This window comes from Camellia sinensis, chromosome 11 (genome assembly GCF_055761805.1).
Source record: "Camellia sinensis isolate YWXY chromosome 11, ASM5576180v1, whole genome shotgun sequence".
In the NCBI taxonomy this organism is placed as follows: domain Eukaryota; kingdom Viridiplantae; phylum Streptophyta; class Magnoliopsida; order Ericales; family Theaceae; genus Camellia; species Camellia sinensis.
Window position 1 is genome coordinate 155,120,602 of NC_138971.1, and position 72,089 is coordinate 155,192,690.

Below are 72,089 nucleotides of genomic sequence, written 5' to 3' on the forward strand. Positions count from 1 at the left end.
AGGTTCAAAGCCAAAAGCTACCTATCCTATGCAGAATATTTTCAATTTCTGTAGTCTCTGTATTTAGATCATGTTGTTGCATTTTCTCTCCGTCAAATTCTATTCATGTGGGGGATTATTGGAAAATTGGTTTTTATAGGCTTATTTTGGGCCAACTTTGAGCCCAATTTTGGATGGGACCTACACGTCTTTTGAGGTGGGTCCAAAGAGCTGACGTGTTTCTTGCCACAGGACAAGCCACACGATGAAGACGGTTCATCAAAACCATTTATGAGTGAATGAGAAGTTGACGTCATTTTCGGGTTCATAGAATGGACAATTAAAGAATTAAATGTGGGTTTCCGTGTCAGGCTTTTCCCACATTGGAAACTTAAGAGAACTTATGTGTATATAAGTTCTAGGTGACAACACTTGGGTTGGGCTCCAAGGGACATCCCAAGTTTGTAAAATGGAAGAGTTATGAACAATGTGAACCTTAGCCCAAACCACCACACACACCCGTACGCGCCGTTGCGGCTGTCCGTCCGACTGGGCGCGGGTGTGGGTCGGGTCAGTTCTAGCTTTAATTTTTTTTGACAAAATTTATTTGAATTTTTTCAAATTCTTGCGAGAAAATTATTTGAATTTCTAAACGAAATTAAATTAATTTTTTGCAGTCCAAACAGTCCCTTGTTCAGTCCAATTCTAGTAGTTTTAAAACTACCCAGACAAATTTAAACTGCCGTGCAGTTATCGATTGAAACTGCCACTAGATCTGTTTGAAATTCAAACTGTATTTGTTTAGGTTTTTTGCACCTGCTCAGACATATTTGAATGGTCACCATTGGTCCTATAAATAGAAGACTTTCTAGCAGGTTTTTCACAATCACAAACATCCAGAAAAATCTGAAATTCTCTTGGTTCCCTCCCGGTTTTGCTCCTTTGCATAAATTCTCTTCATACTAGTTTTTAGGAAAAATTCAAAAAGTACAAAACACAAGTTTTGTTTGCCGTACAAATTGTTTGGAGTGCTACTACAATTTGTGAAGATCATTATATCCTGAGAGATAGACGCCATTTATCCGTAAGCACTGTGGCGGGGCGAATCTGTCTTAAGGACAGAATGTCTTACACTCGACTTGATCTATTTTATACTTTTTCGGTAAAATAAATTCTGTAAGTAATTTATTTTTATTTGTATAATTTGTTTCAAGTTATTTATTTTACACAGAAAATTGTTCTAACAAGAATTACATTTTAGTGGGAGAAAAGAAAATTTTTTACACAAACAAAATGAAACACAACGTCTTGACGAAGATAGCTTTTATTCAAGCACTCAAAACGTCACAGTTTTGAGCACAGCAGTAGTTGTTGTGCATAATGCACAGCAGCATCCCCAAACCCTGGAGGAAGATCCTATGTCGTCGTTGGAGAAGCTTCCAAAGTTGACAATTCTTGACTTGCTTTGCTATGGAGTAAATAAATTTGTTTGCATTGCAGGAGGGTTCCCTCAACTCGAAATTCTAATTCTTTTTAGGTGTTCTGTATATTGAGATTTTTTTGTTCTCAAACGATGTGTACAAAGAATTTTTTTCATATAATATTATAGATGTTACTGGATGTCTATCATAGTAATTTTTATTTAGGATATAATTATCATTAAATTAATATTTCATTAAGTGTGTGCCTTGAGCTAACTAGGTGTGTGGAAGTAGAAATTTCCCTTCTCTAGTCCCTATTTTTTGGGGAAAATGATGCGGGTTGGAGAACTAATGGGAGGGGCTAGAGAAGGGATGGGGTGGTAAGGGAGGTTAGGGAAGGACTGCCAAAGATGTTGGCGGCAACAGTTGGAGGCTAGGATTAGAGATGAGGATAAATTGTGATTAAGATGGTGGTTCAAAGGAAAAAAAATAAGGTAAAGAGTAAATTAGGTGTGTGGCAGCTCATCCCAAGACACGGTTGAAAGACACATCCCTGGAAATGAAAATTATATTAGAGTTTGAAGCAGCAACTATTGCCATGTTTTGTGAAAATATCTAAGCAAGAATCTGGAAGATATTTTTGGTTTGGTTCGAGAGGTTCCAGAGCGCATGATGGAGTTCTTGGATCGATGGAAGCACTGGAAGTGATCGAATTAAAATCAAAGGGTAGTCAATTATTCACTTCTATCATCCATTTGTATGATTAATTAAGCACCAATTTGAGTTACTTGTTAGTGTATGATGGGACACAACTAAACCATAACATAATCAAATTGAATATTTGTCTTCAATTTCAAAATTGAGGATGGTACACTTGCAAAAGACTTGGGTAAATCTTATAATGGAATATGGTGTCCAAGAATGGAATATCAATTATCTCATTTTCCCTTCTCCTCCTATCCCAAATCTTCTCTCTACTTACATGATCAGGCCCTAATCCTATGATAGATAGGATATTTGGGACAAGGGTGAAGCTTGGATGATCCTTAGCCCCATGAATGAATGACCTAGGACCCAGCCTCCCATGTGAATCTCAAATTTATTGTGCTTGAATCTCGAATTTGTAATAAAATAAACAAAAATTCTTCTACAAACATATTTATAAATTCAAAATCTGAACACACGGCTTAAGAAAGTCTACAGAGCCAAAGGAAGGTGGTGGTGGTGGTGGTGACAGTGGCGGTGAGGCGTTTGTGTGGGGATATAGGTGATTACCTTTCAAAACTTGAAGAACCACAAACTAGAGAGGAAAAGGAGATGACATGTTTTGGAAGTTATGCGTATGGAGGGACCAGAAACAAATTATTGACAGGTTGTAAATTGTATATATATTTTTTGCAGGTGTGAAAAATGGTGAAAGCAAAAAAGTTGGGGGGAGTCATTGTCTGTCTGTCTTGTCCTAATTCCTTCTTTTTGCCTTCACTTTCCAATTTTCCTCATGACAGTGAAATCAGATTCTCTAGCTGTGTGTGTTTGCATGTATTTTTTGAGTGTTTGTAAGAGGGGAATATTGATGATAACAGTATGATAAAATATGATAAAAAAAAAAACCCCCCAAAATACAATACATCTAGCGTACACCTGAGAATATGAAGAAGAAGAACACAAAGCGGCAAAGCAAGTGAACCAAGTGACAAGTATGAAGGCTTAAGTGTGTTTACATGGTTACTTGACTACATTTATTCCTTGTGTAACTCACACCACACCAAATTTAAATTAATACTTTACACGTTATTTTTAAATACATAAAATTTCTCTATATATGGACACAGAGAGAGAGAGAGAGAGGGGTTGATCCCACCCCTTTCCTATATGAATTCAAGTTCGACCGTTGGAGAGACAAAAACAAATTAATGGGGGCCTATATGTGACGAATGCTTCTATATTGCAAGGGTTTGAAGTTGATGTCGACAATGAGCCAATACAAACATCTCTATAACTAATTGGGACTAATCTAATTGACCAAAACCTGTACATCTCATTAACATAACTACATCAAAATTCCTCTATCCCCTACGCTACGGTCTAATTCCAAGATTGGCAATGAAATATGTATCCCACATTACAAGTTGGTCGCATGTGCCGCCTAACAAAAATGCTATATACCAGAAAAAATATCTAGACAAGTGCTCAAAATTTAAATAACGGTGTAAGTTTAAACTTGGTATGGTGTGAGTCATACCAGAATAAATCTAATCTACATAATTCAAATTCTAGACACTTTTAAGTATTTTTTTCTCTGTACATAGCATTTCTAGTAGAATCATTAACTTAAAATACAAGTTTGATATCATCATAATTGACTTTCCATTAGCTAATCAACTCTCAAGCCGACTCAATATATGTTTTTTGTCCCCTATATGAGAGAGAGAGAGAGGTGTACATGGTACAATAGAAGAGATAAGGTCTAATGCCCTCCACAGAAAGAGTCTTGGTAGGCATGAGAACTACATGGCCAACCGCTAGCCTCAATAAAACTACATGTTGAACAAAGATCATCAAAACTATCAAATATTGAACAGTTGAGACATTCGATATTATCTTTTCAGCATACAAAGACTAAAAACCACACAATTCAATGTCCAATAAAAATTCCTCACAACGCAATTCACTAACAATTCATCATTTGATAAATTTAACTAGTATCTTCGTGAATTAAGTAACCTCTATCTAGGGTTGCAAATGAACAAAACTGTTTGTAAACAGGTTCGAGGTTGGCTCGGTAAGAGCTTGTTCGAACTTGATTCGTTAAATTTTGTTTGCGTTCGAGCTTGAACTCGAGCTTGTTAAATTTTTAATAAACAAACGCAAACATTCTAAGACTCGGCTCATAAACTCAGCTCATTAGTTAGCTCGTTTAATATTTATTATTTATATATTAAATAATGTAAAAATATGTATAAAAAATACGATAAATATGTTATTTATATATTTAAAAAAATATATAGATAATACATTTATATAATAGTGGTAGTAGATATTATTATTTTGGTAAAATATTGACTTTTTTTTTAGTTTGTTTATGTACATTGTATATATAAATGTATAATCAAAATTTTAATTATAACTTTAATCTCATACGCAAGTAATAATTTATAAATTTTTTGACTCGTTAAGACTCGTGAACAAACTTGAACTCGAGTCAAGCCTAAGCCACCTCGGCTGGAGCTCGGTTCGTTAAATTTTTATTGAGTTCGAGCTCGATCTTGAGTTCGTTAAAATCTTAATAGACAAACCCAAACATACTAAAGCTCGACTCGACTCGTTTGCAGTCCTACCTCTATTCATGATTATCTATAATTTGTAGCGAAAAAGTAGAGGCATAACCATATACTAAGACATTTAAAATGGGCTCGGATACTAACGTCAGGTATAGATACATGTTTAAGTGTTCAATTCATCCAATTGTCATGTCAATGGACACAAGGACATGACAAAATATATTTTAGTTTCTTTTTTTTTTTAGGGCAAAATGGTGTTCATAAGGTGTCATAGAGTATTTCATGCATAATATCAAGATTTTATTCATAGTTTTATAGTACTTGAATTACTATATGATTGTTAGGCAAAATGTCCAACCACACACATTAGACACATCCCACACACATACCTAAGTGTCGAGTATCTAACAGGAATACTCCATAAACTTATAAGAGTCCAAGTAACATAAATCCATAATAAATATGTACAAAATGTCAGACATGCCTATGTATATACAAATATGAAAAATATTACATTCTTTTTACTTGAGTATTTGATTTATTTTGAATCAGTTGCTTACATCTACCAATGTTCCATACACATATAGATGGAACTCTTTTGGTCCATCTATTTTTCAGTAGTTTTCAAAAAACTGTAACAAAATAATAAACCAATGTGAAAAAACGGAAAGAGATTACAACTACTGATGTACAACCAAATGTATTTTCTTATAGAAAGGTCATCCCAAAAGTACAAGACAATGTCACCCCACCTAAACCTTACCCAACTTTTGTACATCATTCGTGATTCAAGTTTTATGCCAAATGCTATTTGATCTTGGAGACTATTTTTAGCTGGCTTATCAAAAAAATGTCATATTTAATTTTTTATTTTTATGCAACACTCTCTCTTTAGCAATGTTTAAGAGATGCTTAAACACAAACACGCACTGTTCTGCAATTCACACTACGGATTTAAAGACTTCAAGCTTAAGACTCTGGCTTTTCTGTTAATCTTGTATCAAAGCATCTACCTCATGCACCTTTCAAAACACTGAGCCAATCAAGCATGTGATTGGTGGAACAGTAGAAGAATACAACTATTGATACTTTTAGTCATAAAAATAAAAACCAAATCCAAGAAAATGAAAGCAGAGATTTCATCACCACCACATGTTTTCCCTCATGGAAAGACGCTCCATTCTTATCCTAAACCAACGAAAAGCAAAGAAAGTTGTGTCATCCATGTATATGCAGCGCATCCGTAAACATATATACCAACGAGTACTTGTCTGAGTTTGTGGGGATTGGTGGATTGAGGCAAAACAAAACCACCCATTGATTATCACTCCAAAAGATATGGCTGAGAACTTGGAGGAAACAAAGACGCTACCAAAATTCATTTTTCATTGAACTAGCTGAGTAAAATTCATCGATTCTTTTTCATTCTTTTCCATTGTATCTGAACAAATAAGAACAGTAATAGCATCAGTTTTGAAGGATTAGAAGGAGCATAGAAATGAGAAATCGCTTGAGTTAATTCAATCTAATTTCTGCATTAAAGGAGACAAATCAATTAGAAAATTAGGCATTAAGTAATATTGAAGAGAGCAATTGACATTAGAAACAAATGTCGAGTCTGTGGGATTACATGTGAATATATCTAACTTACAGCCAATGGCTTGTAGTCCACATGGTATCACCCAACACTCTCATATGAGATGTTGGGAGTTCAAACCTGGCCAAAGGCAAGGTTGGGTGTGAATGCTTCAAAGGTTTCATATCTATACCACTTGCACCTGCCCTGCCCCCGCATCAAGTTGTGCCAAACAAATTAGCAATCCTATATGTGAATGAGGACATTTAGAAGGAAGGGAAAATTATCCGACATAATATCTACCATGTTTAACCGACCAAAAAAAGAAGTGAAGACAGCTTCCAGAGCACCTGATCTACCGACATAATATCTACGATTTTTATTGCCCAACAGAATATCTACCATGGTCCTTAGAACTGATGTATCCACGTGAAGCTTTAATAGTGACTGAACTCACTCAAGCTAAATGACCACTTGTAACTTAGATTATGATAGGTGCAGTTGACATGGCAACTGGTTCAGAATATCAGAGGATGTCTGTATTATTTAGAATATTCTCTATAAGTACTTCATTTTCACTTGAACAAATCCATGAGATGAATTAACAATTTTATGAGCTAAACCAATATTTTTACTGTTCCAAAATGGTACAATTACTACACTGCTGATTACAAACTTGATGAATAATTCCCAAAGTGACCATTAAATTTTAAAATTCCTGATAACATAATTTCTTTCCTTGAAAAGGCAGCCTGGCCCAACAATAGTGCTTTTCGTTAACATCTCTAGCAATGGTCTGAAACCCAAACCATTCCATGAATTGGAAGAGAAAAAAAAAAGTTGGGTCAAATCACAAGTTCAAATGTCGGGTCAATCGCAATCAAACTGTGATGTCATAAATAAAGTAAAATTTATACATAAAATAAAAAATATAGATATTACGTTATTCTTAAAAAATTACCTTAAAACCTAAATTTTCTTAAATATTTCCTCAAACATTCATTACCAAATACAAAAACATAAAAGAAAATGATAAAGCTGGTGTTCAAATACTTTTGGCAATAAATTAAGCCACAATGGGTTCTCTCAAACTGGTCGGTTGCAGTGAACTGTGACCGGTTTGAACAGGTAATTAACGAGTTTCGCAAAATAAGCCAGTATTCAAAAAATGGTTACTGTGAGTTGCCTGGACCGGAACCAAGCCTGGTTGTTGATTCAACCGGTAGAATTAGTTGGTCCGGTCCAATTTTCAAAACCATGGACTCAAGTGATGAGGATTCTGAGTCACAAAAATAGGTTGCGTTTGGTAGAATTTTCTAAATATAATTTGATAATAGAGTTGTATTTTGAGTTTGTGAGTTTTGGAATTATGATTTGAGTGTGAAAAATTTGTTTGGTGAAAGAGTTTTGAATTGAGTGGGAAATTTTGATGTAACATATGATATTTGATACAAAAACTTACAACTCATAACCAAACACACAACTCAAAATTCTATTAAACCTCATAAAAAATTTTAAAAAATTCAGAAAATATTTTTTGTTAAATACTAAAAATTAACATGTGTCAATTGCAAAAAATAAAAATAAATAAATAAAAACTGCACTGTTCCGATCAACCGGCTGGATGACCGGTTAGTCCAAATTTTCCCGCCTTCAACTGAGTTTTTTAAAGTGAGTATGGAATTAATTTTTGAAAGTCACAACCAAACACCATATGCAAACTAAGAGCTGGAATCACAATTCCAAAACTCTTCCAAACTGAGCCATAGTTTCTCCAAAAATGGGATAAGGGACATCCTGTGTTCTCCAAACTGAATTTTAATGGGAGGCTCATGCACTAGGTCTTCCCTTTTTTTTTTTTATCTTCTCTTTTCTGGTCCCAGAAAACGTGGAAAGAGGTGAGCTGACTAGTCTTGATTTTTGCACTTTTCCCTTTTTAACTAGAGCCCACCACCATTGTCTCTTTCAAAGTTTTTCTTTATATATAGTGACACAAACTGCCTACATCCATTCATTCACCTCTCGTATCTCTTCAGAAAACCAAGAAAATAGAATATGGCTTTGACAGTACGTTCTTCTACTTCTTTTAGTAATTTAATAAAAGATACCAAAAGTTTCAAAACTCTGGAAGATTTCTCCGGCGTGGTTTGTTTTGCACAAATCAGGCCATCACGTCATCTCCAAGCAAAGAGTTCGATGCAAGAAGCTCAACTCACAAGCAAAAGAAACTTGAATTTGGAAGAGAGGAGAAACGAGAACTTGGAAAAGCTTCACCGGTTATCGGTTACTCATGGAAAAAACGATTCCAGGGTGCCCGTATTTGTGATGCTGCCACTCGACACTGTATCATTTGGGGGAAACTTGAACAAGCCACGAGCAATGAATGCCAGCTTGATGGCCTTGAAAAGTGCAGGAGTTGAAGGAGTAATGGTTGACGCTTGGTGGGGATTGGTAGAAAAAGATGGGCCTTTGAACTATAACTGGGAAGGGTATGCCGAGCTTGTAAAGATGGTGCAAAAGCATGGCTTGAAGCTTCAAGTTGTTATGTCGTTTCATCAGTGTGGTGGAAACGTTGGAGACTCTTGCAGGTATAACTTTTTTGATCTTCAGTTTTCTTTTTTGGGTCAAGTCAGTTTCAACTTTCACCTCCATCTTTTCATTTTTAGTATCCCTCCTCCACGTAGGTAACCTATTCAAACTGTACAACCTCTCTGTCCTTAATCACCACCAGCACTCCACCTCTTAGCCTAGTTGAAAATTGCAATAACCTTTTGGGTATTAAATTTCTTATCTATAGAGTTAGGTCACAAATTTTCACATTTACCTCTTAAATTCTAAGCAACCCTTACCTCAAGAGACAGTAATCCAGATGGGGATGTCCTGATTGGGATTTTGAATAAGACAACCTAAATTGATAAACTTTTTCGTGTCTTTTTTTTTCCAGCATTGCCCTACCCCCATGGGTGCTTGAAGAAATCAGCAAGAATCCTGACATTGTCTATACAGACAGATCGAGCCGGAGAAATCCTGAATATATCTCCTTGGGCTGTGATTCATCACCAGTGCTTAAAGGAAGAACGCCTATTCAGGTCTACACAGATTATATGAGAAGCTTCTGTGACAGATTCAATGATTACCTAGGAGATGTTATTGTGGTAAGGATAAACTTTCATTTCACAATTCTTGACGTTAATTTTGAAGGGGATGAAACCAAATATAAAAATGAAAAAAAAAAAAAATGTTAAGAATGCGATTAGATTATTTTGCCAAAGATTATCAAATCACAACCTGAAATTCCAATCTACCCAAACAGTATGTGAGAGAGAGAGAGAGAGACCTATGGTTCTCATGTCTTCAAATTATTTTCCTTTTCTACCATTATTTATTTACCTATTCATTCAATTAGTTGATGACATTGTTGGTTCTTTCTTTTTCTTTTACTTTTTTTTTTTTTTTGTGGGGGGGGGGGGGGGGGGGGGGGGCCGGTTGTCAATTGATAGATTTTATTTATTTATTTATTGTCAAGAGATAGAAGAATCCCAAAGCCCCTAGAATTTGGAACCATTTTTGGAACCCTTGGTCAGTTGGGTCTTATTAACTGAAGTTCTTTAGGGTACCCCACTACATGACCAAGAGGTCGTTGTTTAATGTCTTTGATAAGGTTATACAAGTTTTGATTGTAAAGGAAAAAATAAAAGAGAGAAGAACCCACAAACAAGATTTCAGGAAAAATCAAAACAAAGAAACATGATATACAAGAAGATAAAACCAGTTGTGGACACCCCAATGAGACTAATAGGGTTTCTGAAAATCTCAACTCTTGCACAAATAGCAACAATAGAAGATTTCATGGAAGTGAAGACCATATACCATATTTCGGAATAAGGCAAAAAAAAAGTTTACCTCCTCATTAATAAGCATCAGTATGATTAAGTAACCACCGAAAGCAAACTACATAAGCATATAGAAAAGGTCTAATATCCAGTATCTAATGGATCCTGTTGACAAGATTGTGTATGCCAAGAAACCAGCTCGATTGCATGACTTTTATTTTTATTTTTATATTTACAATCGGTATTAGGGGAATATGAAGCTACATCATGTAGCGTTAATGCTCAAACCCGGATATCCCAACCACCCAGTAACGAAACACCTTATCCACCAAGCCAACCCGTAGTGAAAAAATAACTTGAATTGCATGAGCTTCAATCAATTAGCATACTCTTCCTTGAATATTCTCACATGTTTACAACCCCAAGGGGTTGGCTTGATGGCAAGGCCCTTGGGTCTTGGGGGTGTACTCCCTCTTAGGTTCAGGGATCAAAACCTATTAGCTGCTAACAATTCCTTGGGGCCATCAGACTGGAGAAAAACCCTTGAATTAACTGTAGTACACTTGTGGGAAACTCCTTGTCAAGGATTTGTGCACCACGGGAGATTAATCGGGTTTTGATCTGGACACCCTGGTGCTAATCAAAAATAAATAAATATTCTCGCATGTTTAGTCATTGTTCAATAAATTTGACTGAAATCATCATCAAGCTCATTTTAAAAGCATGATCTACCCAACGAACCCGTTAAAAACTAGACTCTTATACTTTTTATGCTGAGATTCAGATTTAACAGTCACTTGACCATACTTGATCTGGCTATCAAAAGAGGGGTCAGATCTAAGTTTCTAAAAAATACCCAAGAAAAAAGAAAATGAAACATGCTATTAACAAATATAATCAATCACATGGTGCCAACATAGTAGGATCCATGAGGATTATGCAATCCAAATGGTGGACCATCAACAATCTTAAAACTATGCTTAAATATCATATTTCAGGACCCATTGATTTTCTCCTTTCAGTATCCTTACAACAGATAAGGACATAACATCTTTCAGCTTTAGAAACTCAAACTCCATTTCTAATGCAGGAAATTCAAGTGGGGATGGGCCCCTGTGGAGAGCTCCGATATCCGTCCTATCCAGAAAGCAACGGAACTTGGAAGTTTCCAGGAATTGGAGAATTTCAATGCTATGACAAGGTAAGTCCTAGCCACACTAATGCACATTCGTATGGGATGGCCTCAAATTTGAATTATTTGTCAACTAATGGTCCATAATTCTAAAAATTGGTCAAAGGATAAATTGCATGCTTTTATTGTAAACAAGGAATTATTGCAACAACAAAAAAAATCTGTAATCATAGCATCAAAAGGTCAATGAAAGAAAATTCTTGTATGTAGTATTTTTCTAAACAAGCTCGTGTCAAAACAGTACATGAAGGCTTCACTACAAGCATATGCAGAGGCAATCGGGAAGAAAGACTGGGGAAGAAATGGGCCTCACGATTCTGGGCAATACAAACAATTCCCTGAAGAGACTGGATTCTTCCAAAGGGAAGGAACTTGGAAAAATGAGTATGGACAGTTCTTCCTGGAATGGTACTCTAGGATGCTACTAGAGCATGGTGACAGAATCCTAGCAGCTGCAAGAGGGATATTCCAAGGAACTGGCGCTAAACTATCTGGAAAAGTAGCTGGAATTCATTGGCACTACGGAACTAGATCCCATGCAGCCGAACTAACAGCTGGATACTACAATACTAGGTATCGAGATGGTTACCTACCAATAGCAAGGATGTTGGGTAAACATGGAGTCATTCTGAACTTTACGTGCATGGAAATGAGAGATAAAGAACAGCCAGAGAACGCAAACTGCTCACCAGAGGGGTTAGTTCGGCAAGTAAAGATGGCAACTAAAACTGCAGGAACAGAACTTGCTGGAGAGAACGCACTGGAGAGGTATGACGCAAGTGCATATTCGCAGGTTTTAGCAACAAGTAGATCAGATTCTGGAAATGGATTGTGTGCATTTACATATTTGAGAATGAATAAGCAGTTGTTTGAAGGAGAGAATTGGAGGCAATTGGTGGAATTCGTGAAGAACATGTCGGAAGGCGGTCGCACAAGACTTCCAGAGAGTGACTCAAGCAGAACAAACCTTTACATTGGATTTATAACAGAAAATAATGTGAAGGAAACAAAGGAGGCTGCTCTTGTGTAAATATGTGTGCGCGCGTGTGCGTGTTCATGCATAATAGTGAAAATTCTAATATATACTAGACTAGAAAAGAAGAAGAGAGATCCAAAAAATATTTAACATATTTTGCTAAGTTTTGTCAATATGCTACAGTCGTTACTTAAAATCCTGCGTATGAAGTTGACACAGGCTCATTGTTGTGAGGGAACTTTGATGACCCATGAAAACTTAATCAAGACATTGTTCTTTACATGATTAATAATGAGTATGTTGTTTCTATTTAAGCATTTAATTATTGTTTTTCATTTTCCTCTAAATTTGTTCAAATAAAGAGTGCTTTATTTTTTTTCCCCCTTCAAAAATTTTTTGTGACGATTTCTCCATATAGCATTGCTAACTTGGATGTCCAAAGTTACATGAACACAACCACATTTTATTTTCCATAAAAGAAAAATCATGTATTATAGTATCAGGCCCATACAAAAACGTTGCACCAACAAAGCGGCAAAACTCTCTACATGAATCAATCTGTTTCACAATACACTCTACCAATTAGATAACTTAGTTAACAATGGATATTGATGGTAATATCAAATGCTCAGATTTAAGTCTCCCTAGTAGGCCAAACATCTTCTTCAACCATCCCCACCCCCCAACTAAGAAGAAATACAATACGGCATACCCAATTTGTCCACAGCAACAAATACAGTTTATCATGTAAATGCGTAGAGGGAAACAGACATGGCCATGCATACACACACGCACAGGTGTTTATGAGAGAGCAACTCTACTAATTACTCCAAATCCAGGATTGATATTTAAAAATCACACGGCACGGTTCAAGACATAAGCCAAGAAGCCAACACCAAGGTTCAGTGTCCTATATCCAAGGTCAATAATTGAAATCTTTTAAGATCCCCACACTCTTCAACTCCTTTGTGAAAAATTTACATGAACAAAAACCAAACATTACAGTCCAATCATTCCTCCCAATAAAATTGGTCATGGTGCCAACAAAATACAAAGGTTACGTATAATGCTATAGATTCAAAACTATTTATACGATAAGTCAATGTGCAAAACCACAGAAAAACAATTTTGAAGTCCAATCACATTCCACAGATTAATGCCTTTAAAGCAGAAGTATTTTTTCTCTCTGACATCTGTTTAACATCACCTAATTTCTGCCCAACAGAATGCGTCACCAGGATTCTGTATATTGGGTCAACCAAAAAACAAAAAAACATATGCAGTCAAATTTACTACTCGGTCAAGGACAACATAAAAAAGACATGAAACACACATTGCCCTATGATCACTGAGAGAGAACATTCAGAAAATGTCTTGAGTACCTCAGCAGTAGGATCTTTCCCATCACTTGGTTCAAAGAAGCACATCAGAGATGTTTTCACAGGCCACTTGATGCGGTCAACCTTGACACAAGCACCTGCATATGCCATAAACCAGATTAGTGGCAACTTCGTTCAAATTTCAAACGTGTTCTCCACATCATTTTGTGAATTAAAATATTCTCTTTCACATCCATTAATAAAAATAGAAAGAAAAAAAGATATGCATGAAAAAAGTGTGAAACAACAATAGAAACTAATAATTTATATATATATACATATATTTTTAGCCTCTTCAACATTTTTGTGTACGTGTTGTGGGGTTATCTACATCTGTCCAAAATTCTGATTTTACAACTATTTCAGTGGCAGCTAGAGGTATAAGAGAGAATTGAGATTAGTCAAACTTCAAAAGTATGCATTATTCAATTTCCCAACAGGTATGGCAGGGAAAGAAATGGAATAAATAAGGGCTTTTAACTTCATAAGGATTTTACAATCCTTATTCTAATTAATTATGATCTTAAGAATTTGCTTCCTCCAATATATAATTTCTCCTCCTCTATTGCTATACTTAACTCGTGATCCAAAAACCACTAATTTTAATTTCTAAACTAATTTCTAAGCCTTTATACGTATAACAAATGCTTTAGGGTTGGGTCTATCTGCAAAACAGAATAGTACGAGAAAAATAATTCAACAGCTACTATTGCCATTATCCAATCATCGTCATATTATCATGGGGCAGTCCTATGAACCGGACTTATTTATCAAAAAGTTCTACTCTAACTTTTAGTGATAAATTTATCACTATAAATAATTTTTTTTTTAAAATGCAATTCAATTACTTAAGGCTTGGTTTGGTTTGGTTGGGTTGGTAAATGCAATTCAATTACTTGCAATCCTGTGAACCGGACTTATTTATCAAAACGTTCTAAGTTCTACTCTAACTTTCAGTGACAAATTAATCACTATAAAAAAAAATTTCCCATGTCATATTTCAATACACACATAAATAAACTGAAAATTAATCTAAACTCACAAACAAAAGTCAAAATATTCCAACCATTTATCAATTTAACAAATTTATCAGTTTCATCACCAATACCAAATAATCAGTCTACAAACACAAAAAACATCTAAAAAGTCTCCCAAAAAAAAATTATTATTAAAACAAGAGGCAAATTCATAAAATAAAATACTAAAAAATTCACTCAGACTTGAGAGTAAATAATTCCCACCTATAGGACCTGCTAGTGATTATCCCTATTATCATTCACATTGTTCCCTACTTTCCTCGAAAACCTAAATTGGTGGGATTTTTGTTCTCAAAAGCAATGACATTACCTCCAGAATACAAATAAAAATTAAAACAATGCCAAGCCATTACATAAATTGAACATTGATTTTACATTTATATATGTATAGAGTGAGAGAGAAGGAAGGAGTTACAAATTTAGGGATTCGAAGGAGAAGTGGGTTCGGAATTGCCGCGGCGAAGATTTTCGATCAAATCGCCAAGCTCCTTGCGAGAAGATTCTCTGCCAAACATGAAACCGTACCTGGGAAGAGCAAACGAAAGCGATTTTTCAAGATCAAGATTTGAGGGAAAAAGAAAACCCTGAGAGAGAGAAGGACAAAGGACTTACCAGAAAGAAACAGCAGAGAAGACGCCTGAGGTGGCAATTGCTTGAATGAGAGTGAAGCTTTTCACCATTCTTCTACTACTCCTCGGCTCAGAGTGGAGTGGAGTGGAGTGGAGTGGAGTTTTGTGGGCTTTCTAGGGTTTATGCTGATGTTTGGCGGGAGGGAAAATAAGAGAATGAAAGAGAAAATCAAGTCCACTACTGTGAAAATGCTCTTCTTTGCTGGGCATAATTCAAAACTGTTTTTAATTTCAAATAATAATAAATTTTGTTTTTAAGTTTTTATTTTAAATTATTTTAATTAAAAATTTATTTTAAAAATTCACTTAATTTAATTTTTTTTAAAAGTAAAATATTTATAAAAATGAAATTTTATTGAAAACAAAATATATATATATATATATATATATGTTTATGTTTATCATTTGATCTTAAGCCCGGTTTGTTTTGGAGTATAAAAAGAGAGATGAGATTAGAATAGAGGTGGGGCTTCGGTTTGTTTATAGTTTTGGAGAATGGATTGATAAGTCGGAGAGCTTAAAATGGGCCTTGCATAATAGGATTCATAATCTACCTCAATACTTGGTATTGAAAATTTAGTCCGTTGGTATTAGGGAGGTGCTTACTTATTTACCCATCGTTGTCCTATCTCATCCTTTGAAGAAGTAGCAACAGGAAGGAGAGGCAAAGAGAAGCTTTCTTTTTTTTCAGATTTTCGATCTGAAGATCAGTCTACCCTACTCATCCTTAGAAGCAACAGCAGAAAGAATGAGAGGTAAAAAGAAGCTCTTTCTTCTTCACCGTGTGCCCTAGCTCTCTCTCATCTTCAGATTTTCGATCTTCAGATTCAGTTGAGAATCGGCTGCATCGGTAATTTTTTTTTGTTAAGCAAGTTATTATTTTTTATTACAAGATTTTATTGATAACATATCCCCCACCAACTCTTCTATGTTTAGATTTGTTCTTCATCATTATTTTCTTCTTATTATTATTATTCTTCTTCTATGGGCGGGATATGTTGTGAAAAAAAATAAATAAATGAAAGAGATGAAGTAGAAATAATGCTCTGTTTTGGCCATTTATGTTATTATGGAATGGAAGAAAGATGTCTACCAAACTTTGATCTTTCAATTGCTTGTATCTGGATTCTATTTTTCTGGGTAACCAATCAAGATCAAAATTAGTTTCAATTTGTTTGTAATAATTTCTCATTGAAAGATAAGCATATAAAACAAACAACAAAACAATTGTTTCCAAATCAACTATCTTTTTATTGAATGCTAAAACAGAATATCAATAATCAATACAATTTTTGGGTTAAAAAAAAAAAAAGTTAGATTACTCGAAAAATGGTAAATGGCATTCATTTTTATATACAATGTGAATGGAATATCACTCAATAAAGGACAGTTAAATTCCTCTTATATGAAGATGAGAAGAAAGCAACAGCTTTCTATGCTGCAGGTGCATCCAAGAACAGGTTTTGGTGTTGCAAAATTCAAATAATTCAAAAAAATATAATTAAAAAAAAGAAGATGTAGTTAACAATTAACAAAGCTAGTTATGAGAAGTAATTATTCATTTTTCCATTCATTTTATTGAGTCAAACACACAAGATTTTATTAAACAAGTCACTACCAAACAAACGGAAAGGAAATGATTCTTAATACTTTTCTTTTTCTTATAATTATTTTTTTTAATCATTTCTTTTCCTTTCCTTTCTGACCAAAATCCTCCCTGCCAAACACACTTTAACAAGTAAAGGCATTTAAACATTTGATTGTTCTCTTTTGGGGTAAAGTCACAACATAAAGCTTTCACATTTTGATGTGCAAAGGTCCCTGGTGATTTATGATAAAATGAAAGGGTGAGAAGTCTGTTTGATATATTTATTTATCTATTTACCTAGCTCAGAAAATATAGTCATTTTGAACAACTTGCATTCTAAATAATTTTAAGAAGAATTCATATTTTTTCGTGAAATTCTTGACAATTGAACTTATTCAGAAAAGTTTCAATTGTAATTGTGGAAAGGTGGTTGTCTTCCAAGGTAAACACATAGTTAAAAATTTCCAATCATCAAAAAGAATTTCTTAAATTAAATACAATAATACTATTAATTATACTCCTTTTATTATGGTGATTTGTTGCAACTGCTTGATAATAATCAAATATTGACAAAATAACCAGTCAAGTGTTGAGTCAGAGACTCCTTCATCCCATTAAGTTTCAAATGTTAGTCTTAAGCAAGTTGAATTTTTTTGTTATTACTCTTCTCTTTTTTCTTGTCTTTTTATTTTAATCTAGTGGCTTGTCAAGTCATAGAATTTGTTTGTAGTAGCATGATGTTTGCACTAAGCTGTATTCATATGAACTAAGAAAGGCTATATAAACTGTGTACAAATGAAGGTGATTAAATTTTATCATTCTTGAATTTGCTATTCCACTGTACTTCAAACTCACTCTGCTATGGCTTTTTGGTCATTACACTCTGTTTTATGATAGTCAACATTTTATATTATCTATTATTTGTTTTACTTTTTGTGCTGATTTTAGCTGCTTATTGTTTATTCATTTTTTGTAGATGGATAACAATTATGCCACTAAGAAAAGGAGAAAGGACCTCATAGAGGAGTTTGTAGCTCTCCAACATGTTGTTTCATCCATTAATTATGCATGTGCTACGTATATAGTGATTTTACATGCTGCATTCAAGAAGAAATAAATTAGGTTTCAACTACCTAGATCACCTCACCCCTATGGAAAACAAATTGACCATTTGAATAAATTGGTTAACGATAGTGACATAAATTGTCATGACCAATTTCGGATGAATAGGCGTACTTTCATGCTTTTATGTGGGTTGGTACGAAGTGTTGGATTGTCTGATTCAACGTATGTCGTCTTAGAGAAGCAAGTAGCAATGTTTTTTAATGTGCTTGCACATCATACTAAGAACCACAAAATTTAATTTAATTTTATGCAGAGTGGTCAAACTGTTAATAAGCACTTCAATAATGTTCTCAAGGCTGTATTGCGCCTCCATGGTCTCCTCCTTAAGAAGCCTAACCAATAACTGCTAATTGTACAGATGATAAGTTGAGTTGTTTTCAAGTACAATATATTTACAACTTCACTTAATTAGCATATTATATTTTTGTATTGCCTATATTAATTTTATAATATTGTTTTAAATTTAGAATTGTCTTGGTGCTTTAGATGGAACCGATGTTAAGGTTCTTGCCCCTGCAATAGACAAACCAAGGTATAGAACAAGAAAGGGAGAAATTGCCACAAATGTATTGGGTGTGTGCTCCCAAGACATGCAATTCATATATGTCTTGCCTGAATAGGAAGGATCTACTTCTGATTGTACTTAAAGATGCTGTCAGTAAACCCAATCGGTTAAAAGTTCCTACTAGTATGATAATCATATATTGTTATATATATAAGTACACTACATCTATATTAAACAATTATTTTGTTACATATATAGTGAAACCATCTTACATAATTACAGGCCACTACTATCTCGTAGATGCGGGTTACACAAATAGGGAGGGTCTTCTTACACAATATAGAGGATAACGTTACCATCTTTCCACATTGAGAGAATGGGGTTCCCTAACAACTCCACAAGAGTTTTTGAACATGAGGCACTTTTCTGCTCATAACATCATTGAGAGGTGTTTTGGGCTATTTAAAATAAGGTGGGAAATATTGAGGACTTATTTTTACTTTCCAATCAAGACTAATTTTGCATTATCACTGCATGTTTCCTTCTTCACAATTTTATACAATGTGAAATGCCTTTGGATCTTGATGATGATGAGAACGAGAAAATGAATCCTCCTCCTCCAGCTACTGAATTAGAAGATGAAATGATTGATGTTGTTGAAGCATCTGATCAATAGAGTGAATGAAGAATTGCCTTGGTAACCCAAATGTTCAATGAATGGCAAGCAAGCAGAGGTCAATAAATTAGTGCTGTATGATGATTTTTATATAATAGTGAGAGTTTATTACGATATGTAATTCAAACCATATTTGTTTAGTTTTTGTGTGGTATTGTAACAAATATTGTGTAAGTTCATTTGTTATTTATGATTGACATGTGTGTTATGATTTAAACTTATGATATACATATGTATAGGTATGGATGACACAAGTATGACTAGTTCTCATAAGAAGGGGAAACCTCGAAGGTTTTGAAATCACCGTAAGGAACTCTTCCTCATTACAACCATGAAGGATGTAACCGCAAGTAATCACAGGTGGAAGCTTGATAATAATCAATTTAGGGCAAGCTTCTACAATGAATGTGAGAAGAAGATCTTAAGTGCATTTCCTGGAGCTGATCTTTGAGCCACTCCTCACATCGACTCGAAGATTAAGTTGTGGAGGAAACAATATAACACTCTTCAAGATATGTTAAAGATAAGTGGTTTTGGTTGTGATGATGAATAAAAGATGGTGTTTGTTAATAGTGATGACGTATGACAAAACTATGTCAGGGTAAATCTCATTTTTATGTTGTTATTTGCATTACTCTTTACTTATAAATCAATATGTTCTTTTTAATAATTGGATAATCACTTGTGTAGAGGGTACCAGATACAAAAAGGATGCGAAACAGGCCATTTCATTCTATGAAGATTGGCTTATTCTATTTGGGAATGATAGGGCGACTGGTGAACTAGCTGAGGATCTTGCTAATGCAATTGCAGCCATGGAAAATGAGGATGCAAATGCAACTACAGAAGAAGGAGAACAGTCTCCTGTTGAATAGTTTAGCATGAACATGGGTGATACAGACTACTCAATGTCTACTGCAGGTAATGTTCCCAGCCTGTTGACTCTACTAAAATTGGGAAAAAAGGGCCTCGACCTGCTGAGAGGATTCCCACTGAACTATCAGAGATGACAAAAAATCTTGGATCATGCATTGAGAATACTAATACTACAATGATGGAGATTGCTTATAGGATATGATATTCGTATGATCTATCCTAACAAAGAAGGTTGATTAATGCAGAACTTCTGAAGTTGCCAATGAGTAATACCCAAAGATTGATGGCAGCATGTGTATGATAGTGAAAGATGAAGACAAAATTGACTTGTTCTTCAATTTAGATGAAAATGACAAGATGGAGTGGGTTTCTTTGCTATTGGAATGTCATATTTGAATGTGGCAGTTTTTTGTTTGCCATATGACTTGTAATATATTATGTGATGCATAAATATTATATCTTTGGTATTGTCTGCTACTGCAATCTATTTATCTACTGCAATATATTGTATGATGGTCTTTTTGTTGAGCTACCACTGCTCTCTGCTACTGCTGTAATCTGTTTATACGCTGTTGTTGTGTTGGGCTGGTTAAGACTGATTTTTGTAACTTGGAACTTTTTTTAAACTAAGAATGTTAAGTTGATATTGTTATTTGGACTTAGATTTTGTTGTCTTGGGGTTTTGGCGATTATGTCCCTTGTTTAGGCTCATCATTTTTGTTTGCCATATTGTATTTTGATGATTATTTGATTATGTTTTGATTTTGTTCTTGATAAATTAAATTGAGCAATATATTATATTTTATCCATATCAATTTAATTTATCTCTTTGAAGGCTCAAATGATGTTAAACAAATATATTCCAAGACCAAAACAGGCCCAAAACAGTAGCAAAACAGCTCCAAAACTACCAGAAAAAAGTTAACAGGCTGCAAAGGATTTTGGTTGGCTGAACAGCTCTTTTGGCTGGCCGGCAGATATATTGGCCGGCCGTACAAATATTTTGGCCGGCCAGCAGATATATTGGCTTGTTGGACAAGTTTGTGGCTAGGCAGTGATAGATCTTTTTGGGTAACATTTTTGTTATGTGGTGCTTGAACAGGCTGGGTTGCCATAGTGAAAGTACCCAACAAAAAAAAGTCGGCCGGGGGGTAAACCCCCTTGGGGGAGCCCCCCCAAATGTAACAACCCCATCACGTATAATGATTAGCACTTAATTAATTGAGGAGATTTGAAATTTAATTGCTAATTATTCTAATTTAATTTGGAATTTACGAAAATTATGAAGATTGATTCATATATGGTTCTATTGAGAATTTATTTTGGAATTAGAAATTGAAAGCCTAAATGGCTCAAGAAAGTGCAAATAGTGAATTGAATTTTTAAATTTTGAGTATCGGACCATATGGAAGTTTAATTAAATATCCGATTCAGATTTATAAAATTGAGATTTGATTAATTGGGTCCGAATTAGAGTTAATTAAGTTAAGAGGATTGGAAAAATTTTGAATCTAATCAGAAATTGAAGGCTTAAATGATTTAAGAAACCAAAATTGAAGATGGAAATAAGTTTAATTTAATATCTGAAACCTTTTGGGAGTTTGATTAAAAATCTGATTCAGAATGATAAATTTAAATATAATTAATTGGGCTATAATGGAAGTCAAATTAGACTGATTAAATTATGTGGGGTTTGTGATTAGTTATGATTAATTTAATTATGTGCTAATCAAGACTTAATTGGGTTTAATGGGATTAATTAAACCAAGTGTTACTTGTAATTAGTCAAGATTAAGTGGGTTTAATTGAGTTAATACATAATTAGCCACTAAGCTAATCTTATTCATTTATTAATCAAGGAAAAATGTAGATGAATCTAAAGTAGTGGTGTGTGAGTGTTGTTGGACAATCTTCACTGTATTTAAAATGATTTAATTCTGTTGTGTACAAAACAACAACAAGAATAAAAGAAATAGAGAAAAGGAGAGAATATGTTTGATTACAAAAATCAAACTCGAAATAAAAATAAATAAATAAAAAAAACAAAACAGATTTTATTTTGTTACAAAAACAAAATTAAAATCTGAATAAATAAACAAATAAAAACAACACTGAAAGTAATTAAATAACTTACTTGATTTAATTTCTTCGAATTATTTTTCTGATCAAGTCCAGTGTTTAACACTGTGTCCTTAAGACAGATTCGTCCTCTCCACGGTGCTTTCAGAATTCGGACGTCTATCTCCCAGGATGAAATGATCTACCACAAACAATAGCAGCACTACTAACTGTTTGCCTTACGAACACACTAAGTGTTTACACTCTTTCTTTTGAAAATAAAATGCAGCAAGATGAAGAATAGAAAACAGAAGTGAAATACGAAATTTCTGAATGAATACATCAAATGAGGGTGGTCCTATTTATAGATGTGAAGGTGGCTCTTGGATTTGAAATAAACAGGTATGTAGCTCTTGGTTTTGAATTGAACAGGTATCATACCTGTTGGGTTTTGAATTCAAACAGATTTGAATTAATTCAAACAGATAGTAAAACGGGAAGGGCCCTGTTTGGGTGTGCACTAATTCCAAAACAATTTATTTCTGTTTGAAACCGGGAAGGGCCCTGTTTGGATGAACAAAAAATCCAAACCAATTTAATTTGAATTATGGATTTTATTTTAATAAAAAATAAAATTAAATTCAAATGTTTTTGGCCCAAAAAGATTAGAAGCCCAACCCAACAACACACCAGCGGCCAAGCCCAGGCCCAGCCCAGCCCGCCCGACCGACCGGACGGGCGGCGGCGGCGGCGCGCGCGCGCGCGTGTGTGGTGATTTTTGGGTCCAATAGGTCTAGCCCATTTTGCCCATAACCTCTCCCTCTAAAACACTTGGGTACCCCTTGGGGCACACCCCAAGTATCTCACCCTAAGCCTTATAAACCCTTTCAAAACCTCCCACCAAATCAATGTGGGACAAGCCAATTTACAACCTTAAGGAATTTCCACCAAAACTCCATTTCCATGGAGCACACTTTGGCTTCAATTTCCCATTCACTCGGTAATGGTTTTGAGCAACCAAATATACCACGTGAATCACAACGCGGCATAGAACGCGTTACCACTTTGACCCGAGTAAATCGACACTCGGGGCCCACCTAAAAAATAGACCGAACTTAGGAAAAAATTCTGGTTTTATCCAGAATTTTATAACCATTCCAACAATCCCCCACATGAATGGAATTTGATGACAACGGAAATGCAACAAAATGCAGACTTTAACGAAAGAGTATAAGTCGAAAATATCTTGCATCAGGATAGGTAGTTTTCGGCTTTGAACCTTCCCTAGTGATAACCTATCGGACTTACTGGCTAACCAATGGACGCGATGCCTTGAATTGTTCAGCCGTTTGTGTAAGCCAAGACAATAGATTTCACACAAAATATCTTCTAACACATCGTGGTTCTCACTGTTGTGTTCATTTTGGCCTTGAACGCGCCTGGTTTTCATAAGTGTTTCTAGAGAATTTAGCCTTTGCATTCTCATAGAACCGGCCCCAGTTCAACACTCATATAGGTGATTCTTATTGTGAGTATCTCCTTATACTCGTCTTGATTTTATGTCTTAATCAAGATATAAGTAATCATTAAAAGCAAAGCTTATCCTTATACCCTGCAGACAACATATGTTGCAGATATCACTCTCACCATAGGAATGGGTAGGAATTTTAATCCCTTGGTGATTTCTGGCGAGCCATACATAACTTAGTTGTCCCTTTGAACTTAGTTCTTGGGATCTCCAGTCATATAAGTAGGGTTACCATTATGACGACTCTTATGTAATAGGCTTTAATCCCATCCCCTTCGATGAACTATACACTAGCTCTTTTGTCAAACCTTTTGTTAACGGATCCGCAATATTCTCTTTAGATTTTATATAATCTATTGAGATTATTCCGTTTGACAACAATTGCCTTACGGTATTATGTCGACGACGAATATGTCGTGACTTACCATTATACATATGATTTTGTGCCCTGCCTATTGCAGATTGACTATCACAATGAATGCAAATAGCCGGCACAGGTTTTGGCCACATTGGAATGTCTTCTAAGAAGTGACGAAGCCATTCTGCTTCTTCACCTGCTTTGTCTAAAGCAATGAACTCGGATTCCATTGTGGATCGTGCGATGCACGTTTGTTTCGTGGACTTCCAAGAAACAGCAGCGCCTCCTAGAGTAAAGACATATCCACTAGTGGATTTTGAATCTTTAGTATCCGATATCCAATTGGCATCACAATAACCTTCGAGTACTGCTGGATATCGAGTAAAGTTCAAACCATGATCACGAGTAAATCTTAGATATCTAAGAACTCGAATGATCGCTTTCCAATGGTCTTCTCCAGGGTTACTAGTGTACCTACTCAATTTACTGATAGCATAAGCTATATCAGGACGAGTACAATTCATTAGGTACATTAGGCTTCCAATGATTTGGGAGTATTTTAACTGAGACACTGCATCACCTTTATTTTTTGATAAATAAAGACTGATGTCTACAGGTGTTCTAGCTAAATTCAAATCATCCTTGATAAATTTATCAAGAATTTTCTCAATATAATGAGATTGAGATAATGCATATCCGTCAGATGTTTTAGTAATTTTCATTCCTAATATAACATCTGCGACCCCCATATCTTTCATATCAAATCTTTTGTTAAGCATCTGCTTAGTTGATTTGATCATGTTTTGACTGCTTCCAATGATAAGCATGTCATCCACATAAAGACAAACTATGACATATCCTTGGTCAGTGTTCTTAACATAGACGCATTTGTCACATTCGTTTATCTTAAACCCATTAGTAAGCATTGCATGATCAAATTTTTCATGCCATTGCTTAGGTGCTTGTTTTAATCCATAAAGGGATTTTACAAGTCGACAAACTTTCTTTTCTTGCCCTGATACTACAAACCCTTCGGGTTGTTCCATATAGATCTCTTCATTTAGATCACCGTTTAAGAAAGCTGTTTTAACATCCATTTGATGTATTTCTAAATTAAACAACGCTGCTATAGCAATAAGCATGCGAATGGATGTTATTCTTGTCACAGGGGAATATGTGTCAAAATAATCCAGACCTTCCTTTTGTCTATAACCTTTAACAACAAGTCTTGCTTTATACTTGTCAATTGAACCATCTGCTTTCATTTTTCTCTTGAATATCCATTTATATCCAAGAGGTTTAGAACCTGGTGGAAGATCCACCAATTCCCAAGTATGATTTTGCATAATGGATTCAATTTCATTATTAACAGCCTCTTTCCACAAAGGTGCTTCAGGACCTGTCATTGCTGCCTTAAAGTTTTGAGGTTCATTTTCTAACAAGTATGTCAGAAAATCTGGACCAAAGGATTTTGATGTTCTCGCTCTTTTACTTCGTCTTGGTTCATCATTAGTTAAATCCTGTTGGTCGAGACTATTACTAGTCTCTTGTGTTTGATTGTCATTATTGTCATTAGTCTCTTGACTTTGTGTACAATCATAAGTTCTTTTCTGTAAACTTAATTCCTGTCCTTTCTTGTAAGGAAAGACATGTTCAAAAAACACAGCATTCCTTGACTCTATAATAGTGTTCACATTTATATCAGGTATATCTGATTTATAAGTCAGAAACCGATATGCACTACTATTCTGAGCATAACCAATAAATACACAATCTACTGTTTTTGATCCAATTTTAGTCTTTTTAGGAACAGGTACTTCAACTTTTGCTAAACACCCCCACACTTTTAAGTATTTGTAGGAAGGTGGTCGACCTTTCCACAATTCATAAGGAATGCTTTTGGTTTTCTTGTGGGGTATTCGATTAAGAACATAATTAGCAGACAATATTGCTTCCCCCCACAAGTTCTGTGGTAAGCCTGAACTTAGTAACATGGCATTCATCATTTCTTTTAGGGTTCTATTCTTCCTTTCAGCAATTCCATTTTGCTGTGGAGAATAAGGGGCTGTAGTTTGGTGAATAATGCCATGTTGTGCACAAAATTCATTTAATGGTGCATCATATTCACCACCCCTATCACTTCTAACCATTTTAATGGTTTTACCAAGTTGATTTTCAACTTCTGTTTTGTAGAGTTTAAACATTTCTAAGGCTTCATCTTTACTTCTAAGTAAATAAACATAACAATATCTTGTGCAATCATCGATAAATGTTATGAAATACTTTTTGCCACCTCTAGTTTGAATAAATTTTAAATCACATACATCAGTGTGAATTAATTCTAGAGGTTCGGTTTTTCTTTCAACCGATTTAAATGGAGCCTTAGTTAATTTCGCTTCTACACAAATTTCACATTTATGATTAGGATTAATTTCAAACTTTGGTATATAATCTAAACCAATTAATCTACGCAAAGCATCAAAATTCACATGTCCTAATCTACCATGCCATAAATTTGACTCAAGAATATAAACAAAAGATGTGTTATTCTTATTCATAGCAACTTTCGGTACAACTGTCATTACATTTAACTTAAAGAGACCATCACTCATGTATCCCTTACCAACATACATACCACTCTTTGTTAATACAAACTTATCAGACTCAAATACAAGCCTAAAACCATTTTTACTTAACAAAGACCCAGAAACTAAATTCTTCCGGATGTCAGGTACATGTAGTACGTTGTTGAGGGTCAGTTCTTTCCCTGATGTCATCTTCAAGATTACTTTCCCTTGTCCAGCCACAGCAGAAGTAGAAGAATTTCCCATGAAAAGTTGTTCACCATTTGCAGCCTCATTGTAGGTAGTGAACATCTTCTTGTCCGCACATATGTGACGAGTTGCTCCAGTGTCAACCCACCACTCTTTGGGATTTCCAACCAAGTTAGCCTCAGACACCACAGCAGAAAGGTTGATGTCATTCACTCCGTCAGAGATGTAATCCAATTCTGTTACATTGGCCTGATTGGTGGTCTTCTTACTTGTACTTCCATGATTCTTTTTAGGGCGGCGGTAGTCAGAAGCTCGATGTCCAGTTTTGCCACAGTTATAGCATTTTCCTTTGAACTTCTTGCTACTATCGCCTTGTTTAGGACCATCTCCAGTAAACTTTCTCTTTTTGTTATGTGGTTTATGAACTTGTTCAACCACATTTGCCTTGGACTCAATGGGATTTTTCCCATTCCTCTTTTCATCCTTTCGGTTATCTTCTTCAATTCTTAATCTTACAATCAATTCATCCATAGTCATCTCTTTGCGTTTATGTTTTAAATAATTTTTGAAATCTTTCCAAGCCGGTGGTAACTTTTCCACTAAAGCTGCGACTTGGAATGACTCGCTAAGAGACATACCTTCTGAATGAATATCATGCAAAATTATTTGAAAATTTTGAACTTGAGATATTACCGTTTGGGAGTCTACCATAACAAAGTCCAGAAATTTACCGACGACAAATTTCTTCGTGCCGGCATCTTCTGTCTTGTATTTCTTCTCCAAAGAATCCCACAATTCTTTTGCTGTTTTCAGAGGACTGTATACATTATACAGCATATTGTCAAGGCCATTTAGGATGTAGTTTCTGCACAAGAAATCTGAATGTTTCCAAGCATCTACAGCGGCAACAACTTGCCGATCACTTTCACCCTCTTTAAGTGCTGGAGCCTCTTCATGGAGAAACCGGGCCAAATTAAGAGTTGTAAGATAGAACAGCATCTTCTGCTGCCATCTCTTAAACTCGGTACCATTAAATTTTTCCGGTTTTTCTCCATGATTGATTGGTACATGAACATGGTTCTGGATAGGGACCGATGTAGGTGTAACAATAGGAGTACCACTGCCAGATGCAGTTTCAGTTGTAGTAGCCATAATTTCTGATTACAAAAATCAGAAAATATTAAAACACAAATTAATTTTCTAGTTACTAAAACCAGAAAATAATTATAACAACAAAATAATTTTATTTTCCTGGTTACTAAAACTTGAAAAATAAAATATCACAAGAATTTTCTGTAATACCAAATAATATTCTGAATTGTTAATGACACCAGTATCGTACTACTAGTAGTTGTCAAAGAAAAGAGACAGTATATTACTACTATCTGTCAAATAGCATAAATCACTATTTGTTTTTCCAACCAGAATATTAATTTGAAAACACAGAAAATTAAATACAATGAAGATACCCAAAAAGGAATCTGTCTTAAGATTGTTGGACAATCTTCACTGTATTTAAAATGATTTAATTCTGTTGTGTACAAAACAACAACAAGAATAAAAGAAATAGAGAAAAGGAGATAATATATTTGATTACAAAAATCAAACTCGAAATAAAAATAAATAAAAAAAAAACAAAACAGATTTTATTTTGTTACAAAAATAAAATTAAAATCTGAATAAATAAACAAATAAAAACAACACTGAAAGTAATTAAATAACTTACTTGATTTAATTTCTTCGAATTATTTTTCTGATCAAGTCCAGTGTTTAACACTGTGTCCTTAAGACAGATTCGTCCTCTCCACGGTGCTTTCAGAATTCGGACGTCTATCTCCCAGGATGAAATGATCTACCACAAACAATAGCAGCACTACTAACTGTTTGCCTTACGAACACACTAAGTGTTTACACTCTTTCTTTTGAAAATAAAATGCAGCAAGATGAAGAATAGAAAACAGAAGTGAAATACGAAATTTCTGAATGAATACATCAAATGAGGGTGGTCCTATTTATAGATGTGAAGGTGGCTCTTGGATTTGAAATAAACAGGTATGTAGCTCTTGGTTTTGAATTGAACAGGTATCATACCTGTTGGGTTTTGAATTCAAACAGATTTGAATTAATTCAAACAGATAGTAAAACGGGAAGGGCCCTGTTTGGGTGTGCACTAATTCCAAAACAATTTATTTCTGTTTGAAACCGGGAAGGGCCCTGTTTGGATGAACAAAAAATCCAAACCAATTTAATTTGAATTATGGATTTTATTTTAATAAAAAATAAAATTAAATTCAAATGTTTTTGGCCCAAAAAGATTAGAAGCCCGACCGACCGGACGGGCGGCGGCGGCGGCGCGCGTGTGTGGTGATTTTTGGGTCCAATGGGTCTAGCCCATTTTGCCCATAACCTCTCCCTCTAAAACACTTGGGTACCCCTTGGGGCACACCCCAAGTATCTCACCCTAAGCCTTATAAACCCTTTCAAAACCTCCCACCAAATCAATGTGGGACAAGCCAATTTACAACCTTAAGGAATTTCCACCAAAACTCCATTTCCATGGAGCACACTTTGGCTTCAATTTCCCATTCACTCGGTAATGGTTTTGAGCAACCAAATATACCACGTGAATCACAACGCGGCATAGAACGCGTTACCACTTTGACCCGAGTAAATCGACACTCGGGGCCCACCTAAAAAATAGACCGAACTTAGGAAAAAATTCTGGTTTTATCCAGAATTTTATAACCATTCCAACAAGTGTGTGATATATGTGCTGGAGCTTTGGAGTCAAAAATATAGAGAAAGAAAGAGAGAAAAGCCGTGAGAGGCAGAGAGAGAGACAAAGAGAGAGAGTGAGTCTATGAACCTCAAGAAATTGAGAAAGAAGCAAAGGAAGCTTAAGGAGAAATAAGAGATTGAGAGAGAGCTCAAAAAAAAAAATTTCAGCAAGTTGAGGTAAATTTCTTGTTAGCTCTTCTACACCTAATACTTGGAATCAAAAAGGATTTTGGTTCAATTTCATGTAATTGAAAAGAACTTAGCAAGAAGATGATGAATAGTAAACTGTTCACATCCATGGTTGCATGTCTCATGTTTCATCATTTTTAACTTGGTTTTGCAGATCTTGCATGACATAAGAGTATATATATATCATGTTTTCAAAAACAATTATAGCTCACATGTTTAATTTCTTGTTTTGAAAATCAAGAAGAAATAGAATCCACTTGTATATAATTTTACATACAATGAAAAGAAAAGAATTAAGTCAAGAACTAAGAAATTAATTTGGAAAATTTATCAAGTGAGTTTAATTTGTGTTATTCCTCATGAATTTGGACTTCATCTTTACATGCATCAATGAATTTTTAAGAGATTTGAAGAATTAATTTCATGTTTGGGTATAAGAAGAACAAGTTTTGGTAAATTATAAATTCATGAACATTTTGAGCTTAATTTTGAATTAAAGGGATTTTGATGTAGATGGTTTGATTTTGATTATAATTTCACACATGCGAATACTTTTCCTAGAGTTTTATAATTTCAATTTCATAATTTAAGGGGGAATAGAAAAGAGTTAAAAATCAATTTTATGGGATTAGAAAGAAATTGACAAGAAAATGATGAATTGGAGCTAAGATCAAGTTTATGAGAGTTAATTTAGAAATCAATTATTTTTTGTTTGATTTCGTAGAATCATCCTATAATACTTGAGATTGAGAAGGATTTGAGATTAAATTCATGGAATTAGGAAGAAATTGGGTTTTGAACATAAAATGAGTTATATGCATGTTCATGATTATGGAAGCTAATTATTTTGGATTTGCTTTTGAATATCTTACATGAGTTTGAGTCTAGTTCCTACATGCATGAACAAATTCTACAAATTTTGATATTCTAATTGTACATTTGATTTTGAAAAAGAAGTTTAGAAAACCATGAGTTCATGGGTTTTGATTTTGAAATTAAGTAAGGTTTTGATTTAAATAAATTAATTATTATGTTTCAAGATTTTGAGCGAATAATTTATGAATAAATAAGCGTTTATATTTTCTAAGGCATTTTCATGGTTTTGATCAAGATATGCATGGATTTAAAAAGAATTAAAAATGCGTTTGGAAGCCATTTTTTAAAAGTTTGAAATTTTGAAATTTTACAGACCGCTCGAGCGAACTAATTGCCGCTCGAGCGCAAATTGAAGGCTTCCAATACTTTTTATAGTCTTTTACAAACAGCTCGAGTAACTAAAGGCTCGCTCAAGCGAACAACTATTCTCAGCATATTTTGAAAAGCTGTATTTAGTTCATATTTTTATTCTCATCTCTTCCCAAAGCATTCTAGACATGATTTATGACTCAATAAAGATTAATACGCTACCAATCAACATAAATTAGTTAGTGAAAGAATGAATCATTTATCTACTAGTAATTGTTTAAGAAGCCAAGTAAAAGATCAATCTATTTGGAAAATAAGGACTTAGCAATGAAAGAATATGTGAAATAAGAGCCCGGTTCATTTGAATGAGAAAGAATAAGCATAGTAGAACTTTGGACTATTTAGACAGAAAAATACTAAAAAAGACAAGTTTGATCAAGGAAGTAATATTGTATTTCAATGTGTACATGTTATGTGCTTGTGTAGGTCATGCGCTATTGTCTGTCTGATTTGTCTGATCTGTCTAATCTGTCTAACCTACTTCTGCAGCTATCTGTGAGTAATAACTTAGTAAAACTATGTTCAACTTTATTTACTTTCTGTATAATAAAATAAAATATGTTTTCTGAAATGCTATGTTCCGTACAATGAATGATTGTCCAATTTCTAACAATGTATTCGTGGCATTCTTAGCATCATGTGATATCTGTTAGCTGTTACCCGGTATCGGAGGTTCCATTATGGAACTTAATATGTCTGCACTCTGTTACCCGTACCGGAGGCCCCATCATGGGGCTCAGCATGTTTATTCTCTGTTACCTGGTATCAGAGGTTCCTTTATGGAACTTAATATGTTTGCACTCTGTTACCCGTATCGGAGGCTCTATCATGGGGCTCAGCATGTTTATTCTCTGTTACCCGGATCCGGAGGTTCCTTTATGGAACTGGTTATTCATAATCACCATATGTTTTGCATCTGTTCTGTTAACAATAATAGATGTACCACGTATGATTAAGCATGAACTCTGATTTATGTATATGATTTGAACAAGAATACAAATATGAATATGAATATGAATCTGTTTATGAATCTGAATTACGATTTCTGAATCTGGTATGGACATCATTCATTAAAACCCTTTACTCTGTTATTATTCATTAGGCTCTAGCTCACTGTATTATTTATGTATGTAGGTGATCAAGCGTATGACCAGGCTTAGAGGTGTCCACCTGGAATCTGTTTTTGTCAGCCAACCCATGTGCCTCTCGTGGAGGTTTCGGATATGTCAAGTGGCTATGGCTATGTGATTTAAAGTTTAAGTTTTATTTTCTTGTTTGGTTAATCAAGTCTTGTGTATTTTGTAAATAGGGTTAAGTCCCTTTTGTCTAATTCATATATATATATATATAATGACGTAAGGATGATGTGTATATATGTATATAAAAAATTTAAAATTTTTCTGTCTCATATAAGTCTGCACAGCTCAATGGACGTTGTACTTTTGTTATTTACTTCCGCTAGCCCCTAATATTATGTTAATTTGTCTCAGAGTCCTTCGGTAATCCCAAGATTACTGGCCGGTTACGATGCTAAACCTATAGTGGCGAGTTTGGGTTGTGACACCAAACCCCCCATTGGACCTACTGTTTGAGTGAACAGTAGGGTTGAGTAAACAATACTTATTAGGGTCCACCGACCCAACATATACCCCATCTAATCATTATATATTATGTTTTTTAATTTATGACTTATTTACCCCAAAAAAATGTTATTAGATTCTTTGGGACTATTTATGAAAAATATGACTCATAGAATAAGGATCCTAATACTTGGAATGAGACTCATAATATGGCTCATGTAATTATTAAACATAAATATTTGAGTACAAGTTTATTGATAGTTGGATTCTTTAATATTTACAAAAAAATAAAAAAATAAAAAATAGAAGAGAGAATAACATTAACTAAAAATTTATTGATAGTTGGATCCATTACTATTAAATAAATAAATAACATTGACTAAATTTTTTTAAATAATTAGATTCTTTAATATTTAAAAAAAAAAAAAAAAAAAAAAAGAAGAATAATAACATTGAGTAAAAATTTATTTATTCTTTAGTTGGTATAAGTCTAAATTTGATAACAATCCAAAAAGGGTATTTGTGGAATTTCATATGGTTAATCCCATCTCTATCTCTTAAAATAAGAGTGCTACTATTAGCACCTACCAAAATTCTTTAGACCCCCATTTCTTTGGACCCCAACCCTAAACCCCTCATTTCTTTAGACCCCAACCCTAAACCCTAAATTTTAATAATATTTTTTTGGACACCCCACTTATTACCAAATCTACCCATATTCATAATATTTTCACAATGAAATGCACACCCACCTAATTTTTCATCCCTCTCATTCCCTGACTCACACAATCTTCAGAGTTTGGAGGTTTGGTCCAGTATAGAATTCTTGGACCCCAACCTTCCATCACTCTCGTCACCGTCTCGGTCATCAACGGAGCATTCCGACAACTCTCATCTTCTCTGAACGCTCTTCGTATCGCCGAGTCAGTAACCTCTCTCATCCTCTCATCATCATCTTCTTCGTTGCTTTTTGTATCTTCGTCGTCGCTGAGATCGATCGAAGATACTCCAATTTCTACGGGATTTGCATAACCGTTTGCAAGATGAGAAAAAACAGAATCATCGTCTGAATCTCTGAATCGCCATCAGAACTCTAAATGTAGCCCAAAACAATTTGTTTACCACTGTGTAGCCGAAAAAATGTATTTTGTTCAGAACTGTTTTGTCGAACAATAATGATCCTGTCAGCACTGTATGTCCGAACAAAATTTGTTCATCATTATGTAACTTGAATCCATTCCAATTCACAACTTAAAATAACATGAATTAAATCCATTCAAAATACATAACTTAAATCCATTCTAATTCACTCTTTTTCATTCTAAGTTAGTTTAACAAAGAAAATTACATAACTGACTATTTGCATTAATGTTCGGAACCTATGTATTGAACGAAATGATTATGTTCAGTACTGTATTACCGAACATAATTCTAGCAGTCAGCAAACTAGTACCGAACAGCTCGAACGAAACAAGAACGACTGAAAACGATCGAGAATGCTAATACAAGACAGATAAACTTATTAATGGAACGCCGGTCTCACTAGAATTGTTGTCCTCGTCCTCCATTGCTCTACACAGTGAAATAAGTGATGAAGTATACGTTATACTTGAAGCAAAACTTTCAAGTTCAATAGCGTTGATGATGGTGATGAAGATGACACATTCAGGATTTAAGATGATTATGAAAAATAATAGATTTAGGGTTTGTTATCCCAGATAGGCAACTCAAGAGGGGGGTGAATTAGGTTATTAAAAATTTCACAATATTAAAATTAACACAATATTCAGAATTTTAATAAATAAAAAAAATATAATAATAATTATCAATATAAAAGTAAGAGAGATAGGGAGAGAAAATCAAACACTGCGATTTATAGTGGTTCGGCACGCCAGGCCTACGTCCACTCCCCAAGGAACCTCCTTGAGAATTTCTTTACTATTAATTGAATAAATACACCACCAAGCTTGTGGATTTGGCACAGGACTTACTCTTATCTATTGAGTCTCACTCAACAATAAATGCCTTACCCTTACAAAATCTGTCACAAAAATAAGGAATAAAAATAAGTGGTACTTAAACCCTCTTTTACAATAATTCTCTCACAAAGAGTAGATATGAAAGTGTAAGAACAAAAGTTAGACTTAGATCTGAAAGTGAAAGAGCAAAATACAATATACTCAGGATTTTGGAGCTCACATAAAATTTTCTCTTCAAGTTCTTGATTTTTCTCCACACACAACACTTCTATTTATACACAAAAATATACCCGTTGGACGCTCCTTGCTGACGTCATGGCTTACATAAGCACGCTCCTTAATTTTAAATATTCAGCACATGTTAATAAAGAAAAAGATGAAAATAATTAGTAAGAGTAACTTTTTCTTTTCCCTTTTTGTTTAGTCAAAAATGCAGCCAACGTTTTAGAAAATTTTGATATAAAACACAACTTTCAACCAAGCAAATAATTTGCTTCAACTTTTTCTTCTTGTTTCATTAGTATGTGTGTGTGTGTGTGTGTGTGTGTGTGTGTGTATGTATATATGTGACATGATACAAAATTCAAATATGAGCCACCGATTTGTAGACAATTTGAATCACATCTTTGAATTCAAATAGGGAATTGATTTTGCTCCATCATTATGTACTCCTTGAAGTCAAGAACTACATGATTATGTGTCTATTTTCTTATGCAAGCAAATTCAAAGCATTTTTTCAACTTTTCTTTTTAATTCTGTAGGCAAAACATCTTCAAAGATTGATTTACAATTACATAAGTCTTCTCTTGTAATCATGGGCACCTTTTCTTTTGTATAAATTTTCTTTGTTCACTTTTTCAAACTTTATAGACGAATCACCAAGGTTTGAATATATAATCTAATCAACACTTTTGAATATAATATCATGTATATATATGCATATATATAAGATGCAATAATTTTGTCAAACTTTTACACTTATCTTTTCTTATTTATTATAGTAATATATATATATATATATATATAAAGGTATGATTTATTTTCAAACACCACTTGAGTAAGTTTCACTTTGCATGCAAAATATAAATCAAATAATTTTGCTATATACCATTCAGAGAAGTGATTGGTAGCTCGAATGGAGGCCCTCGAATCCCCCCCGAATTAAAAAACGACGTTGTTTCGTCGTTTTGAATTTTTTTTTTTTTTTTTTTTTTTTTGTTCAATTAGAGAAGAAGAAAGAAGAAGAAGAAGAAGAAGAAGGGAAGAAGAAGAAGAAAGAGGCAGACGGCGGCCGGGCGGAGGCAGAGGCAGACGAGCTGCAACGATCGGCCGGGCGATCTGTGACGATTGGCCGAGCTGCGATCAGCTGGGTGATCGGCAGAATGGAGGGGCCTCTCTCTCTCTCTGTTTCCCTCTCTCCTCTCCTCTCTCTTTCTCCCTCTCTCTCTCCGACGATCGACTGGGTGATCGGCAGAATGGAAGGGCCTCTCTCTCTCTGTTTGCCTCTCTCCTCTCCTCTTTCTCTCTTGCTTTTCCCCTCTTCAGATGTAAACGAGAGGGAAAAAAAAACGGGGGATTCGAGGGAATGATTTTTCGGGAGAAAAAATCATTTTTCATACCATTCATCCTATGTGATCATATCAAAAGAAAACAAATTATCAATATCACATTTGTCAAAATAATATAATTAATCAATTTTAATTTTGTCAAAAAGTGAATAGTAAAGTGTTCAAAAATATTTTTATGTAAATAATATTTAACAAATATATATATTTTAAAAAGATAATATTTTGTGTCAAATAATATTTATATTAAAAAAATCCAAATTGTTACAAATAATATTTTAGATATCATCAAAATTAAATAATATGATTAACAGGGTTTATATTAGTTGATTATGAAAAGTAATAGATTTATGGTTTACAAACATGGAATACGTATAGTTGGAGTTGGAGTTGGAGGTGGGGGTGGGTGTCCAATATTATAGAGTATTAGTTCTTATTGATAGGTGGGTGTTCCGTTTAATAATGTCTTTTAATGTAATTTTACTTTATGATATAATTGTAATAAAAAAAAATTATAAAATGGGAGGTCCAAAGAATTTTGGCAAGTGCTAATAGTGGCACTCCAAAATAAACATGAACTATTACTAGTCCATTGATTATCAAACAAACACAATTTTTCTTAATTCCCTCACTAGCAGTCCCCTCATTAACAATTCTCTCACTAACAATCCCCTCCATTTTACATCTGAAAACAATCAGGACCTTAGAGACATAGAGAACTTTCTAATGAAGAATAAAAAATAAAAAGAGATGATTATAATTAGTTCAAAAGTTTATAATTTCCATGTCATTCAAAAATATAAGTTTAACCTCTTATAATTTGGAATAAAGGGCAAAATCTAACTAATTAATATTTGTTATAAAATATCTAAAATATTTGCACTTCTTTTCTTTAAATTTGCAATAATTTTTTTCTCCCTTACCTTATACTTTACAAAATGATAAATTACAAATGCACCCCCTGAAATTTACTTAAAATACAAATTTTCCCTTATGATTTAGAAAATTACAAATACCTCCTTGTTAATATTTTTTATTTAACAGAATTAACTAAAAAAATGAAATTCATAATTGGTCTCCTATACAATAATAAAATTACCTAAATTATTAATTGAAACATATTTCTAACATCATTAAAAACTAAAGAGACGATTCGTATTTTAATCAAACCTCATAAGATATATTTGTAATTTATCCATTTCAAAATCACCATTTTTGGTGGTACGAGCATGACAGGATTAGTCTATTTTGTTGCATTAGGAAAAAAGAATAAAAAATGAATAATATATTTGTCAAAAAAATCCATTTTTTTGTTTGGTTATTAATAGAAAAATATAAATAATTTCATTTTTGTTTCACATAACAAATTCAATAACCAAACATAACACTAATTATCCAAATGTGTTGTTTTTAAATGACATTTCAATGCCATTTAAAAACAACACATTTAATATTCTACATAGCTTACTTTACCCAACAAATAATGCAATATCAATAAAAAAGAACAAAAACAAAATAAGAAACTTTCCAATCCCCAAAAAAATTGAATAACCAAAAAAAAAATTCACATAGGTCTCTCTCTTGTTCTTCTTCAACCTCTACAGTAAATCATACTTTATCACAGCACAAAAAGAACAAAGGAATTTTACTCGATACATATAAACGAATACTATTAGGAATCATGAAATGTTTTATAAAAAAATTTCATCCTTTAATTAGTGTGTAGTATTTTCTTATATGTACAACTAACGGTAGAGAATATTTCATGATACCTAACATTACATCCATGTGGTTATTCGAAAATCAAGGGACGACATGGCACCCCTATATATAAAATAGTAGTGGCCATCGGATGCACACTAAGAAGAACTGGCAACAAATTGTATGCTATACCTTAAAAGTGTCAAAACAAGCTTGAACTTAAATATTCCTATGTCAATATATAGCAACACCAAATTGTGTTTATATATATGTAGGTGAGAGCTTCCAACAACAAAAAATGATAAATGAGCATGAATCAAGACCCTCTCCTTGCTCTCTCGCATTCCCTTCATGTGCTGAAGGTTTCACTTCACTCTTCTATATACAACAAACAAATATTGTACCTCTCACCGGGCAATCTTTCATTTCCAGCGCTAGTTGAAAATGTGTGAAAATTTTATGCATAAATGAGCAATCGAAGCTGTTTCAACTAAATAAGAAGAAAAAATCACTTTACAAGATCAAAGCTCCAATTCTACGATTTACAATCACGTGGAAATATAAAATTTCAACTGTTCTACGCAGCAGAGATCATGTCTGGTGTGCCTTTCACACCGCCCTCTTCCATATACAAATATAAAACCTCTTAATAAATATAAAAACAAAAAAGATACCAGTATTGCATGAACAATATATTTGAGCCCAAAACAAGGGTAGTTCTTTGAAATGCACGAATTGGATACTCAAACCTCATTAGTCCAGAGAAACAGAAGACCGCCCGCAACACAAGTATTCCATCCTCAAGCTAGCATTTATACCTGTCAAAAATCGAAAGAAAATTATATCAGCTACAAAAGTCCACGCCATGTTTGGTTCAGTTTTCAAAATCTAGTTTCTTTTTTTTCTTTTTTCTTTTTAAATCTAAAAAATAGTTCGGTGGAAATATTAAAGAAAAAAATTCATCATTTTCATATGATTCTCTCTCTTTTTTAGGTGAAAATAAATTTTAAAAATTGAAAAATAAATAAATAAATAAAATTAGTGTTTATTTTTGTCAACTTCGTTTATTTTTTTGAGAAAAAATTTAAAAACAAATTCTGAAAACTCAACCAAACAAACTTAAATAAAATTCTTCTTTTACTAACCCTAATTGAAGTATCTTTTGGCCGAGGTAAGGGCAACGGTGTTGGCGACGCTCTTCTTGAAGTATCTGTAACTCCCACAGGTTGTGATGAGCGCTTATTTGAGGCAACCGGCTTAGACGTAGATGACTCAAAACTCCGACTTTGGGAAGAACTTGCTTCTTCTGAATCTTGTATTGCTTGTCTCAAGCTCTCCACCACCTGACTCATTGTAGGCCGATCTTTTGCATTCTTGATCAAGCAAGAATCAGCCAACTTGGCGATCTTGCGAGCCGCAGGAAGAGAATATTGGTTTCTGAGTCGGGGGTCCATGATCATGCTAAACCTCTTACCATCCACCGGGTACTGTTTCACCCATTCTAGAAGCTTCTGCTCCACTGTTGGGCGGTTTCTTTCCAAGGTCCGCCTGCCTGTTAGAATCTCATAAAGCACGACACCAAAACTATATATATCACTCTTGATTGTGAGATGGCCAGTGTCAACATATTCCGGGGCAGCGTATCCGTACGTCCCAACAACCTGACATAAAAAATTAAAAATTAAAACAAAATGGAAACATGATACAAACAAACCAAATTGTTAGGTCCATGGTTCAAATTAAATGCCCCCATCTAAAAGACATGGTAAACTGAACTCATTCCATTAGTGCCCACGGGATAAGATCTTTTTTAGATCAGCAATGAATATCTTGTATCTATGAAGAAAGATTTATCCCCAGTTTCAAAAGAACACACACACACACACAATAGAAGAAGAAAAAGAGAGAATCGAAGAACTCATACTTGGTTCCTACAAAAGATTAGCGGGTACATATGCATATTATTATTAAGAGTCACAAATAGTTTGTTCATAATATGTGTTGAAGGAAAGTCAGAGTAAGCCAGTTTATATACACTATCTACTTACTGCCGTGGATACATGAGTACGATCACCAACTGGACCTTCCCTAGCGAGCCCAAAATCTGAAAGCTTTGGCTTGAAGTCTTCATCCAAGAGCACATTTGAAGATTTGAAATCCCGATAGATCACCTTCCAGATTAACACAAGAAGAAATAGTTCAACAACATATTCAGTGTATTGTTTCAAATCAAATTCAAATTATAAAACATTAAGCCAATAAGGACGTCATCATTGTATTTATTTATGTGGTCTAAGAAAAATGAACACTTCTAAGATGGTGTCATGTCTATATAATGTCCAAGTTGGACATGTGTGTAGCACCAACACTCATTGGACACTTGCCAACACGTGTTGGATGCTCTTTCATCCGTGTCCTATTATTTTTAAAATTTTTGAAACCTGAACAGGATTCAAACACTTGGGGGACACGGACACATGTATTCATCGGTTAGATAACAAAGAATTTTGAACAAAATAACTTAGGATACTATGATAAAATAAAACAATATAAATTTATAGAAATTAGTGTTATGTTGCAATTTTTTGTATTAGTTCTAAATGATATATTCATATATATGACATATAATAAATATACAAAATTATATTTTTTGTGCGAGCCTCCCACATGGCGCGTCCCACATTTATTGAAAATTATCGTGTCGACATGTCAATGTCATGTCATATGTCCATATTTGTGTTTCCCAGTCTATGGTACTATGTGGCCCTTTGGGAAGAAAACAAAAAGCTGCGTTTTGCAGCCATCCAAAAACGCCACAAGCAGCATAAAAACGCAAGCAAGGTGATTTGGGAAGGGACAAAAACGCAGGTGGTAAAATTACGTAATTGCCCTCCATGAATTACATAATTGTTCAAACAATTACCTAGGTCAAATAGTAAATTTCTTTAGTAGGATACTTTGGTCATTTTAATGTGATGTGACACAATAAATAAATATTATACAAAAAAGCAAAAAAGAAGTTTTTTTAGCAACTTTCCAAATCACTTTCCAAAAAAGCCAAAAAGCTTAATAAAAAGCTAAAAGCCAACTTTTTACCATCTTCCCAAAACACTCCTATCAATAAAATATTAATTGTCACTAGAAAACTACAGAGAATGACCATATTTACATGGAGACATTTACAGGATCGTCAGGAAATTTCCTAATAACAATGAATTCACTAGAATTCCCTTCACCGGATACATTTTAGCACCTATTAATAAATTCAGTATACAATTCTTTGTGATGGATTAGAGAATGTGAACTTGCATTCACATCCTTAAGACTGGGCTAGTTAGACCGATGGCCCCAAAACCTTAGATCATTTAAACCTACAACTGTCTAGCAGTAATGTATAAACAACTGACGTTAATTGACTAATATAATTAGAAACCTGGATTTCCAATCCCTCATGCAGATAAGTCAATCCTTGAGCTGCGCCGAGCATAATTTCTAATCTTGTTTTAAAAGGCATAGGTGTCGGAGCTCTGGCAAAAAGATGATCTTCTAGGCTCTTGTTGGGCATGTATTCATACACCAATAGGCGTTGTATCCCTCTTTCCCCATCCACAGAACAGTATCCCAGAAGTTTTACAAGGTTAGGGTGATCGACAACACCGAGAAATTGAACTTCAGCAAGCCATTGTTTATGACCCTACATGAGAAAAATGAAACATATTAGAGAGAGAGAGAGAGTAAATCACTTTATATTTTTTAAAATCACAAATGGGCAGTCCATGCAAATGGCATATTCCTCTGTATATAAGACAATATAGTCATTTCACAAATATTATGGACAACAAAATTAATTAGTTTCCATTCCAATGTTGTGTAAACCCTCCAAGGAGTACTCAATTTTCTTCAATTCTGTAACAAACACATTCTAGAGTACAATTAAGTGCACTGCAAACAAAATATATCACCACATTAGTTTAATTAACTTGGGTCATCCAAACATGACTTAAAAGTACTACTGTTCTTACTAAAAAATGGCGTATGAAATCACCCGCTTCCAAGTGAGGACAACAAAAGTAACTCTCAATTACATTAGTAAATATTGTATACTTATGTAATGATCTGTATGCACCATTACTATTCTTCACACTTTTGTCTTTTAACAAAAACATGGAATCCATAGAAACAAAAATGGAAAAGATAATACATTGTGGCCAAAAGAAAGTGGTATTTCACTTGTCTCCCTCACAAACTTAGATTAATTAATTTCTGAAATCAATAAATTCAACTCAGATCAACCCTAAAGAAGCCAATCTTACATAGATTTGGGTACAGGTGTCTGGAGGTATGTGTAATAAGTCGCATTAGGGTACTAAAATAGTTAAAATATCAACATTTTCATATATTTTTACACGTATATCAATGTTGATTTTTATAAACTTTTACACGTATATTAAGAGGGTAATTAGCCCCTCTCTCTTTATTTATAAGATAAAAAGACAATTAAAAAGTGTAACAAAGCATTTTATGCATAACATGAGAGTTTTAGACACACTTATACGGAAAACTTTAATCATTGAATGTACCTGCAAGCCATGTTGGTTTAGCTTTTTAATGGCAACAACAATAGGATCACCATTCCCATCTGGAGGCCTAATTGTGCCCTTATATACACTCCCAAACCCACCTTCCCCAATCTTCAGCAACCTGTTGAAATCATTGGTTGCAGTTCTGAGCTCTGATAATGAAAACACTCTCAAATTGTGCTGCTTCTCTCTGTACATTTCCGGTATGCTCCGCGGCGACGATACCGAACCGGCCGACTTCGTCCCTCGATTCGCCGCCGCCGTATTACCCGATGTGCTAGTTTCGTTTTTCAACTCCGGCGCCGATCTCCCTCGCCGGGACTTGGATTTGTCCTTGAAAGGGAAAAAACACTTCATTGTTGAACCCTATGGGAGTGCTGATTTTGTGGAACTGAAGCAAAAATTTATGAACTAAATGGTATTGGTGCTCAATCAACACAGTTTCAAAAGGCTCAACCAAATCAAAGGTGAGCAGAGAGAGAAAGAGGAGCAAAATTGGATTAGAACAGAGAGGAAAGAGAAAACCCAGATGAAAATAAGAGAGAAATGGATACAAAAAGCCAAACAGGGCAGAAGAGAATACCCAGATGGGAAATGGACCAGAAAACAAGGACACAAAAAGCTAAACCAGGCAGAAGAGAAAAACCCAGATGGGAAAAATGAAGAAAACAAATTTTATATACTAGAGAGAGAGAGAGAGAGAGAGAGAGAGAGAGAGAGGCCAAATTGAGCGAGAACAGAGAGGAAAGAGAAAACCCAGATGGAAAAACAGAGATAATGGACCAGAGAAAGAAGACCCTTCTCAAAAAACTAAACAGGGCAGAAGAGAAAAAAACCCAGATGGAAAATGAAGAAAACAAATTGGATTTGTGCTGAGAAAAGTAAGCAAGACTCACAAGGCTATAATCAAAAGGGGAAAAAAATGGAAAAATTCAAAAACCCCAAAATGGGAATTGAACTAAGAATATGAACAAAGAAAAATGGGGAAAATCCAATGGGAAACCCAGAATGGAAAACAGATTGAAATAGTAAAAAGGAAACATTGATGTCAAAACTTGATTTTGAAAACCAAGATGAGAAAACTATGGAAATTAAAGTCACAGAGCGTCACATGGTTAGGTAGTTTTTGAGAGGAACAGAGACGTGTGTCGATTCGTGTGTGAAACGGAGAAACTCTTCAAGATAAGGGTAGGGGCCTTGTTTGGTTTGTTTTTCAGTAAAATTTTTGAAAAAAATTTCTACAAATAAATTTTTAAGAATAATCAAATTAAATAATTTTTAAAAATAATCAAATTAAATAATTTTTTTTTAAAAAAATCTTAAAATTTTGTTTAGTTACTTACTTTTTAAAATCACTCTCTTTTTCATACACATCAAATTAATCACTTTTTTTTAAACTTTTTCTCTAAAATAATTTTCTAAAATCATTTCTAAAACAGACAAATCAAATAAATTTTCATACTTTTTTATCTCAAAAATTACTTTTAAACACAAATCAAACACACTCCTCTTCGAATTTTTTTCAACAAGAACCAAGAAAGAAGGCGCTTCTTGGCAGCTTTTGGTTTTGTTTTGTAATCGTAATTCTCATAAATAAATAAATAAAAATTAAATCCTTTTTAAAATTTATAATCAAACTCACAATTTAAAAATATATCAAATTTAATTCAAAAATTACTTTCAAAATTTATAACTAAACAAACAATTTAAAATTCAAAATTAAACTCCTTTCAAAACTTTATTTAAAAAAAACAAAAAAAAAATTATTTCATTTTTTAAAATTATTTTTAAAATCATGATTTGAGTATAGAATCGTGTTTTGAGTTATGAGTTTTGAAAATAAAAAAGTAGCGTTTGGTTTGTGTTTAGAATTATGATTTAAGTGTGGAGTTATATTTTGAGTTTGTGAGTTTTAAAATTATCATTTGAAAATAAAAAACTTGTTTAGTTATGAGTTTTGAAAAAAAAAATTGAATTGAATTTTGAATCGAGTGTTGAATTTTTTAAATCAATGTTGAGTTTGTGAAAAATTATTTGATTATGAGTTTTGAAAAGATATTTTAAAATTTAATTCAAAAACTTATAACTCTTAACCAAACACATAACTTAAAACTCTATTAAAAATTATACTATTCGAAACTCATAACCAAACTCTTTTTAAAATTCAATTCAAAAAAATAATTGTTGACAAAAATAATTTTTTTAAAAAAAATTTAAAAAAATTATGAAAACATTTTTTCATTTAAAATATTAACAAAAATATATTTTTTTATTTTTTAAAAAATTAATGTGATAAATTAATTTTTATTTCAATTTTTTTTTTGTTAATTTTAAATAAATATCCAAATAATTTGTCATTTGGTTTCAAAAAAATATTTTCTATATTTAAAAAATATCAAAAACAAATACTTTTTTTTTTTCTAGATAACAAGTGCCAATTGCTTAAAAAAATATTTTTAAAAAAAATGTTCTGGTCAACTGTAAGATGACTGGGTAAACCTAAAAATTCAAAAAATTTCTAGGCGAATGTCCAGGTAGATGACGGGATAGACCAAAAATTCAAAAATTCTTTGGTTTGTCAAACATATTTTCAAAATGCGTTTTGAAATTGATTTGAAATCATGATTTGAAAACTGTAAGCAAATAGAAGGTTGATAACAGGTGTGGAATCATAGTTTGAATTACAAATCAAACATAACCAAATTTTTTTGGGTTATGAGTTTTAAAAGAAGTTTTGAGTTGTATTTTGAGTTTTTAGTTGTATTTAAAAAAAATTAGATTTATTTTTTAAAATATTTAAACATTTTCTTAATTTTCTTTTTTTAGGATAAATATTTTATATTTTAGATAGTCATTTATTTATTTTAATGTGCACTGTATTTCATACATTTGTATGTTATATTTTTTAAAAAATATTTAAATATATAATTTTTATTTTAAAATTAATTATTTTATTCTATTTTTGTAAATATATTTTTAATTTTTTAATTATGTGTTTGATTACGATTTGAGCGTAAAGTTTTGAGTTATGTGTTTGATTATGAATTTTGAAAATAATTTTTGAATTGAGTTTTGAATGATGTGTTTAGTTAAGAGTTGAGTGTGGATTGTGTTTTGAGTTTAAATTATTAAAAAATTAAAATATTTACAAAATATAATATAATATAATATAATATTAAAAATTAAAAATAAAAAATAAAAAAATAAAATTTCCTTAAATATTTTTAAATATTTTAAAAAAATAAATTCAAAAAATTTCAAAATACAATTTAAAATTAAAAACTCAAAATTCAAAATACAACTCAATTTTTTTTTAAAACTCATTATTAAATAGATATTTTGTTTTTAAAACTTAATTCACAATTCTATATTTAAATTATAATTTTATTCTCAAATTATAATTTTGAAGTTAAAAGTCAAATCGATCTTTTACTTTTTATTTTTTTAATGTGAATTAGGGGTTTAAGGTTTGGCAAATCGAGAGAGAGAGAGCGCGTCATCCTAAGACGATGACAGTTGAGACTTGACAGAGTTCACTCGCATTTGGCATTGGAGAAACGGTCTTGCTAGAATCCTCGAAATTTCGAGGGTCGAATGTGTCGAATTATGTTGTTGTTGTTGTTGATGTTTATTTATTTATTTATTTATTTAAAAGTGATTATGACTCGTTTTGAGATGTTGGTTTTTAATCACTTTTTTTTATTTTTAACAAAATTTAAAAGTTAATTTTTTTGAATTTTTTTTCATTTGGAAAGTTCATTTCCCTCATGGGTTGAAATGTATTACATGAATGAAGTTATAAATATTTTAAACTAAGGCTAAGTTTGGCATCTTTCAAAAAATTCAAAAAGTCAAAAAGTCACTATCCTATTTAAGTCACATCATCTCATTTAAGTCACATCACCTCTCTAACACATCACTTCAAACCCAACCCAAATCCAATCCATATTTCATAGAAAGTTAAAAAGTGCACTTATTTAGTCTTCCCAAACTTGGCCTAAATGAGAGTAATTTTGTTATTTTATTATGATTTGACATCATAAACAAATATTAATAAAAAAAGTCAAAAGTCACTTTTTATCCCAACTTCCCAAATTATTTGTCTAAAAAAGCCAAAAGTTTGGTTAAAAGTCAAAAAATTACTTTTTACCATCTTCTCAAAATAAGCCTATGTGTAGGGGTGTGTTGAAAAATTAGACATCTCGCACCAACTCAGCTGGTGTGATTTGATAAGATAAGTCAGTTGGGTTTGACTGGTTTGATGATAAAATTAATTAATCAATTAGACTGCTGGTTAAAATTTATTAATTCTATACAGTTTTATACGAGTCCCTACTATATTTTTATTTCAAATCAGGAAGATTCGGAGAAAATCGAAATGATTTTGAGTTCAATTTCTTCCAAATCTTCCTGATTTGAAATAAAAATATAGTATGAACTCATACAAAATTATATGAAATTAATAAATTTTAACTAGCAGCCTAATTGATCAATCAATTTTATCACTCTATCAAACTACACGAGCTGAGTTGGTGTGAAATGTCTAATTTTTTAGCAAACCCTTACAGATAACCACATTTGCAACAAAACAAAACAAAACAAAACAATTTCGATGCATTCAAACCTTGAAATTTCGAGACCTCAATTATATTTCCTAAAGAAATTATACTTTGCTCCAGTGTAAAGTAAGGGTTGTTTGTTTTTGAAGGATTAGGATGTAGGATTGGACTATTAATCCTACCAGACTAATAGTCCATTGTTTGTTTCAAAAACTTTGTTCCGGACTAATAATCCCCCGGACTATTAGTCTTATATTTGTGGGATTATTCTATCCCTTGGAGGGGAAGGATAGAAATTATGGGATAACTCATCCCATGAGATTAGACAATCTCTAATATTTAATTATGTATTATATTTAATAAAATTCAAAAAAATTTAAATGTCTCGATTTAAAAATAAAATAATTTTATTTAATTTTTATTTTTTTTATTTATTTAATTTTTTAAAATATTTTTTTATAGATATTTTATTGATGTTTTATTTTAAAATTTTGTTTATATTTTGTTTAATTTCATTATTTAAATTTTAATAGATGTTTTATTTTATTTCATTATTTAATTATTATTATTATTTAAAATAAATTTATTTAAAATTTTAATTAAAAAATAACATATATTTTTATTTATATTTAATTTATTTAATTTTTTTAAAATAAATTTATTTAATTGTGCATAAAATAAAATAAAATAAATTTTTATTTAATCTATCTAAAAATAATTAAAATATTAAAGTTATGTTTAATATTGCTATTAATTAGTAAATAATTGAAAAGGATAAAATAATCATTTGAGCATTTATCCTTCTTCATAATATCTCAAACAAACACTGGATAACTAAAAATAGTTCAATCCAGACATCTAATCCCATGACTAAACAAACATAGGATACAAATCCAGTCCACCCAAATAGCCCGAGGATAATGTATGGCAGGACTAATAGTTCGATGGATTACAATCCTCCCTTATTCAGTCCGTCTAAACAAACACACCCTAATAGTGTTATGAGGTTTCGTTTGAAAATATCTTATTTTAGTAATTTTTTAATTTTTAATTAAAATATAAAATAAAAATAATTAATATATTTAAAATGATTTTTTAAATTTTTATGAAAATATATGTAAAAAATAAAAATAAAAAAGAATCTTTAATTTTTTAATATAAAATATTAGTTTTTATTTATTTTTTAATGACTTTTTCTTACTTTTAAACTAAAAAATTGAGTTACCAAATAAGACTTAAATCGTATTTAATTGATTAAAAAAGTAGACCCTATCACTCTGGCGTCTCCTTTGAGGAGATAAGCCTCCGTTTGGGAAGTGGGTTGACTTTTTAGCTTTTTAATTTTTTGGTTATTTTAGCCTGGGGCTAAAAGGCCTAATTTGGGAAAGGTTTTTTGATTTTTTGACTTTTTTTACTTTTTTTTGTGAGAGAGTAATGTAATAATTATGAGTTGCATTTGATGTTTTATTTTTTGTGGCTAAAATAGCTTATTTTATTTTTTTGTGACTAGTTTAACCCCTAACCCACCAAAACCAACTTCCCAAACTATGCCTAAATTGGCAAGTGTCCAACCTAGTGGTGTGAAGTTATGCTCCATGACCACCCAATACCTTCTCTTGGCATTGGGTATGTTTTTGTTTCATAAAATTTGTTAAGAAATTAAAACAATTCAATAATGTCAAATATATATATAGGGCGAATTACATTAATAGTCCTCATAGTTTTAGATTTGTATTATTTTGGTCATTGACTTTTTAATTGTGACACATTTAACCCTAAATTTTGAATCTTGTTCTAAATAAAGACAATTAAAGATACTATTACTTAATTTTAATGATAAAATCGTCAATTTGATAAAATATATACTAATTTGACAAAATAAATGTCAATTTTTTTTTTAATTTTTAAAAATTATTTATACCTAGCAAAAATAAAATTATTTAAAATTGATAAATCTTTTAGACATTTATTTATTTTATTTTTAACAAATTAATTTTTATTATGTAATTGGATGATGACCATGTAAGGGGTGGTTGTTTTTATTTTCATTAAATTAGTTTCTATTTTTTCAAAAGTCAAATATAGCGACAACTTTGATATCATTATTGAGATGGAGATTTTATGAGCTGGAAATGGGCCATGGTAAGGGCCCGGCAAGTTGAAGGCCAAGCGCGTTTGAGCCAGGATAGCTTTGGGCTTGCTCGCGATGGGGCTGCTCGGCTAAAGCCCAAGACCGAGCTACTTGAACTTGCACAGGTGGAAATCGTGCAACCTGCGTTGCTCGACAGAAAGGCTCGCGCCTTTAGCTCGGCAAGAAGGCTTGCACCTTTAGCTCGGCAGAAAGGCCTTTGTTTTACTCGCGTGATCTATTTCGAGCCCAGCTCTGCCGGAATGCAGCCGAGCTCGGTCAGTATGGAGCTCAGCCAGTGAGCATTCGAGCATTCGGCACAGCGCGGCCGGGTGAGGCCGAGGTGATTCCGCCGGTCTGCCGGGCTCCGTCAAGTTATCCTGACAATTTGGTTAGGTGATGATTGCTGGATTTGTGCTGACAGATGGGATAGCAACACCATGTGTCGAGAGACTAATGGGAGTAGATTTGGGGCGCAAAAGGTATAAAAGCGTGTCTGCGCCCCCCATGCTGAGGTAGATTATCATTTTGGTAAGATACACTTAGACATTCAACTCTCTCTCCTCTCTCTCTTTATCCCTGAGTGTGTGCTAACTTGACCGTCAGAGGGGTTTTCCGGCCACACACCGCCGGGTAACTCACCGCCGTTGTGTTCGCAAGTCGATTGGACAGACAGGAAGCTTGGAAGAAGGGAGTACGGGCTCGTCTGAATATTTGCTCCCCGTATAATTTTTAAACCAATCCCTTAAATCAAAAAATTTAAAACTAAAAATATTTCATATATTAAATATATTGATTACAATTTAAAATCTTAACAACCACTCATTACATGATCATCATCCAAACATATAATAAAAATTAATTTGGTAAAATAAATAAATGTCTAAAAGATTTATCAATTTTACATAATTTTATCTTTGGTGGATAGAGATAATTTTTTTAAATTTTTTTTTAAAATTTACATTTATTTTGTCAAATTAGTGTATATTTTATCAAATTAACGATTTTGCCCTTGTAATTAAGCAATAGTATCTTCAATTGTCCTTATTTTGAATAAGATTCAAAATTCAAGGTCAAAGTGTTACAATTGAAAAGTCAGGGACCAAAGTGGTACGAAACTCAAAAAATCTGAAAATACTTTTAAATTTAAAATATTAAAAAATATATTTTTTATTTTTTTATTTTTTAAAAATTACTGTAACAAATTAATTTTTATTTCAACTTTTTTTATAAAAAAAAACTTTAAGTAAATGTCCAAATAATTTGTTATTTTGGTTTCAAAAAATTATTTTCTATATTTAAAAAATATCAAAAACAAATATATATATATATATATATATATATTTCCAGATGGCCAATGCCAAATGCTTATTAAAAAAAAAAAAGTGGTTCCAGGCAACCGAGTAGACCCACAAATTCAAAAATTATCTAGGCTAGGGGTGTTCAAGGTTCGGTTGCGGTCGGGAAACCTCTAATCTGCCATCCATCCGTCAAATTGGTGGATTTAAAAAAATCAATCTGCATCCTTTCATCGAATTGACGGATGTAGATTGGTGGATGGATGCGAATCGATTTTAGCGGTTTAAACTTTTACAATTTTTAAACATAGTACAACTTGTCAGCATTTTTTTTTTTTTATAACAATCAAACTCCACATAACTAAAAGATTCTCAAGTAAATTGTCAAATACCAATAATAAATACATATAAGAAAATCATGCATTATCAAAACAATTTCTTTACTTTTTTTTATTCAAAAACTATTTAGTTTTTTTTTTTAAAATGGCAAAATTAAGCCTTATATTTTCTATACAAAAATACCAAATATCAATACTTGCCGTTTGATAAAAGAATTTCTAAATTGAAAATAAATTATAAATACAACAGAATATCTAAACTCTTTTTCAATTAAAAATACAAATAGAATATCTAAACAAATTGAAAATACAAAGTCTTACAAATTATTAGGGGTACTCGCGGTTTGGCAGTTCGGTTGCTGCCAAAGAAATCTCAAATTGTTATCTGTTCAAAAATAGGCGGATTGGAAAAAATCTATCCGTAATCGTCCATCATCATCACGCATCCATGCAAAATGCGTCGGTTCGGTTCGGTCATTTTGACCAAATCGAAATATTCGCTACTCACCCCTAATCTAGGTAGGAATGGCGACGGGCCGGGCCGAGGATCACACTCTCTACCCCCCGATCCCTAATAGTGAAAATTCCCCTGTCCCCAGGCCCGATCCCCAGCGAGGAACTTATTATCGCCCTCGCTTCCTAATGAGGATCAAGTTTCCCTGACCTCAAGAATTTCCCGCGCCCCCCTCCCCCAAAAAAAAAAACAACAATAGGAGGAAGAATCACCCAAACACAAATCACCCAAATTCAAAAACGCAAGGATTATTATTAACAAATTAATCATTATTAACAAAACGAACAAAAGATTAGAGATGAACCTCACACAGAAAGAATTAAACAAAAATCAACTAAACATACCTCTAGGTTGTTGGTCTGAAACAACAACACCAGCTCTTGAACCTATGACTGACTCTAATTAAGATTCTTCTTTTTCGTTATGGCCAAAAACCCCTCAAAGATTCGCCAAAATACATAGATCAAAAACAAAATTAAGTAAATCGCACCATATATACCGTAAAAATCAAGGGGTGAAGTGAGAACAAAAATCAAATGGTATCTACAAAAAGGGATGAAGAAAAGTGAGACCAAAGAGAGAGAAATGCATACCGGCGGTGAAGAAGGAGCCACGTCGGCGATGAGGGAGAAGCGAGCGACGCAAACACAGACGAGAGCCAATGATGGTGATCGACGTGATACAAGGGTTTTAAAGAGCGAGATGTGAGAGAGACATGGTGAGGATCTGTGTGTATGAGAGCTTGTGTTGTGTTAGGGTTTGGTTTATATATATATAGGTATAATGGTAATTTTAGTTCGGAAAAATGGGGACAGGCCGGGGTTAGGGAGAACGTATCACCGTCTCGATCCCAAACATTATCGAGGATGCATTTTTTAATACCATCCCCACCTTGTCAGGGGCATTTTTCGAGGAGAAACCGTTCTAATTGGGATCGAGGGGCTGGGTCCCTGTCGGACCGGGTTCAAATTGCCATCCTTGAGTCTAGGTGGATGTCCGAACGGATGACCGGGTAGACAAAAAAATCAAAAACTCTTTGGTTTACCAAACATATTTTCAAAATGTGTTTTGAAATTCATTTGGAATCATGATTTGAAAATTGTAAGTAACCAAAGGATTGATAACAGGTATGGAATTATGGTTTGAATTAAAAACCAAACAGAGCCAATTATTATTTTTTTGTTTGTTATAAGTTTTAAAAAGAGCTTTTAGTTGTATTTTGAAATTTTTGATATTTATTTTTTAAATATTTAAACATTTTCTTAATTTTATTTTTTTGAGGTAAATATTTTATATTTTAAATAGTTATTTATTCATTTTAATGTTCACTACATTTTATACATTTATATGTTATATTTTTTAAAAAATATTTAAATATATAATTTTTATTTTAAAATTGATTATTTTATTTTTTTTGTAAATATATTTTTAAATGTTTTAAGTTTTAATCATGTGTTTGATTACGATTTGAGTGCGAAGTTTTGAATTATGTGTTTGGTTTGAGTTTTGAAAATAATTTTTAAATTGATTTTTTTATTTTTTTTGGTTACAGGAAAATCCTCCCACTCTCTCACAGGTCCTAGGCAGCGAGGGAGCATTGGGCCCACAACAATAACTTGAGGCTAATCTCCTAACCAGCTGTGTTACGCTAAAGAGATTGGCCTAAGGAGTTTCAAACTTGAAACCTTACTAATACCTTGGTATTAACAATCCCAATACCCTCTCTTTCACCCAAAACAAACAGGGCCTAGAGTTTTAACTCCCAAGCCTTTACCAAGTTGCCATACACCCTTGGGTTTGAATTTAGTTTTGAGTCATGTGTTTAGTTACAAGTTGAGTGTGGAGTTGTGTTTTGAGTTTAAAATATTTACAAAATAAAATATAATATAATATTTAAAATTAAAAAATTAAAAATATTTAAATAAAAATTATATATTTAAAATTAAAAATAAAATTTTCTTAAACATTTTTAAATATTAAAAAAAATAATTTCAAAAAATTTCAAAATACAACTTAAAATTAAAAACTTAAAACTCAAAATACAACTTAAAATTCTTTTCAAAATTCATAATAAACAAATTCAAAACTTCACTCATAATTCTATATTTAAATCATAATTTTATGCTCAAATTTTAATTTTAAAATTAAGGCCTTATATGTCATAACTTAAAAAAATTAAAAAATCAAAAAGTCACTATCCTATTTAAATCATATCATATTATTTAAGTCATATCATCTTTCTATCACATTATTTCAAACTTAATCCATATTCAATTTATGTTTTATAAAAAATTAAAAAATATATTTATTTAAATCATTTCAAGCCACCCTTAAGGGTTGGTTTGGCAAGGGCTCATTGGGCTTTTTTGGCTCAATGAGCCATAAAAAACAGAATAGGCTCATGAGCCACAACAGACAAAACATCTCATCCAACCTCATAATCATTACACTCTTCTCTCACAAAAAAATTAAAAAAGCCAAAAAATCAAAAGTCCTTCCCAAATTAAGCTTTTAAGCCCAAGCTCATATAGTTAAAAAATTAAAAAAGTCAAAAAGTCAACCCACTTCTCAAATGGAGGCTAAATCAAACACAACTTTTATTTTTTATTTTTTTAAATGTGAATTTAGGGTTTAAGGCTTGGCAAATCGAGAGAGAGAGAGAGAGAGAGAGAGAGAGCGCGCGGACTCGTCATCCTAAGACGTTGACAGTTGAGATTTGACAGAGTTCACTCGCTTTGGCACTGGAGAGACGATGATGGGTTTGTTAGGTTTGTTTTTGGGAAAGAAAAATGCTTGGACCACTAGAAATGGAATATTAGAAGGATCACTAATGATGTGATAGTAGGGTTTGCTTACTTTCTATGCCTTGATTTATTTTTTTTTTATCATTCTTATTAATGCTATTAGTGGTATATTTTTTAGTGGTTTAAATTATTATTGTTTTGGAAAAAATTTTGGGAAAAAATTCTTTACAAATAAATTTTTAAGAGTAATTAAATTAAATAATTTTTTCTAAAAAATTCTTAAAATTTTGTTTGGTTAGCTACTTTTGAAAATTACTTTCTCTCTCATATACATCAAATCAATCATTTTTTTTAAAAAATTCTCTCTCCAAAACAATTTTTCAAAATTATTTCTGAAAAAAGGAAAACCAAACAAGTTTTCATACTTTTTATCTCAAAAACTACTTTACAAATACAAACCAAGCACACCCGATAAATTTCAAGGCTTGAATGCCTCGAATCATTATGTGTAAGGCTGTGTTAAAAAATTAGACATCTCACATTAACTCAATCTATGTAATTTGATAAGGTAAATCAATTGGGCTGGACTAGTTTGGTAATAAAATAGATAGATCAGTTAGGTTACTAATTAAAATTTATTAATTTCATATAATTTTGTACGAGTCTATACTATATTTTTATTTCAAATCAGGAAGACTCAGAGGAAATTGATTTGAAATAAAAATATAGTAGGGACTCGTACAAAATTATATGAAATTAACAAATTTTAACCAACAACCTAATTGATCATTCAATTTTATCACCCTATCAAACCACATAAGCTGAGTTGGTGTGGAATGTCTAATTTTTTAACACACTCCTATATATTCACCTTTGCAAAAAAAAATTCGAGGCCTTCAAGTCTCGAAATTTCAAGGTCTCAATCATTTTTCTTGGAGAAATTATATTTTGCTCCATGGTAAAGTCACAGTGTTCTAAGGTCTCATTGGAAATATCTTATTTTAGTAATTTTTTACTAAAATATAATGTAAAAAAATTAATATATTGAAAATGATTTTTTAATTTTTTATGGAAAAATATGCAAAAAAATAAAATAAAAAATAAATCTTTAACCTTTTTGATATAAAATGTTGGGTTTTTAATGACTTTTTTTTTTAAATTAAAACTAAAAGGTTAAGTTACTAAATAAGACTTAAATTGTATTTAATTGATTAAAAAAAGCAGACCCTATCACTTTGGCGTCTCCTTAGAGCATTCGCATCAAGATCACCAAAATAACAAAAAACTAAAATATAGCTAATAAATCATCAAATGCTCCCTCCATCAGCCTCAGTAAATTTTTTCTAAATTAACATTTTTTTAGATTTGCTACAGTTCCTCAACAATCTAAAAGGGCTAAAAGACTTTTTTTTATTGTTGAGGCCAAAATAGCCTCTACCAACGCTTTCCAAACACCGCCAAAGGCTGAGTCATAAGCTATAACTAAAACCTTATTTGATTATGATGAAAATAATAATTAAAATAACTCAAAACAAATATAAAAATGAGTCATAATTAAATATCACTAAAAATATAATTAAAAAAATTGATCATAATTAAAATAACAATTAATATCATAACAAGTCATAACTAAATTATAATAAATACTACAATTAATTATAACTAAAAATTACAAAAATTATAATTAAACATCTGATATATATATATATATTGATCTAGACCATTAAAATAAAATGTATCTCTAATACATTTTCAAGGATAGTCATGTTTTATTTTATAAATATATATATATATATATATATGTACGGGGAGGAAATAATTCTCCTCGTATAATCCTGTTGACCAAGTCCACGCTCCTCCGCACGACGTCGCTTTATCACCTGAAAACACAAACGTGAGCTAGCCGGCGGGTGTGTGCCGGAAACCTCTTCGATGCCTAAGTCAGTAAGCTTGACAAATAGACAAAGTTTTATGTTCTCAAAAAGGTTGTGTTCAATTACCTCCTCCAAGGTGATGCTTGTGGGCTTTTATAAGTTTTCCGTGGCACAATCCTAGTAGGACTTGTACTTCTCCATGCAGAGTCCTCCTAGGATTCATTCTCCTTAGGATAATGCTTATCCTTTTACACCCTCCCCACTGCTTAAACCAAGTGGGATGGTTTTCTTTATGGCCGAACTTCCATTCGACCGAAGTAAGAATGGCTATGCCGAGCCACAAAGTAGGCCATACTAACAGTAGTTCGGTTCTTCTTCATGTTACACCATATCTTGGTTCTCTCATACATGAACCGTGGTGTGTTTGGACCGATCCACTGAGTAACAACATTACAACCGACCTAACCCGAATTCAATCATGACCGGACTACCTTTTGAGACCGGACTAACTCAAGTTGTCAAAACCGAAGCAGCTTTACATTCCTTTAGCCGAAGTAAGTCAATCATCTCCGCAGAGCCGGAGTAAATCTATCGTTCTTGAGCCGGAGTCACATCAACAGCTCGGGCCGGAGTGACTTTTATCTCTTTTGGGCCGCAGTAACATTTCGGCCTTTTACCCAGTCCTTGGCATTTTGGGCCACCAAGTCCATCTCACAGCTCGGCCTAATTTTTACTAAAAATGACCCTCTCAAATATATATATATATATATATATTAAAGTTTGTATTCTAAAAGTAGGGCAGTTTCGTTGAAATTGGATTGGGACTGGAGACGTCAAAGTTGAAAGTGTAATATTATTTGATTTTAATTTTATAGCGTTCACATTTGTTGTGTAGTGTTATGTGCAAGCAACCAAATCGATCAGATAAGAGATTTACATTAATTCAAATCTATAAGGGGTCTCACTTGCCAACTTAGGCCTAGTTTGGAAAGACTAAATAAGTGTATTTTTTGACTTTTTTTATATTATGTGTAGAAAAAGTAGAGAGGAGATGTTGATTGATGTGACCCAAAAAAGATAAAAAGATGAAATAAGTGCACTTTTTTCTTTGTAGCCAAACTTGGCTTTATTCATACACTGTACAGTCATAACCTTGTTCCGTAACTCTTTTAATTTTTATTTTTTTCTCTAAAATATAAAATAAACAATTATGTTGTCATTACTTAGTGGCAAGACGTAAGAAAAATTGGTGGAAATAAATGTGTTTGTTGTGAGTTTCTAATTAATTTTTCATCCTTATATTTGAATGTTATGTTTGTTTTTAGTTTTCAAATTATGATTCCAAATCAATTTCAAAATACATTTTGAAAAATGTTTGGTAAACCAGACAGTTTTTGAATTTTTGGCCCGAACATCCTCCAAGATGTCTGGCCGATTGACCAAAATAGCACTTTTTTTTTTTTTTTTTTGCAATTGACAATCGCCACCTGTTATTTGGAAAAAAAAATTATATTTGTTTTTGATATTTTTAAATATAATAATTAATTTTTTAGACCAAAATGACAAAGTATTTTTTGAATTGAATTTTAAAAAAAGTTTGGTTATGAATTTTGAATAAAAATTTCAATAAAATTTTGAGTTGTGCATTTGCTAATGAATTATATAAATTTTGAAAATTCTTTTCAAAACTCATAATTAAATAACTTTTCTCATTTCATATATCACATCAAAAATTTAAAACTCATAACCAAATAAATTTTTTCTTTTCAAATTATGAATCCAAAACTCACAAATTCAAAATATAATTCTATTATCAAATTATAATTCTAAAACTCTACTAAACACTACCTTTTCTAGTTCAAAAAATAAAAAAATAAAAAACAATTTGTTTTTCGTAATGTCTATTTTTTACATTAACTTATATTTCATTATATGTCTGTAAAAAAATTTAACTCATCACATTTTCTTCAAAAAAAATTTCCTACACGTTTTTCTTCAAGTTCAAAATCAAAACAAACAAAAAAAAAGATTTCAAAATTTGAATAGTTTTACCCTTGGTGCAGTTAGTTTGATAAAATTATTAATATGATAAGATTTGATAAAAAGATTATTAGTTCAATAGTCTGAGATTAAAAATGAGTTATGCTAAGTATTCTAAATGAATTATTAAATATTTTATTAAATTTTTCATATGAATGTGAGATCCACACAAATCACACGTCGCATACCCATATGAGAGATTTGATAGAATATTTGATAATTCATTTAAAGTGTAGCATTTTTCATTAAGTATATGAAATAAAATGAATTACATCTATTTGTATGATAGTATGATGATATTAGTTGATTAGTAGTAAAAATCCTTAATAGATAATTTTTTTATTTTATTTTTTATTTTCGTAATATCATGACATTATTCCAAAACAAATACTATAATTTATGTGGGACCAATTAGATTATTAATCCCATCACTTTCGAATTAGAACAAACAAGGTCTAAGGTTCGAATATTGTCAATGCACCGAAGAAATCCATCAAGGCCACGCTTCTTTTTTTCTTTTTCTTTTTCTTTTTGGACTTGCATTAAGGCCACGCCACTCTTGAAAATTACTTTTTTTTTTAACTTCTAACTATTTTAAAAGCTAAAAATAAAAATAAAATAAAATAAGTAGAATCTAAACAATCTTAATTTAATAGTGTTGTGTTGTTTTATGAATATTGGGCCTACCAAAACACCAGAGCAATAAAAAAAAGGTTAGAGGTGTTAAAATTTTTATCAAATTTTTTTATTAAACGTTTTATATGACAGTGAAAAATGTTAGAAATTTTAAAAAATTTATCAATTTTTTTTATTAAATGTCTTATAAAGTGTGAGACCAACACCATATGAGTCTCATGCCCATACTATTAAAATTTTTGAAATCTCTAAGGTCACGTTCATTTGACAGATTAAGTTGAATGAGATTGTTAGTAAATGGATGGCTAGTAAAAAAAATTGTTAATGTATAAATTATCAGTGAAGAGATTAGGTGAAAGTATGTTTGTTTTTATGATATAGTGTTGAAGATGGTTAATTATGAGATTATTGAATTAATTTTTTTTTAAAAATCTTAAAAAATATATAATATAAATATATATTTTTAAAAAATAACAGGTTACAATTTATAAAATAAAATAAAAATAAAAAAATATTATTTTGGTCTATCGGTCGAACATGTAGGAGAATGTTAAGTAGATCCAAGCCACTTACTATTTTTTTAATCGCATATTTTTCTCAGGTAAAAATTACTATACCGCTTACACTACAAACTGTCCTCCCAAATCAATATCAACCGCGTTGTAATTGGACCCACAACCATCGTACTCTATTAACCGTAGGGGTGAGCATGGTCCGGATTGGACCGGATTGGGATAAAACCAGGACCAATCCGTTATTTACGGTTCCTAAAAAATTGGAACCAATCCAATCCGTTTAAATCATGGAACCAATCCGAACCAATCCATTTAAATACGGATTGGATCGGTTTAGGACCACGGATTCACATAATTAAATAACAAAAATATATATATAACACTTGAATTTCATAAAAATATAAACATAGCGCTATATTAGTTCCATAATAGCAACATGTTTTTCTATAATAACGACATACTGTTCTAAAATTTAAACAACCATAAGAAAACTGGTTTCACCATAAGTATTTAGACCATTGCAAATTAAAACTTAAAACTAACAAACAAAAGTAATAAAAGAAGATATTATACGATTTTAGGTTTGAGTTTAGATTTTACATAGAATAAGAAAAGATACTATGGGGGAGGATGTATAATAAAAATATAGACTATTTGTATACGGTCCGGATCGGTTCCAATCCGGAACCGTGGGATTCAATCCGGAACCAATCCGTGAACTACGGATTTTTAATTATTCAATCCGGAACCGAACCACGGATTCAAAAAACCAATCCAAACCTATCGGATTGGACTGGACTGGATCGGATTGCGGATTTCACGGATTCCTTGCTCAGCCCTAATTAACCGCTCAAGTGGCCAAAGAGCAATAAAGCCTTTTCCACCTTTACAGCTAATACCAACCCATTAACACCAACCCATCATTACCTTATTACCTCGACTAACACAAAAACGAGTTAACCGTTTTTTTTGCCATGAAAAGTGTTTTTAAAATAATATGGACAACGTTTAAAAAGTGGATTGATTTTTTAATTTTTTTAATTTTTTAAATTAAGATTAAAAAGTCTCGTCTAAAATAATCGCTGTGATTGGATCCACCACCATCATACTCTAATCCAACCGTTCTAGTGGCCAAAGAGCAATAAAGCCTTTTCCACCTTCACAGCTAATACCAACCCATTAACACCAACCCATCATTACCTTATTACCTCGACTAACACCAAAACGAGTTAACCTTTTTTTTGGCCATCAAAAGTGTTTTTAAAATAATATGGACAACGCCTAGGATTGGTTTAAAAAAGTGGGTTGATTTTTTAATTTTTTTAATTTTTTGATTATTTTAAATTGAGATTAAAAAGTCTCGTTTAGAAAGAAATTTTGATTTTTTTGATTTTTTTTATAAGAGAAATAATGTAATAATTATGAATTAGATGTAATATTTTATTTTATTAAATTAAAAAATCTATTTTATTTCTTGTGATTATTTTAGTCAAAAAAAAGCCCAAAACTAAACTTTCCAAACTTTGCTTTTAGCCTGTTTGGAGGGTTGGGTTTTGTTTGCATAATAAATAATTTTTTGTAAATTATGATTAGATTTAAATTTTTTATTACATTTTCTTTTCTTATTATGTAAAAAAATTTTGAAAGTTAAAAGAGAAGTTAAGACAAGTTTTGAAAATTCAAGAGATGAAAGACCCATGACATTTGTACGGGGAGCAAATATTCAGGCAAGTCCGTACTCCCTTCTTCTAAGCTCCGCCTCTATCCGATCACCTGCGTACACAAAGGAGGTGAGCTACCCGGCAGTGTGTGGTCGGAAAACCTCTCCGACGGTCAGGTTAGAACACACACCAGGGGATAGATAGAGAGAAGGGAGAGAATTGTGTTTAGTGTTTATCTCACCAAAAAAAATGTCATCTCCCAGCATGAGGGGCGCAGACTCGCTTATATACCTTCTGCGCCCCAAATCTGCTCTCATCCGTCTCTCGACACGTGGTGCTGCTATCCCATCTGTCAGCACAAATCTTGCTGAACACCACCTAACCAAACTGCCAGCCTACTCTATTGGGAACTCGGCAGCCGGGCTGCATCTTCTCGGCTATCAACGGCCATGCTATGCAACTGGCCAGAGCGCTCCGCTCGCCGCGCTTAATGAGGACCGAGCTCGGCTGCATCCCGGTAGAGCCGAGCTCGGGACAGCTCATGCTGGTTTGCCGTCAGCCTTCCTGTCGGGCTAACTCATGAACCCCGGTCCAACCACGTCTTTCCTGGGGCCGGACATCTCACTTGACTGGTCTCTATACCATGCAGCTATGTAGCTCGGTCCAACCACGCCTTGCCTTAACCGAGCAAATCCTTTCAACATAGGACCGCGCTACCTCGGCCCAATCTTGTCCAGCCCAAATCTGTCCGGCCATTACCACGACCCAATCCAGATCATAAATCTCCCTCTCAACGTTGTAAGAAAGAAGATGAAAGATTTAAGAAGTTAAAAATAGTTATTTAGATAGTGGTTAATGAATTTTTTTTCCTTCATTTTTTTTTTCATAAATTGCCATTAATGACTTTATTGTAAAAGACCAACAATCAATATATGACTTGAGTTCTATTTATTTTCTATCGAGTAGATTTAATTTATGTAAGAGTAGTTTAAACTTAAATAGGAGTAGTCTTAATATACTTTAGTTATATTTGATTGTTCATTCAATCATTTACATCTCATCTTCTTCTTCTTTCTTTCTCTTTTTCTTGTTTGTATTGCCATTATTTTTACTCTAAGGAAGTCTTTGAACTTTCAAGGTATAGAACCTCAACACAATTATTCGATCATTGTGTTGTTTGGTAAAAGTTTGGTTAAGGCTCTATCAATCTAAGCTTAACAAAAATTTTACTAACAATTTTTGGCATGTCCAGTGGGATATCGTCCTAACTTGGAGGGAAAAAAATGATACATATCAAGAAATTATGCCATCAAGTGGCATGTTTACATCTTGTGCACATATGCATGTAAACCACCAATGGAGTGGCAATGTTTCAATGGGTATGAATCATTATTGGAATGCCTCATCTTCCATGTATAATGATTCTACTTCCTGTTGCCAACATAATGGCATGACAAATGAAATGAAAAGAATGATTTGGCACTGTGAGGATGAAATTTATTAGTACAAGAGTGAAATTTTGGCCCTACAAAAAATAATTAATTCTCTTGATTGGCAAAAATTTCAAATAATTTCATCACCACCATATTGTTTGATGCAAAAAGATTGATGAAAAAATTCATCAACTTAGTTGTCAAGTTTATCAAGTTGATGGAGAAATTTAACATTGGAATAAAAAATTAGAGAATCTTTAAAAGTACGAATATTATGAGTTGCTAAGAGGCATTTCTGAGCAAAACTTTCTATTTACAAAAGTCATGGCCAAGGAAAAATTAAGTTATGAAAATGGCGTGCTTGGAGGGCATTTTTTCAAGCCATTAATTAAAAAAGAAGACCAACTTCTTTTACCAAAGGATATTGAGCATTTTAATGTTAACAATCCAATTGGAATGTGTTAACAATCCAATTGGAATGTGTGGTTTTAAGTTAAATATGACAAATAATGCTGAACAACCATTACAAAATAATGGTAAAAATTCAATTGGAAGGCAAAAATTTAAGCCAAACATGGCTAAATTTGATGAACAACCATCACAAAATGATGGTAAAAATTCAATTGAAAGGTATGGTTTTAAGCCAAACATGGCTAAATTTTATGAATACCCACCACAAAATAATGGTAAAAATCCAATTAGAGGGTATGATTTTAAGCCAAAATGGCTGAAAATTATGAACAATTCACATTTGACGAATTTGAATTTTTTGATATTATTAATTTTGTCAAAAAAATTAATTTTCTAAAATCAATTAACATTATGATTTCTATCATCCGACAACCATAATGGCTTTGTGGTTCATATAAAAAAATAATTTTGATAAAATGGTTTACAAAAAAAAATTATGAAATTTATTTCTATTTTTTATACAACAGTAATGGAGGAGTATTTCAAAGTGGTTACATCAACAAAAAAATAAAATAAAAATATATATATATGGCTAATCGATTATAATTTTCATAATTTCTATTATGTATTTATATTCATACAATTCTTTAAGAATTCGAGTCCTCTCATTTTTAAAGAGTTTGGGTACATTGTTTGCACTGTAAATAAATTTTTCATCAATTATGACTAGGTTTAAATTTTGTATTACTTCTTCTTTTTCTTATTATTATGCTAGAAAATCTTGAAGGTTAAAGAGAAATTAAGGCAAATTTTGAAAATTTAAGGGATAGAAGACACATGGCATTGTAAAAAAGAAGATGAAAGATTTAGGAAGTTAAAAATAATTATTTAAGTGGTGGTTAATGGAAGTTTTTTTCTTCATTTTTTTTTATTTATAAATTACCATTAATGACTCTATTGTAAAAGACCAACAATCAATACATGACTTGATTTCTATTTCTTTTCTATCTTAGGAGTAGATTTACATAAGAGTAGTTTAAACTTAGATAAGAGTAGTCTTAATATACTTCACTTGTATTTAATTATTCATGCAATCATTTACATCATCATCTTCTTTTTCTCTCTTTCTCTCTTTCTGTTTTTCTTATTTGTAATGCCATTATTTTTAGTCCAAAAAAGTCCTTAAACTTTCAAAGTATAGAACCTCAACACAATTGCTTGATTATTATGTTATTTGATGAAATTTTGGTTAAGACTCTATTGATTTAAGTCTAACAAAATTTTTACTAATAAGTATTTTAATCAAAATAGTTACAACGCTGCTTCAGACCCCCAGTGACGTGGCGCGCTGCCATTTGCTGAAAAAAAAAAAAAAAACAGTTCTTTTTTTGGGCCAATCACGGGTCTACACGCACGACCCCCAGTAACCCCCACTCTCACTGGGGGGTCTTAGGCATTTTTCAAATAGTTAAAAATCAAAACATTCAATTATATCATTATATATATATATATATATTTTATAAAAACTTAAATAATTAATTAGAATAATCACTTCTCAAACCCCCCACTAAAATGAAAACCCAAATGCAAATTGTGAATTATAACAAACAAAATGATCATGTGAAAAGAAAGAAAAAAAAAAAAAAAAGTCATGTAGTACCGTGACTCAAGAAAGTCTCTCACGCTATTTTTGGAGAAGTTATTTGGTGCGTCATGTGATATCTTAGTTTTATTGTGATTGGCCTCGGTTGGGGAGGTCACGTTTGGAAGCAGATTATTTTAATAATTTTTAATTTTTTATGACAAAATATATAAAAAAATAAAGAGAATAATATGACAATTTATAGTGATTTTTTAATTTTTTGGCTAAAAGTAAAAGTTACCAAACGAAACATTAGTATTTTAGCCCAAAAAAAATTAAAAAATCACTAAAAGTTGTCACATCACTCTTTCTACTTTTTTGTACATCTTTTCGTAAAAAGTTAAAAAATTATTAAAATAATTTTATTTTTAATAATTCAAGAACAACAAAAATATAGATTATAATTCATCATAAATATAATCGTATGATATGCTATACTACGAAATAATTTATCCTATTTTTTTATAGTAAATTATAAATACATTTTTTGATATTTGATTAAAATATAAATTACTTCTGTAGTTTTGAAAATTACATTCTACCCTCTGAGGTTTTTAATTTCATTACAACGCATCCCTCTTATTAATAAATCACTAAGTCAATTAATAATTTTTAATGATGTTAAAAATATGTTTCAATTAATAAATTAAATAATTTTATTATTATATAGGAGAATAATTATGAATTTCATTTTTTTAGTTAATTCTGTTAAATAAAAAATTATAATAAAGAAGTATTTATAATTTTTTAAATCACAGAAGATAATTTGTATTTTAAAAAACAAAAATGATTGGCAACTCGAAAGAAATGAGCTCGAATGGCCCGAAAATACCTCTCTATCAATTTCCTCTTCACTTCTCTCCTCTCTATCTCTATCTATGTTTCCTCTCCTCTCTTCTTCTCTCTCATCTTCTCTGTTTCATTCAACTATACTCATACATACATGAATAGAATGCAAAAAGTGAAATTCGGACTAGAAAGTAATGGAAATGAGAAGAAACTCAAGATCTGAAGAGAAATTGGAACCACAAAAGAACTTCCTCTCTCTTCTCTCTCTTTCTCTTTCTCTTCTATGCTTTCTCTTCTTCTCTCTTCTTTGCCTCTGTTTCAGAGATCCAATAGGAAAAAAAAATATAAAAAATATTAAAAAAAAAAAATCTAGGGATTTGGTATTTGATTTGGTTTTGATTTTTATTTTTATTTTGTTAAACTGTGGGTTTGGTTTTTGATTTGGTTTTGATTTTAGATTTAGATTTAGATTTTGTTAAACTGTGGGTTTGGTTTTGGATTTGGTTTTTATTTTAGATGTGATTTTACATTTAGATTTAGATTTTGTTAAACTGCTATTAAAGAAGAGGAGAACGGTTTTGTTAAACTTCTTTCTCTAATTTTTCAGTAGGTGGAACGAAGAAGAGAAGGAAGGAACGAAGACCAGGGAAAAAAAAAAAAAAAAAAAAGTCGTTTTGGCATCTCAAGCCATTCGGACCAAAAGTTATTCAAGCTACTTAGCAGAACTCTTTAAAAAACAACAATGCTAGAGGGCCACAAAATCAGTGACTCAAAACTGCCAAAACGATATCGTTTTGTTTGAGCCACTGATTTTGTGATTCTCAAACATTTTCTTTAAAAAAAATCTCATAAGATATATTTGTAATTTATTTATTGATTTTTTAAAATTTTGGAATTGATTTGACCTTGTGTATCTGTAAAGTGTTACTCCCTCCGTCCCAAAATATTAGTCTCTTATTCCATTTTTCATTGTCCCAAAATATTAGTCCCTCTTCAAAAATCAAGTACAAAAATAATATAAATTTTCTATTTTGCCCTTCTTTTAAATTAATAAACAATACAAAAAGTACAATTATGACATTGATATTCTCAAAAAATGTACTATCAAAAGGATAATTTTGGAAAATCAACTTTTTTCAAATGCAATAATTGTACTACCAAAAAAAATTGGATTCCCCAAAAGGGATCATTATTTTGGGACGGAGAGAGTATTTTTATTGGGGGATGCATGCATCTGTAAAGTTGTACGACAACAAACCATCAATTCAGTACGAGAAGCTTTTCAGTTATGTTAAAGTGTATAGAAAAAGAAGTTTATAAAAAAAGTATACGAAAAAAAAAAATCTTAAAAGTTTGATTTTGTGATAAAACTAGTGTATATTCGTGCCTAAAGATATGGTATAAATAATATTGAGATTAAAATATAGTTGTAATTTGTACGTATCATATTAAAATTTGTAGAGTCTATAACACCTAATAAAAGTTCAAGTCAGCACTCCTACCATTAGTTTGTGGCTAACATTTAATACACTGGTGAGTGTCATAGTACCCCTAACCACAAATATCTGATTGAAATAATATAACCTCGCAAATAGTAGTCTTTAGAAATTGTTTACAAATTAAGGTACGAAAATCAAATATTTTGAAATAATTTTCCAATCAAGATACAGAAAGCATTGAAAAACTAAATGCATCATATCATGAAGAAGAAATCAACTCTATGCCATAGCATCCCAACAATATAGCAATACATTTTTCATTAAACCGCTTATGAAAAACCACTTAATAGTTAAAAATAATAATTTTTGCAACTCATCTAGTTTGTCAAATTAATGTGAAAATCATCAATTACATCAACTATAGAATACAAATTGTTGCTTTACAAAATAGTCAAATTAAAAAGATTTTAAAGTCATCTAATAGCCATCAAGTATGGCTAGTATCAATACTTGAAAGAAAATATATAGTATGAAGAGTAAATTAAATAAGAAAAATTATAAATAGGTGATAACTTCACAAAATATTTAAAAACTCACTGATTTGTAATTTTCTCAATGAAATAAGAAGATGAATAAAGAGAGTCCATATTACAGTTTGGTGCACATCTCCATCATCCTATGAAAATAAAATAGAACATAATTTTATACAAAAAGGGAAAAAAAAAAAGCGTATACAAAGTAGTGACAACTGACATGTCCAAAGTAGTGACAATTTACATGTCCAAAGTAATAAATCAACTTACATGTCCAAAGGAATAACTCAATTGTAATAAACTGATTCAAAATAAAAGATCAAGTCAGCACTCTTACCATTAGTTTGTGGCTAAGACCTGATACATTGGTGAGTGTCATAGTACCTAAAACTACAAATATCTGATTGAAATAACATAAAATAGACAACATGGAGACAACATGGAGTATAATCTGACAAATAGTAGTCTATATAAATTGTTTACATATGAAGATACGGAAATTAAATTTCAAAGAATAATTTTCCAATCAATCTGAAGAAAGTAGTAACATCTCAACAAAAAATAGACAATCTATATAACAAAACACACGAATCGTCACCCTAAAACAGTGAATTTTGCAGTCAATTGTAAATTGAAAAACTAAATGCATAGCATCCCAGCAATAAAACCGCTTATGAAAAACGTCTTAAACGGTGAAATTTAATTTTGTAAAAAAAATAATGCCTACAACTAATCTAGTGTGTCAAATTAATGTGAAAATCATCAATTACATCAACTATAGACAACTTTAGAAGAGAAATTGTTGCTTTAAGAAATAGCCAAATTAAAAAGATTTAAAGTCATCCAATAGCTATCAACTGATCTTAATATGTTTTTCTCCTCTAATCTTAACATAGTTTCGCTCCCTTGATCTTAGCATATTTCCCTCCTCTAGTTTTACTACCTTCTTCAAAGCACTTGACAAAAAATGAGCACACATGTTTTTCCTTGCTAGCTGAACCATATTTTTTAAATAATCAACTCCAAAGTAGAAAGAACAATAGGACAACAAAGGTAATATACTATGATTATGTTGTGTTTTATTTTCATTGATAAAATAAAAGAGAGACATCCTAATAAAACGTTAATTTCCAGTTCATATTATATCAAATCCATTTAACCAAGTCAACAATATCCAAGAGACATGTCAAAACATAAAGTTGTAATTGAATATACCAATCAAGTAAAGGGTTGAACACATGACTTTTAGGTGTAATTACAACACGATCTCTTTCATAAACACTGCAAGTAAACCCAAACAAATTTGTCCCAAAAAAGCAAAAACAAAAACCAAAATGTAAACTAACCAAAAACAGAGCTCCCCAATTAAACTTTAAAAAAAAAAAAAATGGAAGTAATAAATAGACCAAGCAACCATATGACATATTGCAGTGCACCCTAAACAAATGTTATGCAATAAGAAATGACAATATTAAATCTTAGAAATGACAATATTAAATCTTAAAAAATTTCATGAACTAAAAAAAAACCTTACACAATTTCATTTCCAATGGAAGCCAATTACTCTATTAAAGAATCTAGATACTTTTAATGGGTTAACATGGTGTAATGAAATGCTACAAACAGATATTGCAAGAAAAATAAAAAACAGTTTAAATAAATTAATAGGTACCAAAAATATATTGCTCAAATCCGCCCTAGCACAATCTATAAATTGTGCATTTATAAGTACAAAAGGGAAACAAAAGGTATGGAGTTTCAAAAGCAGAATAATATCAAACAATAGTAATTTTTCAAAAGGAGCATGAGAAAAAGTTGACCTTAGATACATTTCATTGGTACAAAGGAGCATGAATCCTGTTCTACGAAAGAAACATGTTCTAGATGAGAAATCAAACACACCTAAAAACACCCATATAGAGATGTCCCAATTTAACGTATGCATCTTTGGACAAAAATCAAGCCATTAAATTAATTGGAAGCAAAAAAATAAAATATGATTTGCCACTACATAATCCAAACAAAAATTATATTAAATATACTTAAACTTAGCTATAATGGAAATGCAAAAATATAAGGGAATAAAAGGCTTCACAAAAATATTTGAAATACAGCAAAGTCCACATAGGTGGAAAGCTTTACAAAAAGAGGGTCATAGCTATCGTCTGCTTTACAAAATGTGTATACTTTACAAAAATATGTATTTGATAATGTCTTCAAATTTGTTATTTCTCACAATTCTTACGAACGCCTCATCAATTTTCGAAAGGTCTTCATAACAAAACTTCAGGATAAACAATATTTGTAGTGGAATCTTGCTCATCATTTAGGAGGAGGATACTTATACGATCGAAAGATGTGCATCTGGATAATGCCACGTATAGTTGGCCATGACTAAAAACAGGTATACGCAAATCAATCCCAACAAATTTCACAGATTGTTCTTGAGATTTATTAATGGTCAAGGCGTATGCCGATCGAACTAAAAATTGACGTCTTGTCATTTGGAAAGGCATTTTTACAGAAGACAGAATCAATGATATCCTTAGTATAAATGCCAAATTGCCAAACTTCTCTCCAGTTAAGATTCGAGCTTCAATTATGCGAGTGTCGCACCTTGATACCATCAATCTGGTGCCATTACATAGTCCATATTTCGGTGCAATGTTTCTTAATGACATTATAGGACAACCCACTTTCAACTCCACCTTAAAAGCTGGTAGCCTAGGAGGATCTAATGAATTTAAAAACTCATTAGGATATCCGTTTGTAATGGAATGATCAATTTCATCATCTTCAGCTATCTTATCTACAACAAGATACGTATATGTATTCCCTGGAAAAATATTCAACGCATCAATATTGATAGCACTGACATCATCATTTCGTGCAGAAAGAATTGCACGTTCCGTTAAGAATGACGGGCTGATGTATCTACCACATCCAATTGTGGATAAACTGCTAAGAGTAATTCCTTTAGATCCTGGCATTTATGTATTGTTGATGGAATTTTAATGATTTCTTGCGGATTGGTTCCAACCTAATAAATAAAATAAAAAAATTAAAAAAAAATGGTATAATCAAAGTATCCTCAAATGGTATAATCAAAGTTCAAATGAGTATTACCTCTGTCAAGAATTTTGCAAAAATAGCATTTCCAAGGTTTGCATGATTCAAGTGCATATTCAAATCTAAAGATAAAACATGTAGATCTTTCCACAAAACAGAGTGTCTCAATGATGCATTCACAATTTGCTCACAAACTCCTTTGGTTATAACTGGTAAGATTTGTCGAAAGTCTCCATCAAGAACAACAGTGATACCCCCAAATGGCTTTTCACAATCACAAATATCTCGAAGTGTGCGATCAACCGCCTTAACACAATGTCTATGTTGCATAGGAACTTCATCCCAAATTATGAGTTTTGTTTCTCTAAACAATTCAACCTGTAATGATTGCTTGTTAAAACCACAAACTGAATTTTGCAAGATATCCAATGGAATGGAAAATGTTGAATGTGCAGTGTGACCTCCTACTAATAGCAATGATGCAATTCCAGATGAAGCCACGGTAACAACAATATGGCCAAGGCTGTGACATTTTAATGCAATCGTATTGCACAAAAATGTTTTCCCCGTTTCGGCACCCCCACACCCCCATTCAAAAAGAAAATAATCCCTTTACTTTCAAAGACTAAAGAAGTGATTGCGTTATAAGCAATTCGTTGTCCATTATTGAAGCGATCGATAGTAATTTGCACATCTGTCTGTTGTGCCTCATTCTATAGTTGTTGATGTTCGAATATCAATCGGTTACCAACTGTTGCACTCCAATTTGCTGTAGGTTGTGGCATGGGCAGGAAGTCAATTAAACTCTTTCCTGATTCTTGAAGCATTTGATTCAAAAGATACAAACCATAATCTTCAATTTGAGCCTCAATTGGGTTAGAAATGGCAAATAATGTACAAAGCTTATGTGCAAGATCATCACAGATATGCATTGAAAATTGATTCCATAACGCATGTGGTTGTAGTGGAAAACATTGGGTCAGAATAATACAAAACAATCTCTTAAATTGATATCCGATTTTCATAACTGCAGCCTCTTTCAGGCACTATATCCATTATTCATCATCCTCTAAGAGTCCTCTTGCAACATATGCTGATTTAAACGTCTCATGGAAAACATTGTTAACTGTACGTAAACGTTGAAACGATCTTGGCCCTTTGACAACAGTTAACAATAAACGCAGATAAAATCTTTCACCACAGCTAGGGCTAGCAAAATACATTCTACCAATTGCATATCCATGTTCTCTTGGTTTCCATCTATGTTCTGACTTGAGCCAAACAAAATGTTGCAAAAATTCTTGGTAAGTGAATTGGCATTCATTTTCGTTAGAAGCACAATAATAAAAAAAACCAGTAAGAGTCGATTTTTGTTGCGCATCTTTGGAAAGAATCATTTCCAATGAGTCATTAGGATTGAAAAGAACACGATGCATTCCAAGTATGAAGTGCCAAGCGAACAACTGTTGGCATCTCTGCATGCAAATGATGACCGAATATTCGCCAAGCAGCTTTTGGTGGTCCAATATACCTAGCATCAAGATATTGTTGGATCTCATTAATCAATCCTAAAACCATTGTTGTGCGATCATAACCCTTGTAAATATACTTATGTATATAGTTAACACATCTCACTCCAGCACAAACTTCTACATTTATATGACAGTTGAACCGTTTAGAAAGATATGCATTGTATGGTATCACATCCTGTTATCAACTTCATGTCCTCTCACAGCATATACTTGACCACTATTATAACGACGATAGGTTGGATATCCATCTTGGTCCATAGTTGTTGATTCTGCAAAGGCTCGAGGGTATTTCTTAGTACATCTACCATTTTCTATACATGGTGCTTGGGGAATTCGAGCACCACATGGTCCATGTACCATGCAACACTTGACAGTTTCAAAAAGTGTAGGATCATCTTTTGGATCTAGAAATTCTACACAAACTAATTTGTCTACTTGAGCACATGTTCAAATTTTGTCTGGACCTTTAAGAAAAAGAAACGCATGCATATGTGGTAGGCCTCATTTTTGGAATTCAATTGTAAAA

The 72,089-nt window shown here is 32.3% G+C and overlaps 3 protein-coding genes and 2 long non-coding RNA genes across 5 annotated transcripts; 2 read left to right on the plus strand and 3 right to left on the minus strand.

The window, feature by feature from the left end:
• Positions 1-8,147: 8,147 nt before the first annotated feature.
• Positions 8,148-12,580, plus strand: LOC114307824 (beta-amylase 3, chloroplastic). The gene is made up of 4 exons (XM_028253243.2): positions 8,148-8,845; positions 9,202-9,412; positions 11,181-11,291; positions 11,524-12,580. Exons 1-4 carry the CDS (start codon positions 8,313-8,315, stop codon positions 12,310-12,312), a joined length of 1,644 nt encoding a protein of 547 aa, XP_028109044.2. The 5' UTR covers positions 8,148-8,312; the 3' UTR covers positions 12,313-12,580.
• Positions 12,581-13,384: 804 nt separating this feature from the next.
• LOC114307825 (uncharacterized) lies at positions 13,385-13,738 on the minus strand. Its single transcript, XR_003645264.2, has 2 exons — positions 13,641-13,738; positions 13,385-13,500 (listed from the first exon to the last, which is right to left on the minus strand). It is a non-coding gene; the product is annotated as an uncharacterized LOC114307825 (long non-coding RNA).
• Positions 13,739-15,057: 1,319 nt separating this feature from the next.
• On the plus strand, positions 15,058-20,735 carry LOC114307826 (uncharacterized). The gene is made up of 3 exons (XR_003645266.2): positions 15,058-16,153; positions 19,437-19,798; positions 19,888-20,735. It is a non-coding gene; the product is annotated as an uncharacterized LOC114307826 (long non-coding RNA).
• A 17,548-nt stretch (positions 20,736-38,283) lies between these two features.
• On the minus strand, positions 38,284-43,659 carry LOC114301505 (putative serine/threonine-protein kinase PBL19). Its single transcript, XM_028246458.2, has 5 exons — positions 42,409-43,659; positions 41,262-41,522; positions 39,877-39,999; positions 38,974-39,489; positions 38,284-38,646 (listed from the first exon to the last, which is right to left on the minus strand). Exons 1-5 carry the CDS (start codon positions 42,763-42,765, stop codon positions 38,641-38,643), a joined length of 1,263 nt encoding a protein of 420 aa, XP_028102259.2. The 5' UTR covers positions 42,766-43,659; the 3' UTR covers positions 38,284-38,640.
• A 25,576-nt stretch (positions 43,660-69,235) lies between these two features.
• Positions 69,236-69,952, minus strand: LOC145802788 (uncharacterized). The gene has a single exon (XM_082895574.1). It carries the CDS (start codon positions 69,950-69,952, stop codon positions 69,236-69,238), a length of 717 nt encoding a protein of 238 aa, XP_082751700.1.
• Positions 69,953-72,089: the final 2,137 nt, after the last annotated feature.

Coding starts and splice junctions, on each gene's coding strand:
- LOC114307824 (XM_028253243.2), top strand. CDS start 8,313: ATGGCTTTGACAGTACGTTCTTCTACTTCTTTTAGTAATTTAATAAAA. Junction 8,846..9,201: donor AACGTTGGAGACTCTTGCAG/GTATAACTTTTT, acceptor TTTTTTTTCCAG/CATTGCCCTACCCCCATGGG. Junction 9,413..11,180: donor ACCTAGGAGATGTTATTGTG/GTAAGGATAAAC, acceptor TTTCTAATGCAG/GAAATTCAAGTGGGGATGGG.
- LOC145802788 (XM_082895574.1), bottom strand. CDS start 69,952: ATGCCAGGATCTAAAGGAATTACTCTTAGCAGTTTATCCACAATTGGA.
- LOC114301505 (XM_028246458.2), bottom strand. CDS start 42,765: ATGAAGTGTTTTTTCCCTTTCAAGGACAAATCCAAGTCCCGGCGAGGG. Junction 41,523..42,408: donor TAAACCAACATGGCTTGCAG/GTACATTCAATG, acceptor TTTCTCATGTAG/GGTCATAAACAATGGCTTGC. Junction 39,490..39,876: donor GTACTCATGTATCCACGGCA/GTAAGTAGATAG, acceptor TTTTTATGTCAG/GTTGTTGGGACGTACGGATA.